We start from the raw sequence: 72,089 nt of genomic DNA, 5'->3' as shown, positions 1-72,089 counted from the left end.
TGGGGTTTCTTTCACTATGTTCCAGCTTAGAGGAGCGGCCTATAAGTGGTGGCGCGCATACGATGGCTGAGGCAGCTTCACTCAATTGGACTCAGTTCTCAGATATGTTCTTGAGGGAGTATGTTCCCTAGAGTCTCAAAGATGCTTGGCGCACTGAGTTTGAGCAGTTGTGCCAGGGTGCTATGACCGTGTCAGAGTATGCAGTCCGATTCAGTGATTTGGCCAGGCATACACCATCCTTTGTTGCTACTGTTCGAGAGCAGGTTCGTCAGTTTATTGAGGGGTTTAGCCCCATTATCAGATTGAGCATGGCCCGAGAGTTGGAGATAGATATTGCGTACTAGCAGGTAGTAAGGATTGCTAGGAGGTTGGAGGGTATGCTGACTCGGGATAGAGAGGAGAGAGAGGCCAAGAGGTCTCGAGAGTCTGGCACTTATAGTGGTACTTGTGCCCCAGCTACAGCTCATCAAGGCAGAGGTTATATGGGTCGCCCGGCCACTACTAGGCCCCGGGATCCTTATTATGCACCGCCAGTGTCTAGTGTACCTCCTGTATGGGGTGCTTTCAGTGGTCAGTCCAGTCGATCAGGCCCGAGCCAGTCGCAATAGCCACTTCCTCCGAGAGCTTGTTTTGAGTGTGGTGACACTCGCCATGTGGTGAGGGATTGACCTTGATTTAGAAGGGTGCACCTCTACAGATTTCTCAGGCACCGCGTGCTCCACCAGGTCCTCAGGCTATGGTGACAACACCAGCTACCACCCCATCTGCACAGCCAGCTAGAGGTGGAGGTCAGACACATAGAGGTCGCCCTAGAGGTGGAGGCCAGGCCAGATATTATGCCCTTCCTGCTAGGACAGAGACAATTACATCAGATTCTGTTATCACATGCATTGTTCCGGTCTGTCATAGAGATGCATCAGTCTTATTTGATCCAGGCTCCACTTATTCTTATGTGTCATCTTATTTTGCCTCGTATTTGGGTGTATCCCGTGATTCTTTGAGTTCATCTGTTTATGTATCTACACCCGTGTGTGATTTTAATGTTGTTGATCATATGTATCGGTCGTGTTTGATAGTTCTTAGTGGTTTTGAGAACATAGTTGATTTATTATTGCCCAGTATGGTGGATTTTGATGTCATTTTGGGCATGAACTAGTTGTCACCCTATCACGATATCCTTGATTGTCACGCCAAGACGGTGACACTGTCTATGCTAGGTCTACCACGGCTAGAGTGTAGAGGTACCTTAGATCGTGTTCCTAGCAGGGTTGTCTCATTTCTTAAAGCACAACGAATAGTTGAGAAGGGGAGTGATGCGTATCTGGCCTATGCGGGGGATATTAGTGTTGATACTCCTAACGTCGAGTCTTTTCCGGTAGTGAGGGACTATTCAAATATATTCTCGGCGGATCTTCCGGGCATGCCGCCCGACAGGGATATTGACTTTGGTATTGATTTGTTACCGGGCACTCAGCCCATTTCTATTCAACCTTATCGTATGGCCCCAGTAGAGTTAAAAGAATTAAAGGAGAAGTTGCAAGAATTGCTCGATAAGGGCTTAATTTGGCCTAGTGTGTCGCCTTGGGATGCTCCTATCTTGTTTGGGAAGAAGAAGGATGGTTCTATGTGAATGTGTATAGATTATCGCCATTTGAACAAGGTTACAGTGAAGAACATATATTCATTGCCACATATTGATGACCTATTTGATCAACTTTAGGGTCCCAGAGTGTTCTCTAAGATCGACTTGCGTTCAGGCTATCATCAGTTGAGGATTCGGGAGCCAGATATCCCGAAGACTGCTTTTAGGACTCGGTATGGTCAGTACGAGTTCCTTGTGATGTCTTTTGGGCTGACCAATGCCCTAGCAGCATTCATGTACTTGATTAAAGGTGTATTTCAGCCTTATCTTGACTTTTTCGTCATTGTGTTTATTGACGACATTGTGGTGTACTCCTGGAGTCGGGAGGATCATGAGCAACACCGGAGGACTGTGTTTCAGACATTGAGAGAGAAGTAGTTACATGCCAAATTTTCGAAGTGTGAATTCTGGCTAGATTTAGTGGCATTTTTGGGTCATGTAGTATCGAGTGAGGGGATCAAGGTAGACCCGTAGAAGATTGAAGTAGTGTAGAGTTGGCCCAGACCATCCTCCGCTATGGAGATCCGGAGTTTTCTTGGCTTGGCGGAGTATTACCATCGATTTGTAGAGAGTTTCTCGTCTATTACAGCACCTATGACCAGATTGACCCAGAAGGGTGCTCCGTTCAGGTGGGCCGAGGATTGTGAAGAGAGCTTTCAAAAGCTCAAGACTGCTTTGACTACAGCCCCAGTGTTAGTGTTGCCTATTGGATCGGGGTCCTATACGGTGTATTGTAATACGTCGTGCATTGGTCTCAGTGCGATGTTGATGTAAGATGGTAGGGTGTTTGCCTACGCGTCTAGACAACTGAAGGTGCATGAGAAGAACTATCATGTCCACGACCTCGAGTTAGCATCTATTGTTCATGCCTTGAAGATTTGGCGGTATTATTTGTACGGTATTCCTTGTGAGGTTTTCACCGATCACCAGAGTCTACAACATCTGTTTAAATAGAAGGATCTTAACTTGCGGCAGCGGAGATGGTTGGAGTTGCTTAAGGATTATGATATCACCATTCTCTATCATCCCAGGAAGGCCAATGTGGTGGCTGATGCCTTGAGTCGTAAGGCGCATAGTTTGGGGCAGTTTAGCATATCTACCAGTAGCAAAGAGGCCTTTAGCCTTAGATGTTCAGGCCTTGGACAACTAGTTTGTTAGATTGGATGTTTCCAATCCGAGCCAAGTTTTGGCTTGTGTGGTTTCTCAGTCTTCTCTTTATGATCGTATTAGAGAGCGTCAGTATGATGACCCCCATCTACGTGTCCTTAAGGACACGGTTCAGCACGGTGTTGACAAGGAAGTCACTATTGGAGACGATGGTGTTTTACGGATGAAGGGTGTGCCTAATGTAGATGGTTTGCGTGAATTGATTCTCCAGAAGGCTCACAGTTCGCGGCATTCCATTCTCCCAGGTGCCGCGAAGATGTATCAGGATTTGAGGCACCACTATTCATGGAGGCGGATGAAGAATGACATAGTGGAATATGTAGCTCGTTGCCTAAATTGTAAGCAAGTGAAGTATGAGCATCACCGGCCAGGTGGATTACTTCAGAAGCTAGAGATTCCAGTGTGGAAATGAGAGGGGATCACTATGGATTTCGTTGTTGGGCTCCCACAGACTAAGAGGAAGTTCGATGCAGTTTGGGTGATTGTGGATAGATTGACCAAGTCAACTCATTTCATTCCTGTAGTTACCACTTACCCTTCGGAGCAGCTAGCACAGGTTTATATTCGCGAGATTGTCAGGCTTCATGGCGTACCAGTATCTATCATCTCTGACCAGGTTACGCAGTTTACATCACGGTTCTGGAGAGCCATAAAACGTGAGTTGGGTACTTGTGTGGAGTTGGGTACAACATTTCACCCTCAGACGGATGGACAGTTCGAGTGCACCATTCAGATATTGGAGGATAAGCTTTGTACGTGTGTGATTGATTTTGGGGGTGCTTGCGATCAGTTCTTTCCACTTTCGGAGTTCGCCTACAACAACACTTATCAGTCAAGCATTCAAATGGCACCATATGAGGCTTTGCATGGTAGATGGTGCTGGTCTCCAGTGGGTTGGTTCGAGCCGGTCAAGGCTAGGCTATTGGGTACAAACTTGGTTCAGGCTGCCTTGGGGAAAGTTAAATTGATTCAGGATTGACTTCGTACAGCCCAGTCTAGGCAGAAGAGTTATGTGAATCGGAAGGTTCGCGACGTTGCATTCATGGTTGGGGAGTGGGTCTTGCTCCGGGTTTCACCCATAAAGGGTGTTATGAGGTTCGGAAAGAAGGGTAAGTTGAGCCCTAGGTATATCTGGCCTTTTGAGATCCTTGAGAGGGTTGGAGAGGTGGCTTACAGACTTGCACTACCACCTAGTCTCTCTGCAGTTCATCAAGTATTCCATGTTTCCATGCTCTGGAAGTATCACGGTGATCCGTCTCATGTGTTAGACTTCAGCTCAGTCCAGTTAGACAAGTATCTATCCTATGTTGAGGAGCCGGTGGCCATTTTGGACAGGCAGGTTCGAAGGTTAAGGTCAAAGAATATCATTTATGTGAAGGTTTAGTGGAGGGGTCATCCGGTCGAGGAGGCGACTTAGGAGATCGAGTATGATATGCGCAACCGTTATCCTCATCTTTTCACTACTTCAGGTATGTCTTTATACTCGTTCGAGAATGAACGTTTGTTTTAGGGGGGGGGGGATGTAACGACCTGGCCGGTCGTTTTGAGAGTATTAGCCCCAAACCCCTATTTATTGATCCCTCTATTTCATTTTTGGGTTTTGTGACTTGCCGAGAGAATTTGTTTTTGGTTTCGGAGTGAAATGGGACACATAGTCTCTAAAATGGAAGTTTAAGTCGTAGGAATCGACCGTAGTTTGAACTATGTGAAGACGACTCTGGAATGGAATTTCGATGGTTCCAATAGCTCTGTAGGGTGATTTTGGTTTTAGGAGTGTGTTCAGATGTTGAATTGGAGGTCCGTATGTCATTTTAGCATCAGTTGGCGAAAGTTGGAAAATTTGATGATTTTTTGAAAATTTGACCGGGAGTGGACTTTTTGAGATCGAGGTCGGATTCCGATTCCGGAAGTTGGAGTAGGTCCGTAATGTCAATTATGACTTGTGTGGAAAAATTTGAGGTCAATCACACTTTATTTGATAGGTTTCGGCATCAGATGTAGAAGTTTGAAGTTTTAAAGTTTATTAGGCTTGAATCGATGTGTAATTCATATTTTTAGATTTGTTTGATGTGATCTAAAGGCTCGACTAAGTGCGTATGATATTTTAGGACTTGTTAGAAAGTTTGGTTGAGGTCCCGGGGGTCTCGGGTGGATTCCGGAGGGTTAATGGATCAAATTTAGACTTGGGAGAATGGCTGAAGGTACCAGCTCTTGTGTAATCGCACCCGGGCAAGATTGAACCCAGGTGCGTGCCCGCAGAAGCGGTACGTTGATCACACAAGCGGGCTGGAGTAGTGTGGGCAGAGGTCGTAGATGCGAGGGATATTCCGTATCTGCGAGATCGCAGATGCAAAGGAGGCAGTGCAGAAGCGGAAGGGACTGGCATGGGGGGCTCCGCAGAAGCGGCCTTCGTCTCGTAGAAGTGGATTTAGGACCACAAAAGCGGAAGAGTGGACCACAGGAGCATGTGAACCGCAGATGCAGGTATGTTGTCTCTTCTGCGATGCCGCAGACGTGGCTAAGTGTCCGCAGAAGAAGAAATGCTGGACAGGACACTTAAATGCAAGGGTTCGCGATTTTTGAAACATTTTGAGGTCGGGTTTGGCGATTCTTTAGAGCATTTTCGAGGGATTTCTTGAGGTAAGTCTCTTGTACTTATTTTTGATCAATAACCTCGTTTCCCCATTGATTTTCCCACCTAGATTTTGTGTGTTTAAGGTGAAATTTGGGAGTTGGAGGCTAGGGATTTGGAGAGTTACATTTGGGCTTTTGAGTGGCGACTAGGTATCGGATTTTTGTAACTTTGGTTTGGGTGAACTCGATATCGAATGGGTTTTCATACTTTGTGACTTTTACCCGATTCTGAGACGTCAGCCTGGGTCGACTTCATGGGGTGATTTTTTGATTCTTTGCTAAAGTCATAGATTTATGATTTAAATTAGTTTCTTGTAGTTGTATTCATGTTATGTAATTGATTTTGGCTAGATTTGGGACATTCAGAGTCGGAAAATCGAGGGAAAAGTATCCTTATCGATTGATTGAGCGAGATTTGAGGTAAGTGACTTGTTTAACTTTGTGTGGGGGAAATCCCCTTAGGATTTGGTACAGTTGTAACAATTTGTGATATGTGAGCGTCGTGTACGTGAGGTGCGATTGCGTACATGGGCTAATTGTGGAAATTTCGGTTACTGCTGAGTTGTCTTCTTTTAAATTCCTTAATTGAGTTGCCTTAGCATATGTAGTGATCATGTTTAGCCAAGTATCGCATGTCTACGTGCCATAACTCTTACTTGCAATTTGTGCAACATGCTTAGTTGGATTACCTGTTTCCCTTGATTTGAATTAAATCTTTAATTGTAAGATTTCTTGTTGTAAATTTATTGTTCCTTCGGTTATCTGCTGCGTATTTACTTTGGGACTACGAGGCGGTTCCTCGAGAGATCTCCCTGTACTGCATATTTACTTTAGGACTACGAGTCGGTTCCTCGGGAGATCCCCCTGTACTGCATATTTACTTTGGGAGTACGAGGCGGTACCTCGAGAGATCACCCTGTCTTGCATATTTACTTTGGGACTACGAGGCGTTTACTCGGGAGATCCCCCTGTCTTACATATTTACTTTGGGACTACGAGGCGGTACCTCGGGATATCCCCCCTGTCGTGCATATTTTCATTTGGGACTATGAGGCGGTACCTCGGAAGCGCCCCGGTTGTTTACCTCTAATTAATGAGCTGTTATTTTCTGAAGTTTCTCGTTGTTTAAATTTTCAATCATTTCAAATATTATTATATCTTCTGCCTTACCTTCCTTTTAAACCAGTAGGGCCCTGACTTGACCTCGTCACTACTCTACCGAGGTTAGGCTTGGCACTTACTGGATACCATTGTGGTGTACTCATACTATACTCTGCACATCTTTTTGTACAGATCCAGGTTCTTCCTACCAGACCAGATACCAGTGAGCTGGACTGTACGTGGAGACTTCAAAGTATATCTGCCAGCGTCCGCAGACCTCGGAGTCCCCCTCTATCTTTAATATGTTGTTTCACTTATTTTCCTTAGACTTTCATATATAGAGACACTTACTACTTTCTCTTTGAAGCTTGTGACTTATTTCTATCGGGTTTTGGGAGTTGTAATTATTTAAATCGCAGTTTCTAATTATATATCATGTGTTCATATTGTTATTCAGTTATTCCGCAAATTGTTAGGCTTACCTAGTCTTAGAGACTAGGTGCCATCACAACATTCTACGGAGGGAAAAATGTGGTCGTGAAAAAAACTTTGTTCATCGCCTTCGCATCGGATTTGTCACGTTTGCGTAGGGTCTCTACGTATAAGCCTTTGCGTTCACGTGTGAAGCATCGCTTTTACATAGAGGAAAGGGGTGGGGGTTTTGTATTTCGCATTCGCGAGGTATTTCCGCGTTCTCGCGGATTGGGCAGCTTGGTAATCGCGTTCACGTAAGTAGCTTCAAATTTGCAAAGAGTAGCGGATAAGGTTAGTTTCATTTGTTCTTTGCAATTGCAAGTCCCCTGTCGCGATCGCGAAGGGAACCCCTGGGCAAACTTGTTTAAGTGCTATTTCAGGATTTTGAGCTCATTTTCTCGTATTTTGAACCCTAGACTTGGAGAATGGTAATTTCTTATGGAGATTTTCACTACTACCTTGGAGGTAAGTGACTTCCACTTGGATTTGGTTTTATATTTGATCACCTATAGATTTGAACACTAAAAATTTGAATTTTTTAAAGGAAATTTGGGATTTTTGCCTACACTTTAAGAGAATGTATTTTAAGAATTTGAGTACCGATTTTGAAAAGTAATTACATATTTGGACTCGGAAGGTTATGGGTCATTGGATTTTGGTATTGGTTTTGGATTTCGGGGACGTAGACCCGAGTTGACTTTCGTTGACCTTTTCAGGATTCTTCAAAGATCGAAACTTTATGTATTGGGATCGATTCCTATGGCATGGGTTGACTTCCTTAGATGATGTTCAGCTAGATTTGAGCCGGCTAGAGGTGATTTCTCAAGGAAATGCAATTTTGAATCTTTGGATTAGCCCGGATGAGGTAAGTGTCTTGCCTAACTTTGGTTGAGGGAATTATTTCTAATAATTGATACTAGTCTTAGAACCCGTGTGATGCACGGTCAATATTAAAGAATATTAATTAATTTCAATTATAATTTATCTTTTTAGTATATTACATCATGTTGTATTATTAGAATTTCAACTGGCATCTTATTTCTTAATACAATATTTCATTAAATTATCTATATGAAATTAAAGAAAAACAAATTATATAGTCATCATATAACATTTTTGTTTCTTATTTTCCTTTATTATAATTTATATTATTTAATATTATTACATTATTAATTTGACGTTTTATTGACATGTCACTTAGCTTAATATCATTGTCCACTACTCCTTTTAACATAATATTTTTTAATTCTCAAAAAAAAATAATTAAAATTATATTTTATTGTTCATAATTTTTTAGTTTTCTAAATTTGTCAATAATATATTTGTGTATTATTTTACCTAATTTATTTTATTTTCTAAATTAATTTAAAGTTGAAATAACCTTATAATCTCTCTGTTATCATTTTTGTACATTTTTTCTACTGTAATTTTATAATTATTTTTCTTCATTTTGAATTTTACATATAATCGAAATACTATCATATTAAGATCACATTGAAATTTTGAATTTTTTTCAAAATATAAATAGATAGGTATTTTACTATTTTGTTATAAATCTACTGATAAACTTAATCACTACTATTTTTGCACTATTTTCCATAAGCAAATGAACATTTATTTTATCTCAGCTCAATCTAAAAATTCAAAAAAGATTTAATCTTTCAATTCGAATTCAAATTATTTTCTTTATAAAACAAATGGCAATTGCTTTGGCATATATATATATATATATATATATATATATATATATATATATATATATATATTAGGAAGAAACTACTCCCCAATTTAAATTGGATTTTTATTATTAAATGTTTAAAACTCCTATTTTGTTGGAGCTTAATTTTATTTTACTTTTCACAATTCTTCAATTTTTTAAATTTATCAACAATATGTTTGTGTATTATTTAATTAATTTAATTTACTTTCTAAATTAATTCAAAGTTGAAATATCCTCATATTATCTGTTTCATCTCTTACATTTTTGGTACTATAATATAATAATTAGTTTTCTTCATTTTTAATGTTACATGTAATCGAAATACTATCATAACGTGTTGGCAACTTTTCAATTTAAAATAGAATAGGTTTTAGAATAAATAATTTTCAATATATAACAATTATTTTTCCTTTAAAAATAATTGTTAAGTATATTTAAATTAAAATTCAAAAAGAGTAACTAGTTTCTATCAACATATAATGCATATTTAATTTTTTTTAAATTTAAATCAAACTGTAATTTTGAGTATTTTAAAAATATAATTAGATAAGTATTTTACTATTTTGTCAAAAATCTACTGCTATTCTTAATAATTGCTATTTTTACATTATATGACATAAGGAAATGAACTTTTCTTTTATCACAACTCAATCTGTAAATTCAAAATAATATTATTATCTTTAATCGAATTCAATTGATTTTCTTTATTAAAAAAATTGACAGTTTGAGCTCTAGCGCGTTGTTCAGCAGTTTGAGGCCCTAAACAGCTTCACTTCAGGTATTATGACCTGGACGCAGGGTCGGAATTTAAATTCGGGAAGTTCGGAGTTGATTTAGAAAGAAAATTCTGATTTCGGAAGCTTTAAGTTGGAAAAATTGACTAATGTGTGATTTTTGAGTAAACGACCTCGGAATCGGGATTTGAAGGTTCCAACAGGTTCATATGATGATTTTGGATTTAGGCGTATGTCCGGATCGGGTTTTGGATGACCCGGGAGCATTTCAGCGCCTATTGTGGAAGGTTGGCATTTTGGAAGAATTTCATAAATTTGAGTTGAAGTGCATTTCAATGATATCGACGTCCGTTTGTGATTCCGAGTCTGGGAATTGCTCCGTATGATTATTCCGGTCTTAGGAGCACGTATGAAAGTGGATTTGGAGGTCCGTAGGTCATTTTGGGGTCATTTGGGCTAAAGTTAGAAATTTGGATAATTTTAAGAAGTTTGACCGGGAGTGGACTTTTTCACATCGGGGTTGAATTATGATTCCGGAAGTTGAAATAGGTCTGTAATGTCGAATGTGATTTGTGTGCGAAATTTGAGGTCAACCGGACGTGATTTGATAGGTTTCAGCATCGATTGTAGAAGTTTGAAGTTTTGAAGTTCATTAAGTTTGAATTGGAGGGTGATTCGTGTTTTTAGCGCTGTTGATGTGATTTGAAGGCTCGACTAAGTTCATAATGTGTTTTGGGACATGTTGGTATATTTGGTTAAGGTTCCGGGGACTCGGGTGGGTCCCGAATAGTTAACGGAGCAAGTTTTGGACTTAAGGAATGGCTGAAGTGCACCAGTTCTGGTGAGATCGCACCTGCGCAAGTTTGACCGTAGGTGCGTGACCGTAGAAGCAAGGAAATGGTCACAGGTGCGGTTTGGGTGACGCTTGGCAGTGACCGCAGGTTCGAAGGGTTGTCCGCACCTACGAGGCTGCAGATGCGGAGGTGCGTCGCAGGAGCGAGATTGAGAGAAAAGTCAGGGAGCGCAGGTGCGAGGGAACGTCCGCACCTGCGAAGGCACAAATGCGGAAGGAATGGCGCAGAAGTGGATGCAGGCAGCTGGGGGCATCTCCGCAGAAGCGAAATATGTTCCGCACCTGCGGAGCCGCAGAAGCAGCTATTTGACCGCATGTGCGAAAGTCGGGCTGGGCAGTATGTTTTTAAAGTGGGGTTTGGGTTCATTTCACCCATTTTTTATTTGGTTGGGCGATTTTTGGAGCTTTTGGAAGGGAGATTTGCGTCATCTATGTCAAGGTAAGTGATTTTCACCTATTGCAAGTTAAATACTTTGATTATAAAAGGATTTAGACTTAAAAATTTGTAGAAATTTAGGATTTTGAAGAAAAACATAGAAATTGATATTTTTGAATTTTGACCACTATTTTGGGCATGGAATTAGAAATAAATTATATATTTGAGTTTGTGAGGTCATGGGTAATAGTTATCTTCAAAAATGTTCGGAATCCGGGCATGTGGGCCCGATTGTGATTTATATCGACTTTTCAAGCGGAGTTGGAAATTATTATAAATTGATTAATTATGAGTATTAACGTATATTTTGATTGAGTTGCGTCTTATTTGACTAGTTTTGGATCGGCGGTCACCAGTTTGAGGTGTTAGAGCGGCGTTGGAGCCGGTTTTGGAAAGTCGGAGTGAGAAAAGTTTCCTTTCTAACCTTGTAAGATGGATTTAACCCCATAGATGAAATAATTCAATATGTGCTTCTATTTGTGGGGGCTACGTACGCACGAGGTGACGAGAGTCCTGTGTAACTACTAATATGCTTAAGTCAGGGTAGTCTAGGACCCAAATCGTGTTATAATTGCGATGCTTGCATCCTGCTTGTTAATCTAAATTGCTTAAATCATATCGAAACTTGGTAAAGGGACTTTAAAAGGTTAAACTCCATTCTTCTTGACCGTAAATGAGAATTTGTATTTCTTGAATAGTTGCCTTATTAAATCATGAATTTGGTTGTTTTAAATTGTATTTTCTCTTTTGTGGAGCTGGCCGAACGCCTCGGCAGGTTAAATAGATGCATCTATGTTTCGTGTTGTTCGACCCTCGGCAATGCACAGTTTAAATATTTATGTTGGAGCGGGCCGTACGACCTCGGCATGATTTGCTTATGATATATTGTTTTGAATTGATAATAATTGATATAGCTTTCATTGGCCCGAGATACAAAAATGTTAAATGATGATAATAAATTTGAAAATTTCTTATGAACAAAAGAATTGTTTACTTATTTCATGATAATTGAGCTTACAGCCATCCTACGTAATCCATGCTTAATTATGTCATTGATATTTTATTTATAGCCCATAGTAAGTGTCGAAGTCGACCCCTCGTCACTACTTCTTCGAGGTTAAGCAGGATACTTACTGGGTACGTGTTGATTTACATACTCATACTACACTTGCTGCATATTTTTTTTTGCAAGTGCATATATGTCTAGTGGCCATGTGGGTGCAGAGGCGCGGTTATTGCGGGGATTTAGGTGAGCTGCATTCCACGTTACGAGTCCCTAGCCAGCAGAGTCTCCTTCAGAGTATTTATATTTTTCCTGTCCGAATTTGTATTCCGGACAAATGTTGTATTTTATTTTACATTCTTAGTTGAGGCTCCTGCACTTGTGACATCGAGTTTTGGGGTGGTTATGGGTTGTCCTATATTGAAATTATTAAAAACATTATTATTTATTTTGCAAATTCCATCTTTTACTATTTAATTGATGGAAATATGATTTAAGAAATATTAAAATGAGAACCAAATTAAGTATTTATTTTTGGCTTGCCTGATAGCGGGGTCCGGTGCCATCACGACCTTTAATGAATTTTGGGTCGCGATAACATGGTATCAGAGCACTAGGTTCACTTAGGTCTCACGAGTCATGAGCGAGTCTAGTAGAGTCTTGTAGATCGGTACGGAGACGTCTGAGGCTTATGCCTTCATTCCCTTCTTGATTCCTTATCATGCGATTCGATTCCTTTGAGGCTTATGCCTTCATTCCCTTCCTATTCAGTCTTATGCGATGTGAAGTGCTTGTTATAAATTGGGAATTGAGGAATTTTAATGGTACTACATATGTGGTGCAGGATGTTTCTCCCTGCGTATTTGATTTGGCTATTGTCGTTGCCTTGCGGAAGGCCATTTTGTCATTTAAGCTCGGTATCAGTATTACCTAAGGGCTTAAGGTCTGGCATTGATTGTTATGATGATTCATGCATTGCTATCGCACCGTGTTTGTGTAATGATAGGATGCTTGTCTATGCGTCGAAGCAGTGAATGACTTGAAAGGAGGTTTACTCAGTGCATGATTCAGAGATCCAGTATTTTATTTTCGGCGAAGGAAAGGCAATCGGACAATGAATGTTCAGGTTTGGGTTGACGGAGTAACGAGACTTAGTATTTCGAGCAAGGTGGAATTTTCATTTGTGAGGTGGTGTCGTTGCCCTGGGTTGAATGTGTTAAGTTCGCCGATGTTATGGTCTTCATCAATTTGCCCTCGGGGCAGGGTAGTGTGAAATAGTGGCAGGGAAGCGGCTGTCAGAGATCATAGTGTATGGTGGTTCAGGACTTAATCGGTGGTCCGGGTGTTGAGGACTCAAGGAAGATAATCTTCGGAAAGGTATAAAGTTGGTAGCGATCGATTGGTTCAAGTGCTACAGAGGTAGATTTTGATTTAAGGAAATAACTGGGCAGCGAAGGATGAGGAAGAACATGTGGGAGGTGTCTTGCGGTGGTTAAACTTCTAGAAGGCCAAGTGTAAGGAGACAGAAGTCGAGTAGTTGCTTAAAGGAGAGGGTTTGATAAAAGTAGGAGAGTGGCAGAGTATCAGATGGGTTCTCTGGTAGGATAGCTACACGCGTTGAGGAAAGTTTAGAGTGATTTGGAACTCATGGTGGATAGTGACTAAGTCTACGAACTTAATTTGGAATATTGGCTGCTATACAGAGAGAGGTTGGATACGACGGAAAGGAGTTGCATGATATGAAGAAGGATACAATGTGATTTTGGATTGGAATGTATTGTCGCACCTTTAGTTGATGTCCATGGGGAGTGAACAGATTAGTACCGCTGGTGAATGAGCACGGGCTCAGGGTAGTTTATTGATTTCGTAGTAATTGTACTCGGTGCAGTGCTGTTGGAAGATATCAGCATGTAATTTCCACAGGTGCGTTATCTACTATGATCAGGTTAGCAGTCGTGTGGTGCTGACGAAGCCTGTACAAAGGATTTTACTGTCTATCCAGTAAGAGGTCGAATATGTGAATGTGGCTAGTGATTCAGAATGTTCATGAAATGTTTGACATAAGGATTTAGAGGAAATTTGGCGGGTTGATTATGCAAGATCATGTCAATAGGGGATAAGGAATCTCGGTGGGTTTCGGAGTTATGCAATGGCAGCTTCAAGCTAAGTGGGAGAGCCCTACCGCCTACGATTGGATTGCATGGTTGTCTACTTGTGAGGTTTATGGTTATCGTCATATTGGTGGGTTGCTACGACTAAGGAAAGAGAACATCAGTGGTGATTTGAGCCAAGGATTTGAGGAATGTGTATTATATTTTATCGGTTCATGTTCAGGATTTGGGAAAACTTAGAGTCTATGCTTCGTGTGGATGTGATGTACAAGAAAAAGAAATTCAGCCGGTTGCTTCTTTGAGAGGGTGTTTATGTGCCAGCAGGGCCTTGGAGTTTGATTATATTCGGGAACAAGTCAGAGTGGGTGACTCTCAACAATGGTTCTAGTGGGTTCAAAAATTTAAAGTGCGGTGCCTAAAGATTTCGAGCCAGTAGTATGGTTAAGTATCGAGCTTTTGCAGTGGATTGTGAAAGGGGCTTGGAGTGTTTTATGTTATCATCGGTCTGCGGTGTAGCATTGGAGGAATTAGATAAAATAACTTCGGATTCATAGAGGGATTTTCAGAATGGGTGTACCAGTTGAAGATGCGAATATGTGCATAAGGAGGGTATGAGATGGTTCATGGGTTTTGGAGACAACGTGGTTTCGTGAAATAAGGTCACTCAGGATGAGTGCGGATTTGGGTTCATGATGTTTTGAATGGAGCCATTATTATTTCTAGGGAAAGTCCAGAGTAAATTAGAAGAAGTGGCTCGGTTGGTTATGGTTGAATCAGCACGGTTATGGCAGTGACCAGTTTCTCCAGCATGAAGTTATACATGTGGTTTGTGGTTGTACACTTGGGCTTGAGCGCCACCACAACTTGGTTGATTTGGGAGGTATTCGATTCATATGGCTTTGTGGTGTAAAGGTATTTTCGGAAGAGTTATGGCAGTTTAAATTACGACATGAGGGTGTATTTTCTGCGGTTTGGGAATTTAGTTGTGTGTTGCATTGGTTCTTCTGAAATGAGCTAAGTAAAAGGATTCTATATGATGAAGTGTTTATCCTATTAGTGGATCAGGGGTTATTATGGAATTCTCGTACTCTCACGTATTGGCATGTTAGGTACAGTGAGCGGCATGGGAAAATTGGAAGATGAGGATCAAGATTGTGGTTTGGTGTTGACAAGAATGTCACGAGCTCGGATGATCAGGGAAGAATTCAGATGTTTAGAGTAAGCTGGTATTGTCTGTAGCGTCACCTGAGATCGGTGTCCTGTGTAAGAGGCTTTGTGTACTGATTTGTGACTTCTTGATTTGCTTTACAGCATTAGTGTGGCCGGTGGTATGGATGTGCCGACTTGTTACCTGATGTGGAAGGTCATGGGAGCGTATCCCACAGGAAGATTGTATAAGTGTGACATATAGTCACTTGATTGATTAAAGATTTAAAACTAAGTATGGAGATTCATAAGTAAATCGATATATGCTCGGAAATGAGATGTTATATCCCGCATTTTCGGACGTTGAAGTTTCGTCGTAAGTTGATGGACGCACGCTCGGGAATGGGATTATTTTGAGGTTATAAGCATTTATGCTATTTCAAAACAAGTGATAAGTGAAGGTGAGAGGCTAAGCGAATCGAAGAAAATGAGTTCTGTCAAAGTTTGGCAATTTGCGGATAAAATACGGTCCAAGCTATAATACCCGGTATTTATGGACTAGTGCCATACAAGGTACCACATGACCATGATAGTAAGGTGTATAAAGTATGTTAAAAGTGAGTGGTATTATAAGTAATTTGAGATAATTCTTAATTATGTGGGTAATTGGTTAATTATTGATTAGTGGAAGATTATTAAGTTAATCAAGAAATTAGTGATTAATTGAAGAAATATTTTGGATAAGCTTGAGGTGCCTAACGTGGCAGCCCAAGCAATGACTCTTTAGTCATTTAAAATAGGTGTCACATTAAGGAATTTGGTGGTCAAATCATTCCTAAAGTGGGGCCACGTCATAAGACTTCTTAAAACTTAAGAAGTTATTTAATAGTAACGTTAATCTTCAAAATTCAACTCACTTATAAGATTTCTCTATCCTGGTAACATGGGAATTTTAGCATCTTCAACAAATTCAACATGATTTCATGGCAATTCAATGAGATTTCTTAGCATCTTAAGAAACGTGAGATTTTGCGATTCTAAGGGAGTACGGTGCAACCTTTCTCAAGAATATCGTACGGATTTTTCCCTACTCTAGGTATGTTAAGGCTAAGCCCTTCCTTTATTTTGGCAAGATCACGTAATTACATGCGTTTGATAACGAGACATAAAGATAAATTCATATTCTGGATTTATGTATATTTTCCTAGTCTCGTAAGCTACAATATTCTCCTTATCGGGACTTCATATTCAATTGAGTATTGTCTTGTTCTAGTCTGGAGAGCAGAGAGACTATATATGCAGTATTACAGTATTTTCATTACCATTGAGCTATAATCAATAGGCAGGCCCCTATTGGGCAACCTCTAATCAGATGGTAAGTAATATACCTAGCATACTGTGGCTGAGCGCCTATGAGCGAGCCCAGTTGGCCGAGATACAGAGCCTAGTATGGCCGAGCGCCTATGAGCGAGCCTACTACGGCAGATAAGTTATATATACCGAGCCTTATAAGGCTGGACAAGTATTTTACCTACTATATTGAGAGAGTTGAGTCAGTATCAGTAGGTGAGCATATCTTCAGATTATCTTTGACTCCCAGTTACTTTCAATTATTATATTATCAGTTCAGTTTTAGCTTCCAGTATATTACCTTACATACTCGGTACATTATTTCGTGCTGACATCCCTTTTCTGGGGGCGCTGCATTTCATGCGTGCAGGTTCAGATAGACAGACGGGTAGACCTCCTCAATAATTGTTTCCCGAGTTCAGCCTGATCGGTAAACTCCACGTCCTTCAGAGTTATCGGGTCTAGGGTTTCATGTGTATATATATATATATATATATATATATATATATATATATATATATATATATATATATATATATATATATATATATATATATATATATATATATATATATATATATATATATATATATATATATATGGGCCCCTGTTCCGATCACAGTATATCCATCAGTAGAGGCATGTAGACATATCCTGTCAGTTAGTGGAGTATGTTGGGCTTGTAGGTCTTTTATGTATATTTTGTTGGTTTTCCAGCCATAGTAGTTATGACGGCCCTGTCGGCCCAGCTTTATATTGATGTTTAGTCAGCATTCAATTGCCTTGCAATGTGGCCTATGGCCAAAGTATGACATTATATGTTCATAGTCCCTTAGTCGCAAGTTGGTACACAAGGATAGGTAAGGCATCGGGTGCCGGTCTCGCCCACCAGTTTCTGGGCGTGACAAAAGTGGTATCGTCTGAAGAAATTGTGATTGAGAATATTATAGAGCTGCTCTGATACCACTTTTGTCACGACCCAAACCGATGGGTCGCGATGGGCACCTGGTACCTTACTCAACCAAGTACCAACATAACATATCTTTTTGTATCATACTATCATTGGCAAATGGGCCAAACGGGCCGTCATAGGCTAACCAGAATAAACATAAGGGAATACTCAATGTAGGACGACCCATCCTGATATAAAAACTTATACACGTGACATACGGGCCTATAAGGCCAATATGATCATTTGTAAACTTAAAACATAGGCCGATAAGACCATACAAGTATCCGTACACATGACATCTGTCTACAAGCCTCTAAGAATACATAATTGTCATAAAGGTCGGGACAGAGCCCTACCATACCAATCGATACATGTCCTAATCATACTGACCAAATAGCAACTCCGAAGCAAATGGAGCGCACCAACACCTTTCGCTGAGCTGATAGGCTACTTGGAGGACTCTCAACCTATCTAATGGGACCTGCGGTCATGAAACACAGCGTCCCCATGCAAAAGGGACGTCAGTACAAATAATGTACCGAGTATGTAAGGGATAAAAATCAGTAAATAATAGACATGAGAAACATGGAGTAAAAGACTCAAAATATAAATATGAATAACTCTGTGAATCAATAATATTTACAATGCCATGCATATACGTATAAATGTCATACCATGCATAGGTATATGCGTTCATAACATCATCAAGCCTCTGAGGGTATCCCATCATATCATCTCGGCCACTGTGGGCAAATCATCAACGTATACCAGCTGATCAGGTGGTGGTGCGTATATAACGCCATAACCTTTTCCCATATCTCATATACATATAACATACGCGTATATAACGCCATCTGGTCATGGGTTAATGTACATGTATAAATTAATGCAATGCATGAGAAGTATGTCAATAAAATCTCTCGGAGTGTCATAAGACCATTATGCCTTTGAGTAATATCATGAAGTATACTTTTTCAACTTACGTATTTTCTGAGACCCATGAACATATGATAGAATAATAAGACACATGGGGAATCAAGAATATAAGCATCTCTAGCATTTCTATGAATAGAGTCATTTATGGAAGTTGCGTATTTTGCTCATTTCATTTGTATCATTTGGATTATGCCAAAAGGAAAGAAATGATAGCTTTAACATACCTAAACCAATTCTCTTGACAATCCTTCTAACACATGCCAATCACGATGAAACACGTAAGGTGGATCAGAGTAGCGAAAAATTCGTATGATATTCTTGATATCATAGCACGTTATTTCTTATCCGACTAATACTCACTCCATAATCTACATCATCAAACAATCCTTTCGGCCTTCTTCTATCATGTCTTCAAAATTTCTCCAAGTTATATCATTAATAAAGAACCCAAACAAAGGTAAACAAGGACTCATTATGCACATTGGTCTTATGTCCAAAACAAAGTCATGTCCAAAGACTTTCACATGTAAAGAAAGGTTCTTATGTGTTATGTCCAAAACAAAGTCATATTCAAAGACTTGCACGTGTAACGAAGGGTTCTTATGTGTTATGTCCAAAACAAAGTCATATTTAAAGACTTGCACGTGTAAAGAAGGGTTCTTATGTGTTATGTCCAAAATAAAGTCATATTCAAAGAGTCACAATAACTTAAGGCTTTGCTGCCACGTATTAGCTCATCCATTCTCAACCAATTAACATCTTAATTAATTGTTAATCTCCCACCAAAATAAATAATTATCCGATTATCCACATATTTAAAAATTGCCTCAAATTACTTAAAATACCACTCACTTTTAACATACTTTATTCATCTTATAATCATGGTCATGTGGTACCTTGTATGACACTAGTCCATAGATACGAGGTATTGTGGCTTGGACCGTATTTTATCTCAAAATGTCAAACTTCGACGAAATTTATTTTCTTCGATTCGCTTACCCTTTCACATTCACGGATTAACTTATCACTTGTTTGAAATAGCATAATGCTTATAGTCTCAAAATAATTTCATTCCCGAGCTTACGTCGATTAACTCACGACGAAACTTTAACGTACAAAAATGCGGGATGTAACATCTTATTTCCGAGCTTATATCAATTTACTTATGGCATACTTCCACGTACGAAGATATGGGGTGTAACAATTAGGTCGTTATATTCTCCCCCACTTAAACATACGTTTGTCCTAGAACGTGTTAAGAATTATTTGAAAGTCATCCAATCACTGTATTAACTTATCATAATACACAAACCCATGGGTGATCGCACATCACCAGATTCCATATAAGTCCATTATCACACTCTCAAATGAAGATTTATTCTTCAACCTTAATCTATAAGCCTTAGAATAAAATTCCACCACCCGAAATTACTTATAAGATTCGATTCTCGCATGTACACACTGTACAAGTCTCAACAAGCTGCATCAAGCCAGAACTATATTCTCAGGATATACCCACATGATGTACCACAAAATGTATGTACACATAATAATATCTTCAGACTCTAATAGCTGCTCATTACCAGATCTGGTACGGGCAATATACCTCATATCAAAAAAACCCTGTTTCAAACTTTTGCAACACTGCTAATGATGAAGAAATACGTAGAAACTCATAATCACTCTTCAGATAAACAATTCGGGGAGCTCTCTCACCCGGCGCAATCACCACCAAATTCTAAGCTTACTAATAAGATTATTCTTCCAAACATACCTTATACAAATATGATTGCTCAAATTCCAGGCCCAATAACCTCATCTCACCCTGTAAAAGTTACTCGACTGACATGCCACACCCAAAAGCTACCTAGAGCCACATACAACGCAATCGGTGCACCCAACAAGCAACAACACGAATATAACCAAAAATGGATGAAGAAATAAAAAAGAAAACAATCAAACAAATCCAAAAGATACAACCCCAACGGCACCATTCTATGAATCCATCCCACAAAGAAGAAGTAAAGTACCCAAAATAACAAGAAAAAATCACATCCTAACATGACCCCACTACGGCACGTTGTCACGCCCCAAACCAGGGGAGGTATGGCCGGCACCCAGTGCCATACTTGTCACGCCCCAAAACCGAGCAGTGCGACCGGCGCTCAACCAAGTGAACCCGATCGAGCAAGCCTGTTAGATTTTCTTCCACCCAAACTCATCCATGAATGAAGATAATACATATTTTCATTAATTAGACAAAAACGTGATCATGTCTACAATACCAATTCATTACCAATAGTTAATTCATTTTTTTAAAGTCTTAGTTCCACACATTTTTCATAATCTGAAGTGGAAATAGTAATTCACATACAACATAGCGACTTTGACTTCCCATCACCAATATACAACACACACTATGTCTACGGAGCCTCTATAGATAAAGAAGAGTACAATGATAATGCCGGCAATAAGGCCCCAACTATACCTCAAACAGAATACACAAAGTACAAAAGATTCATAACCCCGGGATGAAGTGAGGCTCACCAAGTCAGTTGAGAAGAAGGTGTACTGCTATCACTGATCAATATCTCTTGCTGTGGAACTACCTACATCTATTTAAAGATGCAGCGCCCCCAGCAAAAGGGACGTTAGTACTGTCGAATAGCACTAGTATGTATAACTAAACACCCCCTCAATAGAATGACAAATAATACAAACAAGATTATCATAATGTTAATGGAAGCCTTAATCAACATAAAACCTCAATTTAGGATCAAGACAGTGTTTCAATTAATTTCCATATCTCACATTGGGAGATTTTTAGTATCGATATATCATTGTCCACAATACTATTATTCACAATACCAGTACCACCGTACTCTCAGCACGGAGTCCGATCACGACTCGATCGGCTAGGCTATCTCATTAAAGACATCAACCAAAATTACTCTCAATATCAATACCACTGTCTTTAACACGGAGTCCGATCATGAGCCGATCGGCTAGGCTATCCATTAGGGACATCGACCACAATCACAATTTCAATTACAATTTCTAGCACAATCACCACCATGTGTGCGGCATGGTGTCCGATCATGACCCGACCGGCTAGGCTGTCTTATTCGAGACATCAACCTTTTTATATCAATCATCGCATTTCATAACCTTTCTCACATCATTTCATTTCATTGGCACTGATGGCCATAATTATAAGATCATTCTTGGCACGTTGGCCATATTTAGTGTTTCATTCTCACCTTATCAATTTCAAATATCATTATCATCATCAACAACAAATATAATTCAAATCAAGGTGTGTAGTACGCATATGAGCAATTTCGAGTCTAAGGCACATAGAGATATTTCACAAAATTTGGCATAATAGCCTTCGTTTGAACTTGACTTGAAGTCGAAACATTATTAATGCACAACCCATATTTTAACACTTCCTCAATTGATAATATAACATTAATAATGCATTTTGGATACTTGTTGAACATATATCTTTCAACCCAGTCTTACTCGGAATAGCCAATTTTATAATGAACCGCTCGAGACTTACATAATTCACAAGAATATCATGGGATCTGATTCTAAGAGAAGAGTTTATCCAACATACCTCAATTGAACTTCCTTAAACTCTAAAATGTTCCAGAATTCTTAGCAACTTCAATCGATTGTAGAAATATAACAAATTGAATCAAAAATAGGAAGATAATTATGGTTCTAGCTTATTTGAGCATTTTATCAAACACTAGGCGTGTATTAAGGTTTCAAGGTCCTTTTATGGAGGATTCCATCATCCCAAAACCCAATATTTACCATTGCTGATTAGTAAGTGTTAATAATTTAATTTAAAAGGGGAGAGTCAAAATTGGTCGTCAACCGTTGCCCCTCTTTGACCAGAGACGATGAAAGAGTTTGCAGGCAAAGAAATTAACTTTCAGGACCAATTTTTTCTCGACTCTAGGCATGTATTGCGTAGATGGTGTGTGAAATTAGAAAGATCATGATTTATGAGATTACATCTGAATTCTATCTTTGAATCGCCTACATACCTCGGGCTTAACGAGGATCATGACTCATGTAGTTCTGAAATTGTGATTCAGAGGGAGTTGTGCTTGCAGGAATTGCCCCAGTATCGTATTATGACGATACTGCAAGACGGAAAGATTTTGGAACCCAATGACTTCATGAATTGTCGCTTGATTATATGATTTGAAAGACTTGACGATTTTGAAGTTCTACTGATCGAATTGAGTTGAAGTTTGGATCCTTGGCTCGCTTATGAGTTTGTTGTCCCTTATAGCGGTATAACTTGGTTTGCTACTTAGAGGAGGTTCCATGTTGTAGTTTTTGAACCTGCAAAAAGGAAAATGCACACATACCCATATATCGTAATGCAAATACGTTAGAATAAAATGTAAATATGCAGGAATGATGATGCATGGCTACCCGGTTAGTCATCGTTTGGGCTCTTTGGGAGATGAGATGTTTGAATCTGAAGACTTCGTGATAACAATACGATAGGGGTCCAAGAATTACTAAAGAAAAATAAAAAAAATCATGAAATAAAAAACAACGGAAAATTAAAGATAGATTGAATTCAAGAAAGAGTTTATTGAATTCAAGAAGTCTATTCTTGAAGTTGAATCCTAACAACAATAATTAGCTAACAAAGAACTAATCGCCTTAGGTAGAGAATTAAAAACAAGAGATAGATTGTGAAACCCGACCCTTTAGAATAACAAAAATAATAATAAGCCAAAACTTATCACCTTTTTTGAATACCTAGAAGTGATCTAAGATTTCGAAAGAGTTTAATCTTACCACCTTAAGTTGAGTCTTGAAGGTTGAAGAATAAATCCAAGAGTAGCCACACACAAGAGTGCAAGAAAAATCTCACAATTTTTATTGATAATAGTCTATAATAATCTACAATCTAAAAACAAAGAAGACACCCCTTTATATAGAGAGGGGGTAACGAAATTCCTACCTAAAAATAAGGAAATAATGTCCTAAACTACTTTGGACAACAAGTCCAAATATCTTAGGAAAAGGAAAAACACTAGGAAACAAAAACCAAGTCAATCTTGGAAAGTAACTCCAACAATCTTAGGAAAAGGAAAACATAACCATAACTACCTAGGAAAGTAATAAATCTAGTACCAAAATATATGGAAATAAGTTAAAACTAATCTTGGATAAAATCTTGAAAGTTCCAAACCAATCATGGATAGGATCTTGGAAATCTTGAAGGCAACTTGCAAGAAACTTGGCACCAACTTTTACCCAACTTCTATCATGCCTATTGAACCTTTCTTGGGCATCAAGTAAGTCCTTTTTATGTTATAAAAACTTGGCTTCATGTAGGACTTATTGGGCTACAAGTTTGGACACATTTTTAGGTGCCAAATAGGTCCAATAATGGCCTGATTTGGACCTTCTTCAGAGGATGTCTCTTGGGATCTAATCCACCTTTTATTGGACCTGAATTTGGACCATAAAATAATTATAATACCTAGACAACTCATATCCTTTATCCTTGAGCTCTCCATCCCAATTAACAACTTCTTTATTTGCACTTGAAGTCTAATGACCTTGTTTTGCAACTCTTTAGCTTGACATCTTGTTAAAGGCCCTCTTTGAGATTCCAAAGCTTCATTCTTGTCCTTGAATAGATTTGAGCTTCCTAGGATGCTATCACCCATCAGTTTGGGTCATATTTGTCCTCGAGAATGGGTGTTTAAATTTGACTTAAATGTGAGTCGGGTTGCGTACCGTTCTATAGTTGTCGGAGAATTTGAATCTCTACGCAATGAGAGTATTCGACATTGAATTTTCTCATGATGGGAATATTCGATTTGAATTTGAATCTCCATGTAATGGGAGAATCTCCACGTGACGGGAGTATTTAACTTTGAATTTGAATCTCCGCACGATGGGAGTTTTTGAACATGAACTTAAATCTTCCCGCGATGGGAGTATTTGAACTTGAATGTAAAATGCTTTTAGGATTCATAAAAAAAATGTCAAAACATTCAAGATGAAGGCAAAGGAATAAATCAACATACCCAAGAGATACTCTTGACTGCAGAACTAATCTGTGGCTATCGATCGGCGGAACGTGTGGTGAAATTGAATGATCCATCATTCGATTGGCGAAGTTGGAGACGAGGTTTGCAACAATTTACTCGGAATTTCTGATGTGGTAGAGTGACTGTGCAATCAATAAAAAGTGCTCTAATTGGAAGAGCAAACCATACAGTCTATACAAAGTGCTTTGATTGGTAGGGGAGGGAGGCAGCTTGATATGTACAAGATACTCCGGTTGGCGGGTCAGACGGCTTTGATATGTACATGGTGCTCCGATTAGTGGGGAAAACGGTTTGATATGTACAGGGTGCTTCGACTGGTGGAGTAGACTGTTTGATATGTACAGGGTGCTTCGGTTGTGTCAGAGGCTTGGCTCCGGGATACCTAAAAAGAATTTGAGGTTAGTCCTTAGCTATAGGAGAAAATGAATAGAAATAAGAAAGTGAGATATGGGCTCATAAAATTGTAGCGGGTCTAGTGTTGAATCCGGTGTGATCTGCCATCCTTTGATTCATGTCAATCTTGTGGTCAAAGAAAATTTTTTAATGGGGGAGGGGCGTTGATTTGTGTTGATTACGGACCTGGCCTTGCCCCGGATCTGGTGAATTATGCCATGAAGCTCGTTAAGTGGAAAAGTAGCATTTTCTTTAAATTATTTTATAAAAATTATTTGCGTTTATGTCAAATGCCATCGTTTAGGATTATAACATGTTTATTTTTAGCTCAACAATCTTCCTACACCCTTTGATAACACATGCATGTAAAATAAACAAATCTCATGCCCAAAAAGTATCTTCCTAATTACTCATTTCTAAACAAAATTCTAAATTGAGGGTTAGGGTGTAGAATCATACCTCTAGGATGAAGACCTAGTGAGTTTCCCTTCTTAATCTTCCAAAATTTGAGCAAGAATTGAAGAACAATTATTGATGAACACCTTCTCACTCTAGGGCACTCTCTCTCACTCTAAAATGTCACATTAGAGCTCAAAATGGCCCAAAACGTGTATTTAACGAAGTAGGGCCGGGTTTTGAAAACCCTAAAATGGAGCTCCGGAACAAGGTCTGTGATCGCATATGCGATCGCATAATCGATATGCAGACCGCATATCGGTTGCATAATTGGTGTCTAAAACCGGCAAAGATCTGTCTGTGTCTGCGGTCACTATGCGGCCCGCAGACCTGTTCTGCGGTCTCATAATGAACCGCAGATCAGTTATGCGGTCGCATAGTTGACCACATAATTGCATCCAAACTGACCCTCTCCTGCCTTACATCTGCGGCCATTATGCCGCCCGCAAGCTTGCCGTGAAGAATTTCTACTATCCTCAAACACGTAAGCCTAGTCCGGCACCATGAAATATTATTTTTCTTTTACAAAATTTTACGAGGCCTTACAATACTTGACCCCGAGCATACCACTCTGCACGTTTAAACTCTGGGGTAACCTCCAACATAGGCCGACAAAGCCTACTTGCAAACAGACAATACCAAGCAAGTCCGACAAGGCCATATCTGAATCATCTGAAAATAATGTCTATCTTATCTGAAGGGTAAACATACTCAAAAGCTCATATACATAATTGTGCAGTTTGACGAGGTTTCCATAAACGTCTACAACAACAATACAATAATGAGCATATATAAGGGCCAGCAAGGCTGCTATACTAATATACAGACCTACAAGACTCGTTTATAAGCCTCTAGAGATAACAGAACCGCATCATGGTCGGAACATGCCTCTGACCTTCCCATCAAGATTGTATATACAAAATGAACTCCAAAGTCTAGACCTGGCAACTTCGGGGGGAGTAAAGCTTACCAATCAAGCTGATGTCTGGGTCTATCTACTAGGAGGGTCTATTTGGTTGTCTATAAGGACATGTAGGCATGAAATGCAGAGCCCCGACAAAAAAGACGTCTATACAAAATAATGTACCATGTATATGTCACACCCCGACTTTGGGGAGCGCGACCAACGCTCAACCGAGATACCCTCGTCAAGCAAGCCTACTTGATGCCTTCTACCCAACCTTACCCATGAACCATTTAAGAACCAATAACAAGAGATAGACATGAGAAAAGTCAAGTGCTTCACATTATTTTCCATTACTGAAAGGATATTTGTTTACAATTTTCAAAATATCACAAATTCATATTTATGAGAGAAAACATGTTTGCCAAAATACCAACACTTCTAGTTCATTTCCCAATATTGAACACCACCCACAACATGTCTACGGAGCCTTTAAGTACAACATAAGAGTAGTATGAAAGTGCCGGTGACAAGGCCCCGACTATACCTCAAAACACAAAGTATAACGTCAAGTGACATAAGGCCCGGGACAGAGTAGGGCTCACCAAAACCTGCTAAATATAGAGTAACTTCTAATGAAGACCAAAGCTACCCGTTGACGAACCACCTGCATCAATTGAAGATACAGCGCCCCCGAAAAAAGAGACGTTAGGACATATGGAATAGTACTAGTATATGAAGCTAAATGTCCTCCTTCGAAATAGAATGCCAATATAAGAAGGGAATAATCATGAAAGCAACAAGTAACGATTGATGATACCCAAATGCCAAGTTAAAACATAACAATTTTCAAAACACGAAAGTAATATTATTTTTGGTTGGGAGATCATTACCACCCATATACCACCATGTTTTTAGCATGGAGTCCGATCTCGGCCCGATCGACTAAGCCGTCTCTCCACGAACAATATGGATTGACATGTGATGCGAAAGAAAGAAAGGTGTTACCAAGAGTAGGAACCACCATGCGCGCAACGTGGCGTCCGATCACCACCCGATCGGCTTGGTCATCTCCCCATATATGTCGTGTGAGTCAACAACAAATCCAGGGCTACAAACAATCTCAACCCAATCAAGGGAATAATCTCAACACATCAATCTCATCCCAAACAAGGGGAATAATCACAATCAACTTCTACATCGGCACGTGTAATTTCGGGTGTGGGTCTTATGACCCATCCTTCCTCAATTCGCTAATGATACTCCCGAAAAAATTTTGTTTGCACACAAGGGGAATAGAAGCACAAATATACTCACCTCATAACCTTTCATACTATATATATCTTCATTAGTAATTCCAACCATTCACAACATCATTATTTCCTTGGCTCTATTGGCCATACTTATGATTCTTCATTCATGGCATGTTGGCCGTATTTCATATTTCACACTTTCATTCCTTGGATCTTTTGAGTACATATATCTTTCAACACAACACTTGTTTAGAATAACCAAATTTATTAGGAACAATATGTAACGTGGGATTTAGGAACTTGGGTCAACCATACATGAAACTTTCGGGATCATCATGGAATTCGACTATAGAGAGAAGTTTAACCAACATATCTTGGTTGAGCTTTCTTCAAGTCACTACAACCTCCTAACACCTCTAGCAGTATCAATCTATAGGAAGATAGTGAAAATCGTATAGTAATTAGAAGGATTCTCATGGTGTAACTCTCTTAGGAATTTTGTCAAACACCTATTATGCAAAAATCGACTACAAGGCTCTACAATGGTAATCCCTTCCTCCCTCAACCAATTGCAACAAGAAACTACCCAAAATAGTTCAACAACCCCACATACTACCACCTAATGTCACATGCATGGCCTATCTCCAACTCCACAATCTACTTAGACACTAAAAAAACTTGCATGGATGATGTAGGACAAGAACTTACCCAGATCGATGTTGGTCTAGTGAGTGGCTTAGATGATTCTTGAAGATTGTTGCAAGAATGGGTAATTAGAATGCTATGTCTTCTCCTTCTCTCTCTAAAATACTCTTACTTCTCTCTAAAAGCATCAGACATTCGCTTCAAAATGAGTCCCAAAGCCTATTTATCAAAATGAGGTCGAGTTATAAAAATAGGAAAATGGATCATCCGAACAAAAGTCCACGGTCATAGAGTGGATCGCAGAACAAATATGCGGCCCTTAAAATGGACCGCGAAAGTGATGCCAAAAAATGGGCTGGTCTGGACAGGTATGCGGTCAGGTCTGCGATCCGCAAACCATTATGCGGCCGCGAAATAGACCGCAGAATCACCCTTCAAAATTCTTCATGCTAAATCTGCGACGGAAGTGCGGACCGTGAAATAGGTATGCGGTCGCATAATGGACCGCAGAACGACCTTCAAAATTCAACAAATTTTCTTCTCAATTCCGCGATGGGTATGCGGCCCGCATAATGGATCTGCGATCGCGAATCTTATTGCATAATTGGCCCTTTAACAAAACTTTTCCACCAATACCTATATGCATTCTTTAACTACTACGTACGTACACATTAACCTACCTCGGCGCCACAAAACTTAAATTCCTTAGCGAAATTTTACGGGTGCTTAAAGTATATAAGGCAATAGAAAAACTGAAAGCTGAAACTGAACTAAAGTACATAGTAATCTGGAAGCCAAAGAATGCTAGGAGACATACTCACCTATTCCGACTCAACACAATGTAATATAGTGATATCATAGCTAGCCATCCACATATAGGGCTCGGTGTATCTCTCACTGACCAAGTGTCCAGCTAACATTAAACTCTCACTGACCGTAAGTCTAGGCAAATATAAACTCCAGTGATCAAGTGGCCAGGAAAATATAAACTCTCACTGACCAAGTTGCCAGGCAAATATGAACTCTTACTGACCAAGTGGCCAAGCAAATATGAACTCTCACTAACCAAGTGGCCAAGCAATAATATCTCTCACTGACGAAATGGCCAGGCAAATATTAACTCTCATTGACCATAAGGTCGGGCAATAGTATCTCTCAGTGGCCAGGCTATAGAAAACATATGTATATGATGTATACCATGTACATAGTAGAATGTATGAAGGTACGTATATAACTCTCTATCTTTGTCCAATATCATAGAATAACATAAAGTGTATGGGAACCCTCTCAATAAGATACGATTGAAGTATACAATGATATGTAACACCTATTAAGACACGAGCTCTACAGTATGCGTTTCTCGTATAAGATTCATCCAACTCGTACTTACTACAGATTCATGCCAATGAAAGAAAAGTGATAGCCATTACACACCTTATTAAAATCTGTCCAATAACTACATTGAACTCGTCTCATCGCACCTTAATCTACAACAACGATAATAATACTATCGTTAATCTACGAAAGATACAACTATCGTATAACAAACGATAAAATTATTTTATATTAAAACGGGCAGCATCTCCCATGTTTTCTATACTTTCCCAAGTCTATAAAAATAACAAGAACACATAAAACCTTCAACTATATACTTTCAGCACCACAACACACCCAAGAGCCCAATAACACAAATCAATCTACACAACAATAGGTGCACAAACGTCACCAACGAAACTACCATTTAACACAACGAGCGGCAAGCTCTGGTTGGAACCAAATCCAACTCTTTTTTCCATCTCCCCTATACATACAACACCGTCAACATGTCCAGCATATAAACATATATATTGAGATGACACTCTAGCCTTATATCCATCTTAAAAGTAATACCAAACAGCCCAACAACAGATAACAACAATATGAAGAACTTCCAAACATTATGTGGCAATCTCTTCTTCTACCTTATAACCTCATCCATACAACCAACACATAAACAAGCATAATAATAAAAACAACATCATAACCAAGCTATGTCCCATAATTTCCAGCCACAAGAAGCCATATATACCACTCCAAAACAATCCAACATGAAACAACAACACCTTACACCAATTCAAGTATTATCTTGTAGTTTTTCATCCAAACAAATTAACCAACATATAAATAATCTTAAGCACAAGTAAGAGGATATTATAATTACCACAACCAGTAGAAAAAACCTAGAATCGAAGATTTACTTAAGTCACAACAGCCTTAATCACACCACAACACCCATAGATGTGTTATTCTTCATCTTAGCAAACCTTTGATGTTGGATTTGGATATAAACACTTGATTTTCACCTTGAACCCTTAGGGAACTATTGAGAGATCTTAGGAGAGTGAGAGGATGAAATTTGGTCGAAAAATGACCAGAAATGAAGCTTCCAACAACTTTAAAACGTTCAAAGGTAGGCCACAACCTAAGTGGGTCCCATAGGGTCTACCTGCGCAGTCTCGCAAAAATGTGAATATCTCTCTACTCTGATGTCGTATCGACAAAAGGTTGAATGCATTGGAAACTAGACTTTTAGACCTTATATTTGGTGAATGGATCACCCTACAACCCCAAGTATATTGGTAGAAAAGCTCAATGAAATTAGACCCAAATTTCAGTAAAATTATGAACGTAACTTGCGACATTTGCTGACTTTTGTTTTATAACTTGTTTGACTTCAAAACATAACATACGAATATTATATGATTCAGTTACCTTAAAAACAACATCCTTAGAATATTAAGCAATCCTAGTTTTACCCCAAAAGTATGGGTTATAACATCTTTGATTCGTTTAGTTTCCAATCCTAACGATACTTCCTTAACACTTGTTTTAACCCATCATTATCTTTGTAAAGATCCTTAAAATCTCCGACTCATATTGATTCACTTAAGACGCATTCTAATATGAAAGTATGGGGTGCAACACGCGTAGCCCGATCCAAACATACCGATCCACATGGAGTACCCACCGAGCCATAATGCTTACAATCAACAACCACATGTGTATCAATAGCCAACATGTGAAGTGCATGACCATAACCATGAAGAAACAAATAGAATAATGTACAACAAATGGGAAAATCAAAACCAAGGCGCAATAGACAATTCAACACCCCATGATCCATCTCCGTCGAATCTCGCCACAAGGCCCAAAAAGAACCACATCATGTCTGTAAAGAGTCAAGCAGTCTCACAACCCATCATAGCATGAGAGAGTAACACATGAGACATATCAGGACATGAACAAGATCAACTCTAGCCGATGACACACCTAGTAATTGCTGCGAGGAGCAAACAAATCTGATCTGATGTAGAATACATATTCTCATTAAGTCTATCAATGGGCCCTAAATCAATTTCGATCATCCCAGAATTGGTAAATAACATTCCAAAAGTCAACAACAACCTATCCATAACATATACAATCACCTGTCTAACCCTTAACATACCTTCACAATCCGCAACCAAGGAATTATCTGCCTCTAAGAACATCCAGTCTTTAAGCCTCAAGAATACAAGAATCTCCATATCTGATCCCGACTCTCCCGCTCAAAGGACTGACACATCACTCATACACAATTACCTTATGAGAATACTTCCATACGCCTTCCGGGCCAAGTACCAAATCCTAAACATCAGCAGTCAACAACTAGGCGATCACTGTAGTACTAGTGAAGCATCTTCAAGTCCAAACACACTACGTCTTCTGGAAAACACACTCTTCTTAGGCGACATAAGATAGTGCTAGAATCCTCTAAACATCTGAAATCTCTCATTGTCACGACCCCAATCTCCCTCCATAGGATGTCGTGATGTCACCTAGTTTTTAAGACTAGGTAAGCCAATTATTTACAAAAATCTAAGGCAATTTACCAATGACAATTTGAAACATATATTAATATAAATACCAAAACAAAAGAGAAATAGGCCTATGCGGAAATAATCATAACAACCTCCCAAGATTGGTAATACGTAGTCACGCACTATAGCTGAATACATGGAATGATCTCAAAGATCGAAATACAATATTGTTGAAATGACAAGCTGACAGTACAATGTAAGTAAAGGACTCCAAGGGACTGCGATGACAAAGCGGCTCTACCTTGCATCCTCATGATCCACAAGCTAACTCTGCCCGAGTCCTATATCTCTAATACATGTATCTTCACAAAAATGTGCAAAAGTGTAGTATGAGTACACCATGGTCGGTACCCTGTAAGTATCAAGACTAACCTCAGTGGAGTAGTGACGAGGTACAAGTCAAGACACCCACTAAACGAAATAACCTGTGTAGTATAGAAGTATAAAGCTAATAAAGGAAAGTAGGAATCAATAAATGGCAACAAGAATTGACGTGTGATATAAATAGTAAAGTAATAAGAACGCCATGAAAGTACTATTGAAACCAAATAAGGAACAAAAATGACAACCAATTAATCAAGCCGTTATAACACAAGTTCGCAACAAAAATTACCCGAGATACATCATCTCATAGTCATAAGTCACGGGTCTCAACCCACTATCATATGCTCACGACACCTTGTGCAAACATTTCAAATCACAAACGCACAGACAATTCACGTGCCAATATCTCAATCCGCTTGGCATAATCATAGGCTCACATTCACAATCCGCCCCGTGTGGTCACAGAATCACAATCACAAACTGCCTGGCATGGTCACAGGCTCACATTCACAATCCGCCCGATGTGGTCACTGGCTCACAATCACAAGCCGCTCGGCGTGGTCACAAGCTCACAATCACAATCCGCCCGGCATAGTCACAGGCTCAATATCAACATGAAAATAGATAATACAAGAACACATGGGCCTGATCAATAATTGTCAAGTTTCATACTCCCGAGCTAGTATAAGTGGCATGCTATGATGTATGCTCGTGCAAGTGTACTACTGTAGCCCAAGTCAACAAGTAATATCAAAGACATTAAGTAGATCATCGAAGCAACACAACAAGTCATGTATAGTGTATGAGATACACAAGGAAAAGCACACCATCAGACGAATATCACCAAAAAGATGTCCCCAAGCCATCACACATCTTCCTAGACATTGCCACCCTTATCTCTCCGATAGCCACCCGTATCACTCCGCCCTGACAATATAATTAGACACACGTATCACTCTGTATAATAGCCACCCTTATTTCTCTGCTCGGACAATAACACAATAGGCACCTGTATATCTATGTACATTTAACAACAGTGATATAAGGCCCCAAAAATTTTGCCAAGGAATTTAAGGGTTCGTGGTGTCGAAGTAAGCTTACGTGTTTGAGGGTTGTCGAAGCAAGCTCACCGCAGTATGAACGTTTTGGGTTGAAGAATGCATCAAGGTCTTGGTGGAATGTTTTTTACTGAAGGGCCAATTATGGGGACAAATTCGCGGCCGCAGATCCATTCTGCGGGCCGCATAAGCGTCTCAGAGTTGAACATATAGTTGCTGAATTTTGAGGGTTGTTTCGCGGTCCATTGTACGATCGAAAACCTATTTCTCGGTCAGCACTTCCATCGCAGAGTTGCACGAGGAAATTTCGTTGGGCGATTCTGCGAACCATTATGCGGCTGCATAAGTGGTCTGCGGACACAGACCTGTCGCAGACCGGTCCAGTACGACCTAGTTTTTGGGCATCAGTTTTGCGGTCCATTTTGTGGACCGCATACCTGTTATGCGGTCCATTCTGCAATTGTAGGCCTGAGTTCGGAGGGTCGATTTTTCTATTCTTATAACTCGACCCCATTTGATAAATAGCCTTTGGGGCTCATTTTGGGTCAATTATTTGATGATTTTAGAGAGAGGTAAGAGCATTTTAGAGAGAGAAGGAGGAAACCTAACACTCTAATCATCCAATCGTGCACCAACCTTCAAGAATCAAGGAAACCAATCACTAGATTATCATCTATCCGGGGTAAGACCTTGTCCTAAAACCTTCATGCAATTGTTATGGGTTTAATTAGGTTATTGGGGTTGGAAATAGGTCATGCATGTGACAATAGGTTGTAGTGTGTGGGTTTAATGAACTAGTTAGGGTGGTTTCTTGTTGAAATTTGTTAAAGGGGGAAGAGATTACCATTGTAGAGCTTTGTAGTCCATATTGCATACTAAGTGTTCGATAAAATTCCTAAGAGAGTTACACCATGTGAATCCTTCTAATTATTATCCGATTTTTGCTACCTTCTTATAGATTTTTATTGCTAGAAGTGTTGGGACGTTGTAGTAACTTAAGGAAAGCTCAAACAAGGTATGTTGGCTAAACTCCTCTTTTAGAATTGAACCCTGCAATGGCCTTGTAAGTCCCGTATTGCTCATTATAAATTGATTATTCCGAACAAGCCTTGTGTGAAAAGATTTATGCGTTCAAATTGTATTCCAAATGTTATTCTTTGTTGAGTTACCATCCAAGAAGGTGATTAAACATGGGTTGTGTGTTAATATGTTATGATTTGAAGCGTGAATCTAATAAAAACTAGCATGTCGAATTGTGTAAGAAATCACATGTGTCTAAGACCCTTAATTTGGTTAGTTTCTCAAATGTGTATCTAAAGTCTTGAATTGAAATGCCTTGTTGTTGATAATCTATAAGGATGCTGGAAAGAGAAAGAATGGGTTGGAGATGGAAAGTGTGGCCACCGTGCCAATAATGAGGGTTATACTTGTGCCCAAACGTAGCTATTTTAACTAATTATATGCTTTGTAAGTGTTTCCAATGTGTATTTAGCTCTTATATATATTCATGTGTTGAAATTGTGCATTGCCCTTTTTGGTAAAAGTATTTCAAGATTAAATGATGTATTACACGTTTATGCTTCTAACTTGTGCTTTGATTGCCAACCATTTTACTTCATTTCTTGGAAAGGAATTCATTATTTTTAAGTCTTCACAGCAAATATCTTAAAGTTGTGATTTCCGGAATACTCTATATGTTGAAGCTTATGTTGATGATCCTTGAAGTTAAAGAAAAGAAAGTGTGGAATATGAAGTACGGCCGCCGTGCCATGAATAATGAATCTTGTGAATGGCCAAAAGAGCTAAGGAAATATTGTTGTTGTGAGTGGTTGAAAATACTAATGAAGGTTTATACAATGTGAAAGATGATGAGGTGAATACATTTGTAATTATACTACCTTTGTGTGCAAAAACAAAAAATATTTTTGGGAGTATCATTAGCAAACCGAGGAAGGGTGGGTCATAAGGCCCAAACCCGAACTACACGTGCCAGTTTAGGGGTGGATGGCGATAGATTGTGAATTAATCCCTTTATTTGGGATGAGATTGGTATTAGCTGTGAATTGGAAAGTCAACCCACATAGCATATATGGGAAGACGGCCTAGCCGATCGGGTGGAGATCGGACACGATGTTGCACACATGGTGGTACTACTCTTGGTAAAACCCTTTTTTTGCATCACATGTCAAACCACATTGTCTGTGGGTAGATGGCCTAGCCGATCTTGCATGATCAGACTCCGTGCTAAAAACACAGTGGTATATCGGTGCTAATGATCTCCCTAACAAAAATATATATTATTTTCGTATTTTGAAAACTGGTATGTGTTAACTGGGCATTTGGATATTTTTGATTGCGACTTGCTGTTTCTATGGTTTTTTCCTTTCTTATAATGGTATTCTATTTTTAAAGTGGACATTCAGCTTTACATACTAGTACTATTCCATATGTACTAACGTCCCTTTTGCTGGGGGCGCTGCATCTTGAATGGATGCATGTGATTCATCAACAGGTGGTTTTGACCCTCGTTAGCAGTTACTCTCTATTTAGCAGATTTTGGTGAGCCCTACTCTGTCACGTGCTTCATGTCATTTGACATTGTACGTTACATTTTGAGGTATAGCCTGGTTTCAGCTCATTTGAGCATTTTATCGAACACTAGGTGTGCAAATTTGACTACAAGGTTCTTCTACAAGATTTCCTTCACTCCACAACCTATTTAATACCAAGAGTTTACTCATATTAGACCAATTACCTTCCCACCATCCTTATATCTACATGCATGCATAAATAACAATTCTCATACCTAAGAATCACACTCTAATTTCCCATCTTTTGCCCAAACTCGAAATTGAAGATTAGTATTAGAACCTTACCTCTTGGGTGAAGATCTTGTGAGATTTCATTGTTGGATTTCAAAGCTTGGACAAGGATTGATGAACAACACACTTAGGGCGTCCTCCTCTCTCTCTAGAACACTCTCACTTATCTCTAAAAATATCAGATATTTGCCTTCAAAATGAGCCCCAAAGGCTATTAATCAAAATCGGATCGGGTAAGAAAATTTAAAAAATGACCCCCGAAGTCGATTATGTGGTGCAATTATGTGGTAGAAGAATCGATATGTGGCCAGCAGAATAGATATGTGGGCAGTAGAATCGATTATTTGGCCAGCAAAAATGGATATGTGTCCAGCAAAATATTTATGCGGCGAGCAGAATGATTATGCATCCAGCAAAATGGTTATGCGGCCAGCAGAATGATTTTCAAAATTTGCCCATTTTTCTGTTCCACTCTGCGACCGATCTGCGGCCCACAAAGTGGTTCTGCGGTTGCATACTGGACCGCAGAAATGCCATCTTCTGCAAAAATCATTTCTTTATCTCTCCGACGCACAATACGACCCAAAAAGTCTATTGTGCGATTCTACAACCCTTGTACACATTAGTCTACCTCTGCATCACAAAACTTTAAATTTCTTGGCGAATTGTTTTTTTACGGGGCCGTACACTGAAGCTGATCAAATAAGTCATCAATGTGTGGTAGTAGGTACATGTTCTTAATAATAACCTTGTTCAGCTACCGCTAGTCAATACATATCCTCATAGTACCATCCTTCTTCTTCACAAATAGAACCTGCGCACCCCAAGGCAACACACTAGGCCTACTGAAGCCATTATTAAGTAATTCCTGCAACTGTTCCTTTAACTTCTTCAACTAAATAGGTTCCATGCGATACGGTTAAAGAGAGATGGACTGAGTGCCCGGTACGAAGTCAATACCAAAATCAGTGTCCATGTCTGGTGGCATGCCCGACAGGTTTGTTTGAAATACATCTGGGAAGTTTCTCACTAATGGAACTGACTCAATGGTAGGAGTATCAGCACTAACATTCCTCATGTAGGCCAAATAAGCCAAACATCCCTTCTCAACCATCCGTTGAGTCTTTAAATGAGAAATAACTCTATGAGGAACATAATCTAGGGAGCCTCTCCACTTCAACCTCGGTACACCCGGCATCGCCAATGTCACGATCTTAGTGTGACAATCCAGAATAGCGTGACATGGCGACAACTAATCCATGCCAAATATTATGTCAAAATCAACCATGCTGCGTAGTAAAAGATCAACTCTAGTCTCATTACCCTTAATAGTCACCACACACAACCGGTACACTCGGTCCACAACAATAGAATCACCCACCAGCATAGATACATGAACAAGCATAACTAAATAATCACGGGGCATATCCAAGTGGCGAGCAAAGTATGATGACACATATGAATAAGTGGAACCATGATAAAATAATACTGAAGAATCCCTGTGGCACACCGAAACAATACATGTGATCACAGCATCGGAAGCAACAACCTCTCATCTGGCGGGAAAGGAATAGCATCGGGCCTGACTACCACCTGATCGACCTCCCCCTATAGGGCGACCTCAAACTTCTTAAGTCCCACCCCGAGTTGGATGACCAGGCGGTGTAGTAAGTGGTGCAGAAGTTGTAGCCTGACCTCTCTACTACACGTGACGTCCAATAAAATGGGGGAAAAACCTCCTAACATGCCCCAACTCCCCACATTCATAGCAACCTCGATCTAGGGATGATTGTTGTCATGCCTCGACCTCGGGGAGCATGACCGGCGCTCAACCGAGATACCGTCGCCGAGCGAGCCTGTACAATACCTTCTACCCAACTCACCCATGAATGAAGAGAAGATACATTTATATCATTAATTAAACACTAAGAGGTCATGTGAATAACAATAGTTCACTTCCATTACATCATTAAGAAATCCCCAAAATAGTTCACTATACATTCATAGTTAAAGTGGGACAGGTGATATAATTACAACAAGTTTAGTTCAATCTTCCCAAAACAGGATACAACCCATACTATTTCTATGGAGCCTCTAATAGTAATAAAAGAGTACTACGATAGTGCATGCAATAAGGCCCCGTCATACGTCAAAACACTATGTACATGGAATAAGAGATACATGACCCCGGAATGAAGTGGGGCTCACCAAGTCAGCTGAGAAGGGAGTGTGCTGCTATCACTGATCAATACCACCTACTGTGGAACCACCTACATCCATTAAAGATGTAGCACCCCCGGCAAAAGGGACGTTAGTACATGTCGAATAGTATTAGTATGAAAACCAAACATATGCAAGTACATGGAATTACAACATGGATATGATGAATCATAGTAAAAATAAAAGGATTAGTTAGCCGTCAAAGCCATAGAAAATTTACTAAGAGCTTTCAATAACAATTATAAATTCATAAGTCAAGGATCCTCTACAACTACCTTTACACAAAGTGGCCCTGCCGCCTCACCCCAACGTATGCGGGTGGAGGTGCAATCACAATACCCGAAACTCTACACAAAGAGCGGCCCTTCTGCCTCACCCCAATGTATGCGGGTGGAGGTGCATTCACCATGCCACAAACTCTACACAAAGCAGCCATGTTGCCTTACCCCGATGTATGCGGGTGGAGATTTATTCACAAACCACAAATCTACACAAAGTGGCCCTGCCGCCTCACCCCAATGAATGCGGGTGGAGGTGTATTCACAATACCATACTTCAGATTCCCAAAATGATAATAGTTTGTACAAGAGAGTTCCCTTTTAAATCAACCATTTGGCACCTTTGGCCTTAGCAAGTGTAAGTTCACAAGGTATCATCATTTGAGAAATAAATGTTTTATCACATTGATTTCATACAAGATCTTCTTCCCAAAAGGGGTATAACATAATTAAGTCAAAAATAGAGAATTGTTAACACACGAGTTTTCTAACACGTTATGCCAATCGGGAATCAATTTTACTAGTTTGAATACCCCACATTAATAGCGTTTCAAGTTCGACTACACATGATAGAATTTTACAAGGATTCGGGAAGTCCGATAGTAGAAGAAGAGTTTAGCCTTCATACCTCGCTTTGAGCTTTTCTTAAATTATTATAATATTTCGGAAATCCTAGTAACTTAAATCTATTTTGAGACATAACAAAATTGAACAAAAATTGTGATTACAAGGTTCTACCACAAGATTTCCTTCTCTCCACAGCCCAATCTTTACCCATTTGAGCTCAATAATCTTCTCACAAACCTTATTGGTACATGCATGTATAAATAATACTCTCACACCCAAGAATCACCCCCTCCCCTTTTACCCATCTTCTACCCAAATTCGAAATTGGAGAATTGGGGGAAGAAATTCTTACCTTTTAGATACCCTAGCAAGTTTCTCTTGATGAAATTCCAAGGCTTAATCCAAGTTGAGTAGTGAAATCCTTGAATCTTTCCCTTTCTCTCTCTAGGATAGCTCTCTCCTCTCTCTAAAATATTAGATAACCCCTTAAAAATGACCCCTATGGCTAGATAAAATGAATTAGGGTCGGGTTATTAAATTAGAAAAATGAAACTTAATGCTTCTGCGGTCTGCAAAATGGGCCGCATAATGGCCCCTCGAAATGGGCACTTTTGCCTCAGTCTGCGACCAATCTATGGTCCGCAGAACTATTCTACGATCGCATAGTGCGCCGCAGAACCTCCCTATAAAAATTTTTGAGCTGGGTCTGTGATGGGTTATGCGGCCCGCAAAATAATTATGCTGCCTCATAATGGACCGTATAATGGTCCAAAAATTTGCCCAGATTTCTGCCTCAGTCTGCGGCAGATCTATGGTCCGCAGACCAGTACTGCGACCGCAGAAATGCCCTGTACTTCCAAAAATTTTCTTCAACTCCCCAACACACTGTTCAATCCAAAAAGTCCGAACCCCTACACTCGTCAACACATAAGTCTACTTCAGCACAACGAAACCCCGAGTTTTAGGTAAAATTATACGGGGACTTACAATTGCGGGGCCTAAAACCCAAGAACTAGTACTAGAAGAACATGGTACTGACGAACCCTGAATTGATGGAGCACGGTATGAACTCTGAGCTAGGAGTGCACTGAATGATGACTGAACCGGGCGAGTATTATATGAACTATGGCTAACTAAGGCACCACGATGAACTGGACAAGCAATCCGAGCGGGCCTATAAGGACGACCTCTAATGTGATGTGAAAGACCTCCAGACGAGGTACCACGGAAACCACCTGAACCACGGGGCCTCTTGCCCTCCCGCTCAAGCCTACGAACTTGCTCCAAACGCCTAGCGATCTCGACCACCTGGTCAAACCTAATATCTATCCTGGCCTCTCGAGCCAAACTGAAGTATAGACCATAGTTGAGGCAGTCAGTGAACCTCATGATCCTCTCTATCTCAGTAGGAACCAACCACACTGCATGACGAGCCAAATTTGCGAATCTCGTCTCATAGTTAGTCTCTGTCATTCCCTCCTAGCGTAGCTGCTCAAACTGCCTACGCAACTCCTTTCTACGAGTCTAGGGAACAAACTTCTCTAAGAAGAGAAATGATAACTCATGCCACGTAAGTGGTGCTACACTGACTGGCCTGCTCAACTCATAAGCCTGCCACTATCTATAGGTTGCCCCTGTCAGCTGAAATATAGTAGATGCAACCCCACTTGTGTCCAGAAGACCCGATGTGCAAAGAGTCCGTTGACATCTATCTAGAAAATCCTAAGCCTCCTCTGACTCTGCTCCACTGAACTCTGGAGGCTTAAGCCTCCCAAACCACTTCAATCTCTTTTGCACCTCCTCAACCATAGGTGGACCAACATCGCCCCGAGCAGCAGCAACCCGCTCAATTGGTAGTACACCCGGTGTTTGATGGCCCGAATATAGCTTCTTTGGAGTACGGGCGGTAGGAGTCTGGGTAGCTCCCCCAACTTGTGAAGTGGGTGGTACAACTGGAAGTTAAACTGCCTGAGCAAGGCTCGTGCACACAGTCAAAATCTGGGCCAAGGCCTCCTGAAGGCCAGGGATAATAATGGGCATTGCTGGTGCCTGAGTTGGTTCCACCAACTCAACAACATCTGGTACCTGCTCCTCAGCTGGAGCAGCTAGTGGCTTCACAGGTGCTGCTTTGACTGTAGTGTGAGCCCCACCTCGGCGTCTACTGAGGCCCCAGCCCCGGCCCTTGGCGACCCTAACTAGTGATATTGGTGGACGTCCACCTGAGCAGGTCGCACGTGTCCTCACCATATGTGGGACAATAGAAGAGTCAAGTTTCAAGATTCGAAAATAACACATTTGCACGACAAGAATGCAAGAAAGTGAAGTTTCCTAGCAGTTCAGTAGCCTATCGAAGATAAGTACATACATCTCCCTACCGATCCGCACAAATCTACTAAACCTGGTCATGACTCGTGAGACCTAAGCAAACTAGTGCACTGATACCAGCTTGTCACGACCCAACTCCCACCTATACCACTACTTGCCAGGAAAGCCAACAGTCACCTAATAACTAAGCATTTGAATAAATATGGTTTGATAGACTTAATAGTGGAAATATCATAATTATTTAATGAAAATAATAACAAGACTGCTACAACCATCCCAATATCTGGTGTCAACGAGTTCATGAGCATTACTGAGTATCGAAATATAAACCAAATCCTTAGTACAACTTTCTAGACAATAGAACAGTAATAAGGGAAATAAAGGAAAGAGAGTCAAGTTCTGCGTACATTATAGCAGCTACCTCGAAGTCTCCAAATGCTGGTACCAACACGACTCTAGCAATCACCACGTCCAGATGTACCTGGATTTGCACACAAAGTGCAAATTGTAGTATGAGTACAACCGACCCCATGTACTCAATAAGTAACAGAACTAACCTTTGGCTGAAAGTAGTGATGAGCTCAGAAGAAGACAGTCAGAAACCAATATTAACGACAACACATATATAACGATGAAAAAATCAATAAGTAACTCAAATGAATTATCATAATCAGATCGTTCATATTACATGAATTTAGACATATTTTCAAGTATGACAATTAAAGCCAAACACTGATAAGAACAGCCAGTTACCATCTAGGATGAGGAATGATACATCTCTATGCCTACATGTCAAGTATGCATGTCAAATGAATGATGTCAATGGTGGAGTACCCAGGTGCTCTCACTCTCAACATACTCAATATGTCTGCCTCAACTGCCCACTTCATCACACAAATATATGTGTGTGTGTGTGTGTGTGTGTGTGTGTGTGTGTGTGTGTGTGTGTGTGTGTGTGTATATATATATATATATATATATATATATATATATATATATATATATATATATATATATATATATATATCACTGTGCTTGTGGTCACTACTAGTATGTCAGACTACGGAGGGGCGGATCCTACCCAAGCTCTACTCAAAAGCCAATATGGCCTACTGCAGCATGCATCCCGATCCAAATAACACTCTCAACATGGCTCTAAGGGCCACCTCAGTCATCAACCTCTCAAGTCTCAATGGCTCTCAATCTCATATCACCTAGCCCATCAACATCAGATATGAAAAAATAATGATAACATGCTATGTAACAATGAATGATGAACGAGACTGAGATATGATATGCAAATGAAGAATCATGACTGAGTGTATAATTATAGTTAAATCAGATAAACCAAAACAACATAAATAGCCTCATCAAGTCTCAATCAAATAACCACATAGCCTAAATATGATTTCTAGCATGAATCATAGCTCAATTAATGTATCAAGTAGAAAAAACATGGATAAAACAAGACATGATAGCAACATGCTCCAAATGTCAACCCGGATCTAGGTTACCCCGATGCTCACCCACACGCCTGTCACCTAGCATGTGTGTCACCCCAACACATCACAAATAATATGGTTCTCAGGGATAATTACCCTCAATTCCAAGTTTAGAAATGTTACTTACCCCAAAACATGTAACTCAATACTCCAACAAGCCCTTGCCTCGTGAATCGGCCTCCGAGCGAACCGAATCTAGTCAAAGAAACATAATACTATCAATAATATCAATAGAAAACAATCCCAAATGATAAAGCTAAAGTTTTGAATCAAAAATGCAAAGTCAACCCCGGGTTCACACTCTAGTACTCGAAAATTTTACAAATTCTGAAAACCCATTCAATTACGAGTCCAATCATACTAATTTTGTCCAATTCCATCCACAAATCGGCCCCTAAATCACCAAATCTAACTCTCCAACAACAAGTCTAAAAGCCCCAAATTTCACCTCAAATTTACATAAATTAGCTGTAATAATCAATGGGTAATCAATAACTAGCGTCAAAAGTGATTAAACTTCACTTAACTATTCAATTGTAGCAAAACATCTCCCAAAAATCTCCCTTAGCCGAGCTCTACAAGTCCAAAATGAGAAAAATGATCAAAACCCTCGTTTTTAATATCCGCCCAGTGATTTTCGCACCTGCGGCTAAATTGGTCGCACCTGCGACACCACTTTTGCGTTTCAATTCCCGTTTCCGCGAAAATCACTTAAGTCCCACACCTATGCATCTGCGGTCCCCATTCTGCACCTGCAGTACCGCTTCTACAGTCATACCCCCGCTTCTGCGCATCCGCACCTGCGGATCCCTTCCACACCTACGCACCTAGCCTTGCCCAGTCAATCTCCGCTTATGTGGAACTCCTTGCGGAAAATCCTTCGCATCTGTGGCCTTTTCCAATTCCAGCCAATTTCGCTTCTGCAATCATCGAGCCACTTCTGCGGTCTCGCACCTACGGCCAAATCCTCGCAGGTGCGATTGTACCAGAACCTGCAACCTTCAGCATTTTTCCAAGTTCAAACATAATCCGCCAACCATCCGAATCACACCCGGGGCCCCCACAACCCCATCCAAATACACCAATCAGTCCTAAAACACGTTACAAACTTACTCAAAGCCTCAAATCATATCAAACAAGATCAAAATCATGAATCACACCCCAATTAAAGCCGAATGAAACTAATGAACTTCCAACTTCTAAAACTAATGCCGAACCATATCAAATAACCTTCGAATGGCCTCAAATTTTGCAAACTATTCCCAAATGACATAATTGTCCTATTCCAACTCTCGAAACCAAAATCTGAACCCGATATCAACAAAGTCAACTCTCGGTCAAACCTCTCAACCTTCCAAACTTTCAACTTTCCAACTTTCGTCAAAAAACCTCAAACCAACCTACGGACCTCCAAATCAGTATCCCTGTAACGACCCAATTTTTCCTACAGGCCGTGATGGTGCCCAACGTTAATCAAAATCAACATGTGGCTACTAGGAAGTGAATCAGTATCCGTGTAATCAACATGTGGCTATTAGCCTAATTTCCAAGTCCTGGTGTCACAAGTGTATGAGCTACTAGTAGAATATATAAAACATACTACACTACCGTATGAAATGAAGTAGACAGAATATAAATACAAAAGAGAGACTCTAGGGGCTGCAGAATGGCTCGGGAAGTAGCTCACCCCTAAGCCTCGGGATATCTGGGACGCGCGCCGATAGGACTACCAGATGCACCTGCCTTAGATCCTGAACGATCATTGCAGAAGTGTAGCGTGAGTACATAAACAACATGTACCCAGTAAGTATCATGTCTAACCTCGAAGAAGTAGTGACGAGGGGTCGACATCGACACTTACTATGTAAATAATAAAAATAACTCAATAACAAACATCAAGCAATGAATTTCATTCATACATTGTAAGTCCCAGATTAATCCTATTATGTATACCTTTAACCATTCAAGCCATGAAATGATATCAAATATATATTTAAACTCTGAGCATTAACATGCACGATTATGTCGAGGTCGTACGGCCCGATCCAGAATAATGTGTACACTGCCAAGGGTCGAGCGACATGAACCATAGATGGATCTATCTACTGTCGAGGCGTTCGACCTGCTCCACAAGAAGAGAGGATACATTGTATGATAACAACACGATAGGGGTCCAACAATTACTAAAGAAAATCAAGAAACGTGCGAAAGTTAAAAGAAAATAAAGAAACAAAAAACAACGGGAAATTAAAGATAGATTGAATTCAAGAAAGAGTTTCTTGAATTCAAGAAGTCTATTCTTGAAGTTGAATCCTAACAACAACAATTAGCTAACAAAGAACTAATCGCCTTTAGTAGAGAATTAAAAACAAGAGATAGATTGTGAAACCCGACCCTTTAGAATAACAAGAACAACAATAAGCCTAAACTTATTACCTTTCTTGAATACCTAGAAGTGATCTAAGATTTCGAATGAGTTTAATCTTTCCACCTTAAGTTGAGTCTTGAAGGTTGAAGAATAAATCCAAGAGTAGCCACACACAAGAGTGCAAGAAAAATCTCACAATTTTTACTGCTATTGTCTATCATAATCTAAAATTTAAAAACAAAGAAGATACCCCTTTATATAGAGAGGGGGTCGCGAAATTCCTACCTAAAAATAAGGAAATAAAGTCCTAAACTACTTTGTACAACAACTTCAAATACCTTAGGAAAAGGAAAAATACTAGGAAATAAAAGCCGAGTCAATCTTGGAAAGTAACTATAAAAATCTTAGGAAAAGAAAACATAACCTTAATTACCTAGGAAAGCAATAAATCTAGTACCAAAATATTTGGAAATAAATTAAAACCAATCTTGGATAGAATCTTGAAAGTCGCAAACCAATCATGGATAGGATCTTGGAAATCTTGGAGGCAACTTGCAAGCAACTTGGCACCAACTTGTACCCAACTTCTATCATGCATATTGAACCTTTTTTGGGAAAAAAGTAAGCCCTTTTTATGTTATAAAAAATTGACTTCATGTAGGAGGACTTATTGGGCTGCAAGTTTGGACACCTTTTTTGTGCCAAATAGGTCCAATAATGGCCTGATTTGGACCTTCTTCAAAAGATGTCTCCTGGGATCTAATTCTTCTTTTCTTGGACATGAATTTGGACCATAAAATAATTATAATACCTAGACAACTCATATCCTTTATCCTTGAGCTCTCCATCCCAATTAACAACTTCTTTATTTGCACTTGAAGTCTAATGACCTTGTTTTGCAACTCTTTAACTTGTTAAAGGCCCTCTTTGAGATTCCAAAGCTTCACTCTTGTCCTTGAATAGATTTGAGCATCCTAGGATGCTAAAATTGTAAGCATTTGACTTAACGTTATTAAAGGCTAGCACACAATGTAGTACAAATTCCCCTAACCATCTTTCACAATTCCTCTTACAAGTTTAATATATTGTAGGCACTTTAATTAACAAATCAGGTGCGACATTCAAACAATTCATGATTTGGGTCCTAAACTACCTGGACATAACATAAATAGTAGTTACGCACAGACTCTCGTCACCATGTATGTACGTAGCCCCCACAATTAGAGGCAAACAATAATTTAAATAACATATGAGGTAAACTCCCTCTTACAAGATTAGACAAGAGACTTACCTCATCTCAAGGCTCACTTTCCGGTCAAAATTCTGCTCTAAAGTCCTAACTCGGTGTCGAAAAATCCAAAGCTAGCCAAACATTATATAAATTAATCAATACATGTTCAAAAGTTCATATTCAAACTATTAGAGCGATTACCCAACCCCAATTTGAAGGATTCCTAAAATACACCCCGGGCCCACGTGCACGGTTTCATGAAATGTTCGAAGAAAGTTGTTACGCATAACCTCACAAACTCAAATATATAGTTTTCACTCAATTCCACAATCATTTTCGTGGTTAAATCTTATTTTTATCAAAACCTAGGTTTTTCATCTAAACCCACAATTGTTCTCGATTTACATATTAAAATTTACCCATAAACTATGTATTTAACTCACATTAGGTAGATATTACTTACCTCCAATAGCTAGTGAAAACCTCTCTCTAACAAGCGCAAAAATTGCCCCAAAGAGTGAAATAAATAACCCCAAAATGTTCTAACCCCGACTTAAATGAAGTCTCTGCCTTCAGCGATTTCTGCACCTGCGGCTCCTTGGCCGCATCAGCAGATGCGGTCCTCCCCCTAAGCTGACTTCTTCGCTTCTGCGACCAGCGGCTCGCTTCTACGGTGCGTGCTCATCCCGCTTCTGCGATGGCTTTCTTTCGTACATGCGCTTCCGCAGGCGCAGTCCCTTCACTGCTTTTGTGATCACTGGGTAGCTTGTGCTGCACCGCTTCTGTGGTCCATGGCTCGCTTCTGCGAGCTCGCACCTGCGACTAGCCCTCCGCATGTGATATTACACCAGAAACCTGGTGCTTTAGCTTCTCTTCCAAGTCCAAATGAGTTTCGCGCCTCGTCCGATTAACACCCGAGGCCCCGTCCAAACATACCAACAAGTTTGAAATCATAAAACGAACTCACTCGAACCCTCGGAATGCCTAAAATATCATCAAAACTAAGAATCACACCCCAAACCAAATTGAATCAACTTATGAACTTCAAGTTCTTCAACTTACTCCGAGCGCACCGAAACAAACTTAAACTATTCGGAATGACACCAAAGCTTTTTCGTGCAAGTCTTAAATCACCATACGAATCTATTCCCCAGCTTGGAATTCCAAAAAGATCTCGAAAACACCAAAACCTTCTCCAAGCCAAATTTAAAAAACTTTAAAACCTTTAAATAGTCAACTTTCACTATTAAGCACTGAAACGCTCCGAGGTCATCCAAAACCTGATACGAACATACGCCCAAGTCCAAAATCATCATACGAACCTATTGGAACTGTCAAATATCGATTCCGAGGTTGTTTACTCAAAACGTTGACCGAAGTCAAACTTAGTCTTTTAAAGTCAAACTAATTAACCAAGTGTTCCGAATTCAACTCGAACCCTTCCAAATTCCGAACTGACCATCCCCGCAAGTCATAAAACTATAAGAGCACATAAGGGGAGTCTTATTTAGGGTAACAGGGTTCTAGAAAGCAAAATGGCTGGTTTGTTCGTTACATTCTCCACCTATTAAACAAACATTCGTTCTCGAACGAGTCTAGAATCATACCTGGAGTGCCGAATAAGTGTGGATATCTGCTTTGCATGTCCTCCCGGGCCTCCCAATTCGCCTCCTCGACTGGTTGGCCCCTCCACTAAATTTTTACCGCATAAATCTTCTTGGACCTCAACTGGCGAACCTGGCGGTCAACAATGGCAATTGGTTCCTCCTCATAAGGAAGAAACTTCTTGATCCGCATAGCTCTTCTGTCTGGACTGTGTTGTGCGAAGTTGCTCCTGAATCAATTTTACCTTTTCCAAGGCATCCTTCACCAAATCAATACCATATAACGTTGCCTTGCCGGGTTCAAACCATCGGATGGGTGAAAGACACTGTCAATCATATAAAGCCTCAAATGGAGCCATCTCAATACTGGACTAATAACTATTGTTGTATGCAAACTCGGCCAAAGGCAAGAATCGATCCCACTACCCTCCAAAGTCAATCACACATGATCTGAGCATATCCTCCAAGATCTGAACCATCCACCCCTACTTCCCATCGATCTGCGGATGAAAGGCTGTGATGAGCTCTACTCGGGTCCCCAACTCACTCTGTACTGCCCTCCAGAAATGTGAAGTAAACTGAGGGCCCCTATCGGATATGATGGAAATAGGCACACTATGCAACCAAACTATCTCCTCAATATAAATCTGGGCCAACCTCTCTGAAGTATACGTGGTGACAACCGGAATGAAGTGTGCCGACTTGGCCAACCTATCGATAATGACCCAAACAACATCAAACTTCCGCAAGGTCCGCGGCAACCCAACTACGAAGTCCATAGTAATGCGCTACCATTTCCACTCACGTATAGTCATCTGCTCGAGTAGGCCACCTGGCCTCTGGTGCTCGTACTTAACCTGCTGGCAATTTAGACACGTCGCAACATACTCAACTATGTCCTTCATCCGCAATAATGCTGTCTCAGGTCGCGATACATCTTCGTATCACCAGGATGAATAAAATACCGAGAACTGTGTGCTTCCTCTAGGATCTTCTCCCTCAAGCTATCAACATTAGGAATACATAGGCGACCCTCAAGCCGCAGAACATGATCCTCACCGATAGTAACTTTCTTGGCATCACCCTGTAGTATCATCTCTGTGGGAAACAACAAGTGCGGATCATCAAACTGGCGAGCCTTGATCTGCTCGAATAGTGAGGACTGGGCAACGACGCATGAAAGAACTCGGCTGGACTCTGAAATATCCAACCTCATAAGTCTATTAGCCAAGGACTGAATTGTCCAAAGCTAGTGGCCTCTCCTCCACTAAAATGAATGTCAAACTATCCATACTCTCCGCCTTTCTGCTCAAGGCATCTGCAACTACATTCGCCTTGCCCGGATGGTAAAGAATTGTAATGTCATAATCCTTCAGTAACTCAAGCCACCTGCGCTGCCTCAAATTGAGATCCCTCTACTTGAACAAATGCTATAAGCTGCGATGATTGGTGTAAACCTCATAGGAGACCCCATAAAGATAATGCCTCCAGATCTTAAGAGCAGAACGATCGCGACCAACTCCAAATCATGTACAGGGTAATTCTTCTCATGGGGCTTCAACTGACGTGAAGCATATGCAATAACTCTCCCCTCCTGCATCAATACAAAACCCAAACCAAGGCGTGTAGTGTCGCAATACATAGTATACATCCTTGAACCAGAAGGCAATACTAACACTGGTGTTGAAGTCAATGCAGCCTTGAGCTTCTGAAAGCTCACCTCATAATCATTGGACCATCGGAACGGAGCACCCTTCTGGGTCAACCTAGTCAAAGGTGCCGCAATAGATTAGAAACCCTCCACAAACTGACGATAATAACCCGCTAACCCCAAGAAGCTCCTAATCTCAGTTGCGGTGGTAGGACAAGTCAAATACTGAACTACCTCGATCTTCTTGGGATCAACCTTTATACCCTTGCCTTATACAACATGCCCCATGAATGCCACAGAATATAATCAAAACTCACACTTAGAGAACTTAGCATATAGCTTTTGTTCCCGCAAGGTCTTGCATACCACTCTCAGATGTTGCTCGTGCTCCTCCATGCAACACGAGTAGATACAAATGTCATCAATGAAGACAATGACAAATGAATCAATATACGCCCTAAACACCCTGATTCATAAAATCCATAAACACCTCTGGGGCATTAGTCAAGCCGAAGGGCATTACCAAAAACTAATAATGGTTGTATCTAGTTCGGAAAGCAGTCTTCGGGACATCTGAATCCCGAATCTTCAACTAATGGTACTCCGATCTCAAGTCGATCTGAGAGAACATTATAGCATCCTGCAATCGGTCAATCAAGTCATCAATACGCGAAAACGGGTACTTGCTCTTAATGGTAACCTTGTTCAACTGGCGATAATCAATGCACATCCGCATGGTCCCATCTTTCTTTTTCACAAATAACACTGGTGCACCCCAAGGCGATACACCCGGTCTGGCGAACCCTTTTGCTAGCAACTCCTCAAGTTGATCCTTCAACCCCTCCAACTCTATCGGAGCCATGTGGTACGGTGGAATAACTATAGGCTGGGTAGCTAGATCCAAATCAATACAGAAATTGATATCACGATCTGGTGGCGTGCCTGGAATATCAGAAGAAAACACATCGAGGAACTCCCAGACCATAGGCACTGAATCAATCGCCGGAGTCTCTATGGTAGTATCCTGAACATAGGCTAGATAATCCAAGAACCCCTTCTCGACCATGTGTCGAGCCTTAAGAAAAGAAATAACCCGACTAGGCGTACTGACAGACGAACCCTTCCACTCCAATCTAGGCAACTCTGGCATCTCTAAGGTAACAGTCTTGGCATGGAAATCAAGGATGGCGTGATATGGAGATAACCAATCCATGCCCAGCATGACCTCAAAGTCGGTCATATCAAGAAACAAAAGATCTTCTCTAGTCTCATAACCACAGAATGTAACAATGCAGGACTGGTAGATCCGATCCACAACAACAGAATCACCCATTAGTGTGGATACATAAACAGGAGTACCCAAGGATTCACGATGAATACCCAACTAATGAGCAAACAGAGATAAAATATATGAATACATAAACCTTGGATCAAATAGTACCGAAGCATCCCTACCGCAGACAAAAATAGTACTTGTAATCACGGCATCTGAGGCCACTGCATCTGGTTGGGCTAGAAAAGCATAAAATCTGGCTGGAGCGCCTCTTGGCTGGCCTCCACCCTACTACCTCCACCTCTAGGACGACCCTTACCCACATGCTCTCTGCCTCTAGGCGGTCGGACGGCTGGTGGGCAGCTGGTGCTGGAATAATAGGCTGCTGACCCTGTAATACTGCCTTGCCCTGAAGCCTGGGGCAGAACCTCGGTATATGACTTAAATCCCCGCACTCGAAACAACCTCTCGGTACGGGGAACTGCTAACCAGAAGTTTGTCCCTGATGGCCTGCATATCCACTGGAGGAACCCTAAATAGCTGGGGGGGGGGGGTAAGAACTCTCTGGCATGACACTGAAATAAGGTCGCACTGGAGCACCCCGAGGAGGCGGCAATGCTGGATATGTGGGCCTGCTAGACTGACCTCTCACGAACTGACCCCTGGCCCAAGCCGGGGCTCCACTGAACTCTCAAGAATACTGGAACCGCTTATCCCTTATCGCCTGCTCCCGAGCATGTTGATGTGCACCCTTGATCCGCCGAGCTATATCTACAACTAGCTCGTAAGAAGTCCCCATCTAAACCTCTCGGGCCATAGTGGCCTGGCTAGTGGAGTGCAATCCTGCAACAAACCTCCGCACTCTCTGTACATCAGTCGAAAGTATCATATGTGCATGACGAGACAACTTAGAGAATCTCGCCTCATAGTCGGTCACTGACATCTGTCCCTACTACAGCTGATCGAACTGAAATTGCAACTCTTCCCTCTGAGAGGGTGAAATATATCTATCCAAGAAGAGGCGTGTGAACTAGTCCCAAGTCATGGGAGGAGAACCTGCTGGTCTGCCAAGAAGATAAGACTGCCACCATCTACGGGCCCTGCCCTCCAGCTGGAAAGTAGTAAAATCCACCCAATGGGACTCCAATATCCTCATGTTGTGCAGTCTGTCCCTGCACTGGTCAATAAAGACCTGGGGGTCCTCGTGTCTCTCACCTCCAAAGACAGGAGGCTGTAGCTTGGTCCATCTGTCCAATAGCCTCTGCGGATCGCCGGTGACAGTTGGTATGGGCTTAGGTGTGGTTGCTGCAACTGGCTGAGCTCCGCCCACGTGTAGTGCGTCCGGGGTCTGATCTATGGCAGCTGTGTGCCCTGGAGCCTGAGCGGTAAGGTTCTGTGATCCCCCTCCCACCTGAGATGTGGCAGGGTCTGCTGGAAATAAACCAGTCTGAGTCATAGTATCCATGAACCGTAGCATACGGCCCATGACGTCCTGGAATCCCGGTGTAGACATGAAATCCACCGGGGCTGGTCCTGCTACAGGCACCTCACCCTGCTCCTCGATAATGGGATCCTCTACTGGATCCACTGGTGGTGTAACTGGAGCAACTCTAGGATACCCTAGTCCTCTACCACAAACTGGATCCCTCCCTCAGCCTCTAGCAATATGGGGAGTAGATCCTCCATGGTATGGTACATCCGTTGTGCGTGTTCGAACCATCTGTGAGAGAATAAGAGAAAAATACTTAGTACTACATCAACTGCATGATAGGAGATGAAGAAAGAGTATTTTCCTAACACCATATAGATAAGTACGGACATCTCTGCACCGATACGTAAGTCTATATTGGGCATGCTCATAACTTGTGAGACCTACGTGAACCTAGTGCTCTGATACCATGTTGTCACGATCCAATTTCTCCTATAGGTCGTGATGGTGCCCAACGTTACTGCTAGGCAAGCCAATACTGAACTAACTACATGATTGTATCTTTTAACAATTTGGAAATAGTTGATTTTTAATTGTTGAACAAATAGGAAGTGAAAATTTTCATAAAAGTGAGTAAATATACAATTTAAGAGTAAATGACAGGAAATAAATAATCAAAATCAACATGTGTCTACTAGCATAATTTCCAAGACCTAGAGTCATAAGTGTACGAGCTACCAGTAGAATATACAAAACATACTACACTACTGTCTGAAATGAAGTAGACAGAATATAAATACAAAAGAGAGACTCTAGGGGCTGCAGAACGGCTCGGGAAGCAGCTCACCACTAGGCCTCGGGATATCTAGGATGCACGCCGGTAGGACCGCCTGATGCACCTGCCTCAGATCCTGCACGGTCAGTGCAGAAGTGTAGCGTGAGTACATAAATAACATGTACCCAGTAAGTATCAAGTCTAACCTCGAAGAAGTAGTGACGAGGGGTCGACATCGACACTTACTAGGGGCTACCAATATAAAAGTACAGAAATTCTAAATAGTAAGGGTTATGTAAATAATAAAAATAACTCAATAATAAGGAGAAAGCAATGAATTTCTTTCATACATGGTGTGTCCCAGATTAATCCCATAATGTATACCTTAAACCTTTCAAGCCATGAAATGATATCAAATATATATATTTAAACTCTAAGCATTAACCTGCACGATTATGCCAAGGTCGTACGACCCGATCCAGAATAATGTGTACGCTGACGAGGGTCGAGCGGCATGAATCATAGATGCATCTATCTACTGTCACGGCGTTCGGCCCGCTCCACTAGAAGAAAGGATACGTTGTAAGCATTTGACTTAACGTTATTAAAGGTTAGCACACAATGTAGTACAAATTCCCCTGACCATCTTTCACAATTCCTCTAACAAGTTTAATATATTGTAGGCACTTTAATTAACAAATCAGGTGCGACATTCAAACAATTCATGATTTGGGTCCTAAACTACTCGGATACAACATAAATAGTAGCTACGCACGTACTCTCGTCACCACGTACATACGTAGCCCCAACAATTAGATGCAAACAATAATTTAAATCATCTATGTGGTAAATTCCATCTTGACTTACCTCATCTCAAGGCTCACTTTTCGGTCAAAATTCTGCTCTAAAGTCCCAACTCGGTGTCGAAAAATCCAAGGCTAGCCAAACGTTATATAAATTAATCAATACATGTTCAAAAGTTCATATTCAAACTATAAGGGTGATTACCCAACCCCAATTTGAAGGACTCCTAAAATTCACCCAGGGCCCACGTGCACGGATTCCAAAAATTATTGAAGAAAGTTGTTACCCATAACCTCACGAACTCAAATATATAGTTTTCACTCAATTCCACAACCATTTTCATGGTTAAATCTCATTTTTATCAAAACCTAGGTTTTTCATCTAAACCCACAATTGTTCTCGATTTACATGTTAAAACTCTACCCATAAATTATGTATTTAACTCACATTAGGTAGAAATTACTTACCTCCAATAGCTAGTGAAAACCCATCTCTAACCAGCTCAATAATCGCCCCGAAGAGTGAAATAAATGCCCCCAAAATGTTCTAACCCCGACTTTAATGAAGTCTCTACCTTCAGCGATTTCCGCACCTGCGGCTCTTTGGCCACATCTGTGGAACGGGCCTCGCAGATGCGGTCCTCCCCCTTAGCTGACCTCTTCGCTTTTGCGTCTAGCGGCTCACTTCTGCGGTGTGTGCGTTATACCTGCGTGCTCATCCCACTTTTTCGATGGCTTCCTTCGCACCTGCATTTCCGTAGGTGCAGTCCCTTTGCTGCTTCTGCAATCACTGGGCAGCCTGTGATGTGCCCCTTTTGCGGTCCATGGCTCGCTTCTGCGAGCTCACACATGCGGCTAACCCTCCGCATGTGCGATTACACCAGATACCTAGTGCTTCAACTGCTCTTCCAAGTCCAAATGAGTTTCGCGCCTCATCCGATTAATACTTGAGGACCCCGGGGGCCCGTCCAAACATACCAACAAGTTTGAAATCATAAAATGAACTCACTCGAACCCTCAAAATGCTTTAAACAACATCAAAACTAGGAATCACACCCCAAACCAAATTGAATCAACTTATGAACTTCAAGTTCTTCAACTTACTCCGGGTGCGCCGAAACATACTTAAACTACTCGGAATGACACAAAATTTTGCGTGCAAGTCTTAAATCACCATACGGAACTATTCCCGGGCTCGAAATTCCAAAGGGATCTCGATTACACCAAAACCTACTCCAAACCAAATTTTATTAACTTTAAAACCTTCAAATAGTCTACTTTCACTATTAAACACCGAAATGTTCCCGGGTCGTCCAAAACCCGATTCGAACATACGTCCAAGTCCAAAATCATTATACGAACCTATTGGAACCGTCAAATCCCGATTCCGAGGTCGTTTACTCAAAATGTTGACCAAAGTCAAACTTAGTCTTTTAAAGCCAAACTAAGGAACCAAATGTTCTCATTTCAACCCGAACCCTTCTAAATCCCGAACTAATCATCCCCGCAAGTCCTAAAACAGTAAGAGCACATACATGGTGTCTTATTTAGGGCAACAGGGTTCTAGAAAGCAAAATGACCGATTGGGTCGTTACAATCCGGACATACGCCTATGTCCAAAATCACCATACGAAACTATTGGAACCATCAAAACTCTATTCTGGAGTTGTTTATATAAAAGTTTAACTCCGGTCAACTCTTTCAACTTAAGCCTTCAACCTTAGGACTATGTGTCCCATTTCAATTCGAAACTTTCCTGAAACCAATCCAACTATCCTGGAAAGTCACATAACAACAAATGGACATAGAAGAGGAAAAATGGGGCTACAATACACAAAACGACCGGCCAGGTCATTACACCAGTCATCCAAGTCACACAAACTACCAACTCTGAAAGTAACTCAAACTGAAATGCTCGCTCTAAAGAGACCTTCTACGAATCCAATTTTGTTTCTTCCATCTCTCTAATACCGCCATGTAGAGTCAATAATGATATAGAAGTACCGCAAGTCTCGACACCATCCAATGAAAATCTCGAGTCCTTGCCATACCCAAGTCTGAAAATCCTTAGATACCATATTTGAATCTTGAGCCTATTGGAACCTTCTCGAAAGTCATTCACCTTTCTCTAATATCTACTGCACAACCAATGGGCACCGAAAATCCTATGCTCAACTAGCACATAAATATCTAAAAGGAGCAACCAAGCAATTTATTTTCGTTGCACACTACATCCGCAACGAGTATCAAACTTGAAAAATGCCAATATTTTTCATATACACACAATGTATAGCACACCATGCCTCCAGTCATTTCTTTCAAGTCATTTCTTTCAAGTCATAGCTAATCCACAAGCGTCCCTTAGTTCGAAAAGAGATATAACACATGACCATGCAATTCCGATTGTCGATAGAAGACTCGCCCACTTAGCTCGAAGCTATAAAACACATCATCTGATAACCCACAATACTCTTCCTCCGCAACTACCCCTATCTCACATAGTTAATCGGTTGAATACTTCATAAATTCATGTATCACTAGTCATAAAACACTCCAAAGACTCTTCCAAGTGCATACAAATCCTTGTGACAGCCGTGCGAACTCCCTCACGTGATACGATCTCTGATAATAGCACATGCACTCAACTAGATACAGGAAAAACTCTTTGTAGAAACCTCATATAGATCACACAACCTCACACCTTCTAGCAGGAGATAACGCACATTCTTAGCCTCCAATCGACATCTCTCTATGGCCCCACCAAAGTCATAACCATTATGCAATCAATTAATCCTCCTGAGTCCATTATCATCAACCAAATACAAGAATTTGCTTTATCCCACAAATGAATTAATAAAAGATACATCAATGCATTCGCTTCCAAGACTAGACAACATATCGCAATGATAATCAAGCATCCATAGCCCTTCGCATCCCATATGCAACATCACAAGCCGTCAATGAACATCTGAGTCCTAGTACTCAGCATCTCACATGAACCGAAAAGAAAGGAACTGGAAATTCAGGCTTCAAGCTAAAATAAGGTTGCACAATAAGGAATGAAATATGGGAAGTTTCCTAGATGCCCTGTAGGCTCTCTAAGATAGGTATGAACATCATTATGCCAATCCGCAAGAGTCTACTAGACACTTGCTCTTGATTCGTAGAGCCTATTAACCTAGAGCTCTGAAACCAACTTGTCACGATTCAAATTCCCACCAAGTTGTGATGGCATAGAACCCGACCCGCTAGGTAAGCCAAGCAGTATAAGTTACAACTATAATGAGAAATCATCAATACTAGTAATAAAGACTGCAAAAGAATTCAATACAACTATCCGAAGGACTGGTAGTACAAGTCATGAGACACTAATATTAGTTTTACAAAGCAGTTATAAAAGAATGTTTACATCTGTTTGAAGTTTACATAAATAGAAATGAAGTCCTAAACTACTATGATTAAAAGGTAGCCTGAATCCGATATGTGGGTATGTCTCCAATGCAAAGCTTCGTCTTCCACAGCTACTCAGCTCCAGAATCTACACGCAAGGTGCAAAAGTATAGTATGAGTATAACCGACCACATGTACTCAGTAAGTATCTTGACTGACCGTAGAGAAGTAGTGACGAGGTTTTTAAGTCAAAAGATACTTACTTTGCATAATCTGCGCAGCTCAATAACATGTACAATACAAAAAAAAATTCTAGAAAGGCAATTACATACCAAAGGATATCAACAGTAAAGGTGCACAAGTGGGATAGAGAACTAAACAAACTCTCCCAATTAGACATGTTCAAACGAATACAAGTTGCACCAACCCCACTCACGAAAAGATATGCACCATATAATGTGTGTTCTCAAATACTCATATATGATTGTAAACATTTGCCCAACATGATCAGATTCTATATCAATTGCAAAATAACAGGTTCAAGAGAGCTTTTCAAGAATCCAATACATCAACGTATGCTGACATCCTTCTTTTTACATCAATACGATATGCTATCGACAACTCAAGAAAACATGAGATATCAACTCAACATGGTAAATTCATCTTGACAACTAAATCATCATTTAATAACAGAGGCATAGATTATCATGTTAGATGCAACACAAAAATCATGTAAAATATATGACAAACATAAAGAATTCACATGCATAATCAAGAATGTCACCCTCGTACCACCACATAAATTCATCAAGAAAATCACCCTCAAATCATCATATAACACCATGTGCAATATCCAGAGATGCCACATTTATTTCACCACATGCACATGTCACCACTCTTATTTCCCCACATGGGCAAGCCCGAGAAACACCACCCTTATTTTGCCCTATGTACATAACAGTAATTACAATCTCACAACAAAGACATCGTGCCACAATATCAATCACAATCGCACGATAAAGACCTTGTGCCACAATATTAATCACAAACGCACGACAAAGATTCATCCATGAAGTGGACAAGGGCATAAAAATAATAAAGCTCGGATGTGTGCTCAAGATATAATACATTACTACAGCTAAACAATTTAGCAACAATTCCACAAATGCCCATCTTGGCTAATTAGGAAATAAAGATCATAAAATATGGAATCTAGAATGAAAAACTAATGAAAATTTAAAATGAAGAAAAACTAATTATAATATTATAGTACAAAAAATGTACAAAAACAAAAATAGAGATAATATGAGGATATTTTAAGAATTGTAAACAATGAACTAAAATTAAGCTCCAACAATGTTGGGGTTTTAAAATTATTTTAAAATAAAAAAACTGTCAAATCAAGTTGGGGAGTTGTCACGACCCAAAATTCATTAAAGGTCGTGATGGCGCCGGACCCCGCTATCAGGCAAGCCAAAAATAAATACTTAATTTGGTTCTCATTTTAATATTTCTGAAATCATATTTCCTTCAATTAAATAATAAAGGATGGAATTTACAAAATAAATAATAATATTTTTAACAATTTCAATACAGGACAACAACCCATAACCACCCCAAAATCGATGTCACAAGTGCATAAGCCTCAACTAAGAATGTAAAATAAAATACAAACATCTGTCCGAAATACAAATTCGGATAGGAGAAATATAAATACTCTGAAGGAGACTATGCTGGTTGGAGACTCGTAACGTGGAATGCAGCTCACCTAAATCCCCGCAATAACCACGCCTCTGCGCCCACACGGCCACTAGACATATATGCACCTGCACAAAAATATGCAGCAAGTGTAGTATGAGTACGTAAATCAACACGTACCTACTAAGTATCCTGTCTAACCTCGAAGAAGTAGTGACGAGGGGTCGACTTCGTCACTTACTATGGGCTATAAATAAAATATCAATGATATAATTAGGCATGGATTACGTAGGACGGCTGTAAGCTCAATTAGAATGAATTAAGTAAACAATTCTTTTGTTCATAAGAAATTTCCAAATTTATTATCATCATTTAACATTTTTGTATCTCGGGCCAATGAAAGCAATATCAATTATTATCAATTCAAAAAAATATATCATGCGCAAATCATGCCGAGGTCGTATGACTCGCTCCAATATAAATATTTAAACTGTGCACTGTCGAGGGTCGAACGACGCGAACCATAGATGCATCTATTTAACTCGCCGAGGCGTTCGTCCCGCTCCACAAAAGAGAAAATACAATTTAAAACAACCAGATTCAAGATTTATTAAGGCAACTATTCAAGAAATACAAATTCTCATTTACGGTCAAGAAGAATGGAGTTTAACATGATCTAGGTCCTAAACTACCCAGACTTAAGCATATTAGTATCTACGCACGGACTCTCGTCACTTCGTGCGTATGTAGCCCCCGCAAAAAGAAGCACATATTGAATTATTTTACCTATGGGGTTAATTCCCTCTTACAAGGTTAGAAAGGAGACTTACCTCACTCCGACGTTCCAAAACTGACTCCAACGCCGCCCAAACACCTCAAACCGATGACCGCCGATCCAAAACTAGTAAAGTAAGACACAACCCAATCTAAATATACTTTAATACTCATAATTAATCAATTTATAACAATTTCCAACTCCGCTCGAAAAGTCGATAAAAATCACCCTCAGACCCACATGCCCGGATTCCAAAAATTTTCGAAGATAACTATTACTCATGACCTCATGAACTCAAATATATAATTTATTTCCAACTCCATGCCCAAATTCGTGGTCAAAATCCAAAAATATTAATTTCTATATTTTTCTTCAAAATCCCAAATTTCTACAAACTTTCAAGTCTAAATCCTTATATAATTCAAATATTTAACTTGCAATAGGTGAGAATCACTTACCTTGACATAGATGACCAAAATATCCCTTCCAAGAGCTCCAACAATCGCCCAACGAAATGAAAAATAAGTGAAATTAACCCAAATCCAGCTTTAAAAGCATTCTGCCCAGCCCGACTTTCGCACCTGCGGTCAAATAGCCGCTTCTGCGGCTCTGCAGTTGCGGCACATATTCCTCTTGTGCGGAAATGCCCCCAGCTGCACGCATCTGCTTCTGCTCCTATCGTTCCGCATCTGCGCCTTCGCAGGTGAGGACATTCCCTTGCACCTGCGCTCCCATACCTTTCTCTCAATCTCGTACCTACTACGCACCTCCGCATATGTGGCCTCGCAGGTGCGGACAAGCCTTCGCACCTGCGGTCACTGCCCAGCTTCGTCCAAACCGCACCTGCGACTATTTTCACACTTCTGCGGTCACGCACCTACGGTCAAACTTGCGCAAGTGCGATTACACCAGAACTGGTGCACTTCAGCAGTTCCTTAAGTCCAAAACTTGCTCCGTTAACCACCCGAGGCCCCTAGAACCTTGACCAAATATACCAACATGTCCCAAAATACATTACAAACTTAGTCGAGCCTTCAAGTCACATCAACAACGCTAAAAACACGAATCACCCTCCAATTCAAACTTAATGAACTTCGAAATTTCAAACTTCTACAATCGATGCTGAAACTTATCAAATTGTTACATCCCGTACTTTAATATTAGGATGAGTCGTAGTAATCCATATGAACTTGAAGGGATTAAGGCCATTCATGAGATTATTTTTGAGTTTATAAGCATTTATGCTATTTATAACAGTCAATAAGTAAGTGCCGTGAAGGTTAAAGGGTAAACAAATCAAAGAAAATGATTTTCGTTGAAGGTTATCGATTTGGGATAAAATACGGTCCTAGCTATAATACCCGGTATTTATGGACTAGTGCCATACAAGGTACCACATGACCATGATAGTAGGGTACATAAAGTGTGTCAAGTGAGTAGTATTTTAAGTAATTTGAGATAATTTTTAATTATGTGGATAATTGGGTAATTTATGATTTTTAGTGAGAGATTAACATTTAATTAGAAATGGGTGGATAGTTATTGGTGAAAAGATCACCCTCCCAACGTGGCAACAGGGGATAATGTTTGCCAAGCCCAAACCATGACTCTTTAGTTTATATAATAGGTGGCATATTTAGAGCAAATTGTGGCTAAGTAGTCATCCTTGTCTTTTTCTTTATTTTCTATGTGATCTTATTATCCACTCAATTTCATGATTCTCTCATCTACCAAATTACTCTAGGACATCTACACTTTGGATATTTCTCCAAGCTAAAGTTATACATTTGCACTTTAGCAAAACCATGTATTTAAAAATGAGAATCTGCTCAAGTATGAATGCTTAAGATTGCTTAGTTTTAATGAATTGAACAAAGTGGGGCTGCTCTTTATGGAACATTGACAAACAAAACCGAATAGGTGGTTTAGTCACGTCAATTATACATTCGTTTAGTTCTTTCAAACTCGTGGTGCTATATTTAAGCCGGAAATAATTCGAGATTGAGGCGTAAAGGAGATTGTTCACAAATACAAGTAGGAAGTTGACATTAAAGGTATGTTAAGGCTAATCTTTCCTTTTTTTGGCATGATCCAAGTAACGATTCCATAAATGGTTCTACTCTTATTAGTTAAGGATGTGTACGTTATTCTTTTCTATGAAATGTAATACAAAGCATGTCTAAGTATGTGTTTAAGTCTCTATTGTGGCATGCGATTAAGATATTAATGTTCATAACGTAGTGTTACATGCATCTTTATTTACCATCGTGCTACGGCCGGTCGGACAGTCATGTATTTACCACCAAGCTATGGCCGGTTGGGCAGCTACGCATTTACCACCGTGCTACGCCCGGTCGGGCAGTCATATATTTACCACCGAGCTATGGCTGGTTGGGCAGTTACGCATTTACCACCATGCTACGGCCGGTCGTACAGTCATGTATTTACTACCGAGCTACGGCCGGTTGGGAAGTTATGCATTTACCACCGAGTTACGGCCTGTCGGGCAGTCATGTATTTACCACCGTACTATGGCCGGTCGGGCAGTTACCACTGATCAGTTGGGCAGTCATGCATCATACGATATGGATAAGAGTCTCAAAGAGAAGCATTATATGTATAAGTATAATAAGTACGCATATACAGAGACTCAGGTTGATTCTTAAATCTCTTTAATTAATGTTGACTTATTATTATATTTCAGTTTCGCCTTATATACTCGGTACATTATTCGTACTGACGTTCTTTTGTTGGGGACGCTACATTCATACCTGTAGGTATAAATAATCAGTTTGACGAACCCTCATGGTAGACGAGATTAGCATTCAACGAAGGATCGGTAAGACTCCACCTCATTCGGAGTGCAGCCGAGTCTATGAGTCATCGTGTCAGTGTTTTGCTACAGAGTTATAGGTAGGCCGGTACCCTATCCCATTTGATGTCGCATAATCTTAGAGGCATTGTAGACAGAGGTTCATTTTGTACAGTATGTCAGAGGCCTTGACGTCTCATATGTATTCATGTTTTAAGAACGATGGTTCATTGATACATCATTTGCCCACTTATAGTTATACATTATGAGTACTGGCCATGTTGGCCCATGATAGTTACCAAAAAAAGAGTTATAGAGTGGTTCGCTCGGGCCAGTACGGCCCGGGTGCCAACCACACCTCCCCAGGTTTGGGGCGTGACACAAATCACGTCTGATTGACCTAAAATTTTGCACACAAGTCACATTCGACATTACAGACTTATTCCAACTTCCGGAATCGGAATCTGACCCCGATGTCAAAAAGTTCACTCCCGGTTAATCGATGTAAGCTCGGGAATGAGATTATTTTGAGACTATAAGCATTATGCTATTTCAAACAAGTGATAAGTTAATTCGTGAAGGTGAAAGGGTAAGCAAATCGAAGAAAATGAATTTCGTCGAAGTATGATATTTTAAGATAAAATACCATCCAAGGTACAATACCCCGTATTTACGGATTAGTACCATACAAGGTACCACATGACCATAATTATAAGATGAATAAAGTGTGTTAAAACTGAGTGATATTTTAAGTAATTTGAGGTAATTTTTAATTATGTAGATAATCGGATAATAATTGATATTGGTGGAAGATTAACAATTAATTAAGATGTTAATTGGTTGGGAATGGATGAGCTAATACGTGGCAGCAAAGCCTTAAGTTATTGTGACTCTTTGAATATGACTTTGGTTTGGACATAACACATAAGAACCCTTCTTTACACGTGGAAGTCTTTGAATATGAGTTTGTTTTGGACATAACACATAAGAACCCTTCTTTACACGTGGAAGTTTTTGAATATGAGTTTGTTTTGGACATAACACATAAGAACCCTTCTTTACACGTGCAAGTTTTTGAATATGACTTTGTTTTGGACATAACACATAAGAACCTTTCTTTACACGTGAAAGTCTTTGGTCATGACTTTGTTTTGGACATAACACCAATGTGCATAATGAGTCCTTGTTTACCTTGGTTTGGGTTCTTTATTAATGATATAACTTGGAGAAATTTTGAAGACATGATAGAAGAAGGCCGAAAGGATTGTTTGATAATGTAGATTATGGAGTGAATATTAGTCGGATAAGAAATAACGTGCTATGATATCTAGAATATCATACGGATTTTCCTTTACTTCGATCCGCCGTTACGTGTTTCATCGCGATTGGCATGTGTTAGAAGGATTGTCAAGAGAATCGGTTCAGGTATGTTAAGGTTATCCCTTCTTTCCTTTTGGCATGATCCAAATGATACAAACGAAACAAGCAAAATACGCAACTTCCATAAATGACTCTATTCATAGAAATGCTAGAGACGCTTATATTCTTGATTCTCCATGTGTCCTGGTAAAAGGTTACGGCGTTATATACGCACCACCACCTGATCAGCTGGTATACGTTGATGATTTGCCCACAGTGGCCGAGATGATATGATGGGATGCCCTCAGAGTCTTGATGATGTTATGAACGCATATACCTATGCATGGTATGACATTTATACGCATATGTATGGCATTGTAAATATTATTGATTCACAGAGTTATTCATCTTTACATGTTGAGTCTTTTACTCCATGTTTCTCATGTCTATTATTTACTTATTTTCATCCCTTACATACTCGGTACATTATTTGTACTAATGTCCCTTTTGTATGGGGACACTGCGTTTCATGCCCATAGGTCCCATTAGACAGGTTGAGAGTCTTCCAAGTAGGCTATCAGTTCAGCGGAAGGTGTTGGTGCACTCCATTTGCTCCGGAGTTGCTATTTGGTCAGTATGATTAGGACATGTATCGATTGGTATGGCGGAGCTCTGTCCCGACCTTTATGACAACTATGTATTCTTAGAGGCTTGTAGACAGATGCCATGTGTAGGGATACTTGTATGGCCTTGTCGGCCTATGTTTTGACTTTATAAATAATCATGTTGGCCTTATAGGCCCGTATGTCACGTGTAAAAGTTTTTATATACATTGAGTATTACCTTATGTTTATTTTGGTTAGCCCATGATGGTCCGTTTTGCCCGTTTTCCAATGATAGTATGATACGAAAAGACACGTTATATTGGTACTCGGTTGAGTAAGGTACCGGATGCCCATCGCGGCCCATCGATTGGGTCGTGACACTAACCTGTCGCTTTAAGTTCTAGAATCTTGTTCTTTGATTTGAGACTTCGAGCAGCTTTAATGATGAATTATGACTTGCGTGCAGGGTTGATTTTTATTTCGAGTGGTTCAAGATAGATTTGATGGAATGATTCTCAATTTAGAGGTTTTAAGTTGGAAGGGTTGACTAATATTTAACAATAGGTTCATATGGTGATTTGGACTTAGGCGTGTGTCCGGATTCGGATTTGGAGGTTCCTATGATGATTTGTCTCTTTTAGCCAAAAGTTGGCAATTTGAAGGTTTAGAGATTTCAAAAGTTGGACCCTGAGTTAACTTTGAGGCTATTATGTTCGAATTATTTTTCTAAGACTTGGAATATGTCCTTTTTGTCATTTGGAACATGTGTGCAAAGTTTAATTTCATGCCGAGTTGATTTGGTAGTATCCAGACGCATTCGGTGATGTTTGAAGGTTTAAAAGTTAAGAGATTGATCTTGATCTTGATCTTCGATTCATGATTTTGATGTTATTTATGATGTTTCGAGCTTTTGGATAAATATGGTTAATGTATTTGGAGTTGTTGGTATGAATGGACACGACCCGGGGGGCTCGGGTGCGATTCGGGGTATTTTCAGATCATTTCGGTTGAGTTTGTATTGCTAGTTTTGCTGATGTCAGGTAGTGCATCGCGTTCAAGAGGTGGCTCTCGTGTTTCCATAAAAGAAGTGGACTAGGGAACTTTGTTCATTGCGTTTGCATTGGAGTCGGCGCATTCGTGAAGGGTCTGTGCATTATGTCTTCGTGTTCGCGTGTGATGTATCGCGTACGCATAGAGGAATGGGTGCTGGGGTTTTTGTGTTTCCCGTTTGCGAGGTATTTTTTTCATTCGTGTTGCTTGGGCAGCTTGGTCATCGTGTTTGTGTATGTAGCTTCATGTTCGCGAAGAGAAGTAGGTAATGCTGGTTGCATTTGTGCTTCGTGATCGCGGGGGCGCTATCGCGATCGTGTAACGTACCGCCTGGGCAGACTTGTTTAAGTGCTATTTCGGGATTTTCAGCTCATTTTCTCATATTTTGAACCCTTGACTTGGAGAGGGGCGATTGCTTATGGAGAGTTTCACTACTACCTTGGAGGTAAGTGACTTCCACTTGGATTTGGTTTTATACATTGATTAATCGTGGATTTCTACACTAAAAACTTGGAATTTTGAAAGGAAATTTGGGCCTTTTTTCCTATATTTTAAGGTAGTGTATTTTGGGGATTTGAGTACCGATTTGAACACGATTTTGGAAACTAAGTACATATTTGGACTCAGCAGGTTATGGCCATCTGATTTTGGTATTGGTGTTGGATTTCGGCCATGTGGGCCTGCGTTGACTTTTGTTGACTTTTTGAAGATTCTTAAAATATCGAATCTTTATGGATTGAGATCGATTACTATGGCATGAGTTGACTTCCTTGGATGATGTTCATCTAGATTCTAGCCGTTTGGAAGTTGATTCGCTTGGGAAGGCATTTTTAGATTATTGATTTAGCTTGTTTGAGATAAGTGTCTTGCCTCGCTTTGGTTGAGGGAATTATTCCTAATAATTGATATTGTTTGTTACATGAGGGAGTGATGTATATATGAGGTGATGAGCGTCTATACCTGTGCCATGGGTATTGATGCTCGGTGTGGATTTTAGATTACTCTATGCCTTGTTTGGTTGTGTGTTCTACTTGATTCTATATATTATTTAATTAATTGACTACGTGAGCACAACAAATCATGCTAGAGCTAATGTTAAGGATATTTTTGCCTTAATTTAAACATGATGAACTAATATTGAGATTGATGCTATACTTGCCTAAGACGTAGTCATATGTATGCTATGAACCCGTACTTGTTCTTATGTTGTGCCTTGATTTGAACGTGTTCCCTATGTGATATATTTTTGATCCTTTGTATGACTACATGGGTTTATACTTTCATGCTGGAGACCATGTTTTAGGATCTTTATTTCCTAATTAGCCAAGATGGGCATTTATGAAATCATTGCTAAATTGATTATCGTTAGTCATCTCTTATATCTTGAGTACACATCCGCACTTTATTATTTTCATGTCCTTGTGCACTTCATGGATGAATTTTGAGGATATTCCTCTTGATGATAATTTGTTACCTTGAATTGCAATGATTATGACATATGGGGACATGTTGGGCGGATTGATTGCATGTTGGCACGAGGCTTTGATGTGCTATTGTGATTGATATTGTGGCACGAGGTCTTTGTTATGCGATTGTGATTGATATTGTGGCAAGAGGTCTTGCCATGTGATTGTGATTTTTGTTATGCACATGGGGCGAAATAAGGGTGGCGTTTCTCTGGCTGGCCCATCTGGCAAAATAAGGGTGGTGATATGCACATGTGGCAAAATAAGAATAACATCTCCCGATATTGTACATATCGCAAAATAAGTGCGACATTATTGATGATGTTATGTGATAATTTGAGGGTCATTTTCTTGATGATGTTTATGCGGTGGTACGAGGGTGACATTATTGATTATGTATGTGAATTTTTTATGTTTGTAATGCATTTTACATGATTTTTTCATTGCATCTAACATGCTAATCTATGCCTCTATTATTATTTGATGAGTTGGTCGTCAAGATGGATTTACCTATGTTAAGTTGATATATCATATTTTGTTGAGTTGTTAGTGGTGTATCATATTGACGTATAAAGAAGGTTGTCAGCATACATTGATGTATTGGATTCTTGAAAAGCTCTCTTGAACGTATTATTTGGCAATTGATAAAGGAATCAGATCATGTTGGGAACAAGCTTACAGTCAAATGAGTATTTGAGCATACACATTATATTGTGGATATCTCTTTGTGAGCAGGGTTGGTGCAAGTTGTATTTATTTGAACATGTCTAATTGTGAGAGTTTGTTTATATCCCTATCCCAATTGTGTATCTTTACTGCTAACATCCTTTATTATGAAATATTTTCTCTGTATTGTACATGTTATTGAGCTGCACAGGTTATGCAAAGTGAGTATCTTTTGACTTAAAAACCTCGTCACTACTTTTCTGAGGTCAGTCAAGATACTTACTAAGTACATGTGGTCAGTTGTGCTCATACTACACTTTTGCACCTTGCATGTAGATTCTGGAGCTGAGTAGCTATGGAATACGAAGCGTCGCATTGGAGACGTACCCGTGTACCGGATTCAAGCTACCTTTTGTTCATGGTAGTTTTGGACTTCATTTCTGTATGTATAAACTTCAAATAGATGTTGTAAGCATTCTTCATAACCGCTCCGTAAATCTAATCTTAGTGGCTCGTGGCTTGTACTACTAGTCCTTGGGATAGTTGTATTGAATTCTTTTGCAGTCTTTATTATTAATATTGACGATTTCTTATTATATTTCTAACTTATACTGCTTGGCTTACCTCTCGGGTCGAGTTAGGTGCTATCACGACTTTGTAGGATTTTAGGTCGTGATAATTTTCATATAAATGAACTAACTAATATTTGTACTACACTTGTAGATTTTTAGTACATCCGAGAACAGAAAGTACGAAGCAGGGGGTTTGACGGAGGATCATCTTGGTATTCTTCTCTGAACATCGCCTTTCTAGATTGTAACTTCGAGTGTGTACCTCACAAAGAAGGAAGAAATTTCTTAATAAAAATAATTTGTGGAATAAATTGAGTATCAAATATTTAGAATAATAACAATGTAAAGATGTTTAAAATAATTTTGAAGATATTTTTGGAAAACATTTTTTGGCAATAGTTTTAGGAAATAATTTTTGAAATAATTTGGAGGCTCGGATTATATGTTTGATTCCGTCTAGGTATGAGAACAGGAACCACCTTGGTTATGACTGGTGTGGCCAAATGCGTCACAGTCCAAAGTGTCGGTTCGTCACGATTCTCGTCTTTTATTTTTTGATAGTTTATCAACATCGCCTCTTTATTTTTTTTGGCTCGGAACATAGAGAAAAATCGGAGGGACATCGGCCTCAATAATTCGTTGATTATTTTCATCGGTCGTTGGTGTAGTACTCTGTCCAAAATCAACAAATTTTCAGCCAAATACTTACAAAGCATAGCATTAATTGAAACAACCACATTTGGGCACGACTTGAGTACATAAGCTTTTAGGCAAATCTATTTTCGAAGTCAATTTGGAACATTTGAATCAAGACTCATTTATTTACCTTTCTTACATTATTTCATTTCATTGGCACCATTGGCCACAAGTATAACTTTCATTCTTTGCACGGTGGCCACACTTTATATCACCAACTCTCTTCTTTAACTTTCAAGCATCTTTATATATTATCAACAACAAAGCATTTCAAATCAAGACTTTAGGTACACAACACATATGAGCAATTTAGAGTCTTAAGCATATCGAGTTTTTCTTACACAATTTGCGATACTAGCTTTTATTTGGAACACGACTCAAAACCATAACATTTTAATATACAACCCATACTTTGAACATATATCTTTCGACATAAGGCTCATTCGGAATAGTCAAGTTTATAAGGAATAACTCAGATCATAGGAATTAGGAACTTGAGCCAACCAAACTTGAAACTTATGGGAATATCACGAAATATTTTTCTAAAAGAGTAGTTTAGCCAACATACCTTGCTTGAGCTTTCATTAAGTTACTACAACGTTCCAAAAAATCCTAGCAATCCCAATCTATTTTGAGACATAACAAAATTGTACACAAATTAGGAAGATATTCATGCTTTTAGCTCATTTGAGCATTTTATCAAACACTAGATGTGCAAATTTGACCACAAGGTTCTTCTACAAGATTTCCTTCACTCCACAACCCAATATTTACCCATTTGAGTTCAACAATCTTCTCAAAAACCTTATCGTTACATGCATGTATACATAATACTCTCACACCGAAGAATCATACTCCTAATCACCCATCTTTTAACCCAAACGCAAAATTCAAGACCGCTAGAATTTTACCTCTTGAGTGAAGATCATGTGAGATTTCCTTGTGGGATTTCAAAGCTTGGACAAGATCTTGTTGAACAAAGCACTTGGGCTTCTTCCTCTCTCTAAAACATTCTCACTTCTCTATAAAAATAATAGATTTTTGCCTTCAAAACGAGCCCCAAAGGCTATTTATTAAAATGGGGTCGGGTTATAAATATAGAAAAATGGACCCTCCGAACTCAGGTATGCGGTCGTAAAATGGACCGCATAATAGGTATGCGGTCCGCACAATGGACCGCAAAACAGATACCAAAAACTGCACTGCACTGGTCAGGTCTGCGACCATTCTACGGTGCGTAGACCACTTTTGTTGTTCGCAGAATGATTCTGCGGTCGCGGAATTGACCGCAGAATCACATTCTGCCAGTATTTAGGAATTGGGTCATAACTTCTTATAGGAGTATCCAAATGAAGAACGGTTTAGGAGTGTCCAAATGATGAACGGTTTGAAGAATTAGCAACTAGACTCGAAGATCTTTCTTTTAATAGGTTGTACATCACATAATGCTTTATATATATGTATATATGCTCGTCCAAAGTTTGGTCTTGTGCGTACTCATTTAGAACTTTAGTCTATCATATAATTTCCAACTTGACTTAGACTTAGGGCTCTTCTTAGACCCCACATCACTTATAATATGCCTCGTATAGTGCTTAAGTACTTCGGAATTTTCCGGGGTTCTATATTCTCCCCCACTTAAGAACATTCATCCTCGAATGTTTTACAAGTCACTTCTAAGAATAGAGTTACCATCCTTTTACCTCCAACCATTATACATAGGCACTTATGACTACATCGGTCTTATACTTCCTTTCTGAAATTTCAACTTACTTATGGCCCTTAAAATTTGGCTATCTTTACAAATTCTTAAAAATTTAGACAGAGTTTCCCTTGTAACTGGGCTTATCCACCTGTAAGAGAATCACCAAAATCAACATATCAACACATCCATAATCCGACAAAGCATCACAATGTATATCAACAACACTAATCTCATCATTACAGGCATTATATTATCAAGAGTGATATCTGGACATGAGCTGGACATATTTAAATCATAATGCATAGAAAGTACCTTTCAAATCATAACCACTTGCTATACAACCAAGCGAAAATATTTTCTTTCCACAACACTTTTGGCCTTCAGGGTGACCTTCTCGACTTACAGAATTTGCCATAACACATTAATGGAGGCAATCTCAACTCCCAAACTTATCTAACAAGGATGACAAATAGATACCCCTCATAAGCCGATTATCCATTAACTTCACCTTCGCTAGCTTCCACCGGAATGATAAACAAAGGATTTCCAACTACCTTCTTAGACATAAACACATGAAACACTGAATACATGGAGGACAATGATGGTGAAACATCATACTTATAGTTCGGCATATTTCCTCCAAGATTTCATAAGGCCTAATGTGACTACACATACTTTATCTTCCTTAACAATTCCCCAAATATATTCATAGAGAAAATCTTGAGAATAACATGTTCACTTTCTTTAACTCTAAATCCCTATGCCGAACACCCAAACTAAACCTTTGGCGACCTCCAACAATTACTCTAAGATGTGCTAGCTTGAATATGTCAATAAAACTTCCTACCGAATATATTTGATCACGGGGTGATGCTTCTTCTTTGACATGTTTGAACCTTCAACCCCCATAGGTTGCTATAAATAGGAACAACCAGATTCAAGATTGGGCTAGAATGTTTTTCAAGAATCCATCAATGTGCTAAGTAGGGCGTTTCAGGAGGTTATATCCTAAGAGACATGAGGTTACTACCGATAGTGCTGACATGGTTAACCGTTGTGATGACATCATTGATTCGACAAATGAGGCATAGAGTTGCCTAGTAGGCATTGCTAATGTAGGGACCATGTACATGATTTTGAGATTTAAAAGAAATG

This window comes from Nicotiana tabacum, chromosome 21 (assembly GCF_000715075.1).
Source record: "Nicotiana tabacum cultivar K326 chromosome 21, ASM71507v2, whole genome shotgun sequence".
Taxonomy (NCBI): Eukaryota; Viridiplantae; Streptophyta; class Magnoliopsida; order Solanales; family Solanaceae; genus Nicotiana; species Nicotiana tabacum.
The sequence above is the reverse complement of the archived record's forward strand: the minus strand, read 5'-3'. Positions refer to the sequence as shown.